The sequence below is a fragment of the Neovison vison genome, chromosome 12 (genome assembly GCF_020171115.1).
Source record: "Neovison vison isolate M4711 chromosome 12, ASM_NN_V1, whole genome shotgun sequence".
NCBI lineage: Eukaryota > Metazoa > Chordata > Mammalia > Carnivora > Mustelidae > Neogale > Neogale vison.
The window spans coordinates 34,811,805-34,883,893 of record NC_058102.1 but is presented as its reverse complement, the minus strand read 5'-3'; the positions used below and the strand labels follow the sequence as shown (position 1 = coordinate 34,883,893).

At 33.5% G+C, this 72,089-nt stretch overlaps 1 protein-coding gene, 1 non-coding gene and 1 pseudogene across 2 annotated transcripts; 1 reads left to right on the top strand and 2 right to left on the bottom strand.

Moving 5' to 3' along the window:
• Nucleotides 1–27,776: 27,776 nt before the first annotated feature.
• On the bottom strand, nucleotides 27,777–28,768 carry LOC122891774 (annotated as a pseudogene).
• A 19,503-nt stretch (nucleotides 28,769–48,271) lies between these two features.
• Nucleotides 48,272–48,641, bottom strand: LOC122891730 (60S ribosomal protein L30-like). The gene has a single exon (XM_044227622.1). It carries the CDS (start codon nucleotides 48,639–48,641, stop codon nucleotides 48,294–48,296), a length of 348 nt encoding a protein of 115 aa, XP_044083557.1. The 3' UTR covers nucleotides 48,272–48,293.
• Nucleotides 48,642–70,329: 21,688 nt separating this feature from the next.
• Nucleotides 70,330–70,436, top strand: LOC122892772. The gene has a single exon (XR_006381461.1). It is a non-coding gene; the product is annotated as a U6 spliceosomal RNA (small nuclear RNA).
• The last annotated feature ends 1,653 nt before the right edge of the window (nucleotides 70,437–72,089 follow it).

The window sequence follows — 72,089 nt, the reverse complement described above, 5'->3', positions numbered from 1 at the left end:
GTGGTGGGTATTATAGAGGGCACAGCTTGCATGGAGCACTGGGTGTGGTGAAAAAATAATGAATATTGTTTTTCTGAAAATAAATAAATTGGAAAAAAAAATAAATAAAAGAGAATGAAGATAAGAAGTCATTGACAGACATCCTATAAAGTAGAAAAGCAAGAAAATATTGAATTATTTTTAGCAATAATTATTCTAAGTAGAGCATTTATAGCTATATATATTCTATAGCTAGAGAGGTAAAAATATGATGACGGGCTTTCCAAAATTCTTCTCATTCTGGTTGACTGTCTTGGAACCAATTAGCAACAAGGAGAGTCAAGATTGAGTTCTGAATTCTTGATGACTTTGGCATAGACGCAAGCATGGTCTTACATACTAATGAATAAAGCAGGTAAAGTACTGGCTATAAATCCAGTGAAATCTGGATTCAACTAGGGAATATTTTCTAGCTCTGACACTCCTCAAGTCATTTTCCTGTTTCTTAATACACTCTCATAAATAAAGATAATATTTAAAGGTATATATGTTATATAATATCTATTTGAAGTATATATGTTAAAATAATTAGATTAATTCTGTGTTGCCTTCGATCACTGTTTCTCAGCCTTGGAACAATTGATAAGTTGAGTCAGGAAATTATTTTTTATGGGGTCATGTTGTTTATTGTAAGATGTTCATCAGCATCACCAGGCCCTACACACTACATACCAGTAGCACTCATTATCCTCAGTTATGTCAACCAAAAATATCTCCAGATATTGCCAAAGGCCCCTGAGCAGCAAAATTGCAGTAAAGATCTGAGTTCAATGCCTGGGAAGTGCAAGAGACAGGTATCACATAAAAAGATTGGAAATGTTATTTTTCAGAAACATGCAGTGTTATATAGAATGATAAGATCACAGCTGAAAGCTGTTTTAAGTTTATTCCATAAAATTTCTAATTTGATTAAAAAAAAATTCACCTGTACCTAGAACCCATGGATGTTATTTATCTAATTCCTCTTTCTACCCTTGGCAGATAGGCTAGTTTTTTCCTACTTTTTATTTTTTTTTTTTTTTGAAAATCTAGAACTAAAAATTTAAGAAAGAGCCAACAATTTGAACAGCTAAGTAATGGAAGTGTTTGACTAATGTAGACTTGGATAGGAAACATTCAGAGTCTGAATGGACACCTCAGTGGAAGGTTAGATGGAACGCATTCCCATCTTAAATAAAATGACCAACAATCCCTAACAACTAAAATTTTGTACATCTAATAAAAGTGATTTTATTGCTTACATATGCAATTGTGAAATTGCCAAGCTGTTGCCCACCAGCCACTTAGTACAAAGATATTGAGTCCCTTTGCTGACTTCAGCCAGGCTGGATGGCACCTTTCACTTGATGGGCAGCTTGCCACGACTCACTCAGCACTTCTATAAGTTCAATAAATAGAACCAAGTGAAAATTGGTAAGAAAGAAAGTGTGCGTATGGTCTCCAGATGCAATTTTGCTACCATAGAACCACTAACATAGTCCAGGCTCAGCCAATTTAACCTGGAAGACACCCAGACAATATGGAATCATAGACTCTGTTAACAGGTAGAATCAGCCCAGAGTCTCTGAGTCCATACCACACACAGAACGTTTCTATTCAACAGAAATCATTGATTTTACTATTGTGTTCTTAGAGGTTTTAAGATCACATGAGTACTAGTTTTCTTGCCAATATTATTTTCAGCAAGTTCTATGATCCACAGTTAAACAATGGTAAATTTAGCAAGTAGCTGCCATAAAGCCTGTCAAAATCTAATTCATCAGCTGTCTCATGTGTCACTCATCCAGTCAAATGTTCACTTATTGGACTTCAGATTTTGCCTTCCTCTTTGGTGTATAAATTTTCTTGTAAGTAATCTGACAGCCTCACAATTATATTATATGAAATATAGATATAAACATATAAATAGAGTTACATAAGCACAGATTTAAGTATCTATATATACTTATATATAGATGATAGATAATAGATTGATTTAGAAAAAATGATAAGGAAGTGTTTTGGAAAATTTTTAAAAAATTGATGGTTTTGTTTTATTCTGTTTTAAATGAGAGCTACTCAGCAATAAAAGATGTCATGAAAATTAATGAACTACCCGCTAAGAAATACTCAAACAGGATGAATTGCTCCAAGATGTGATAAAAGGGACGGTTTAGAAAAAATGGACTCTGAAGTTTCCCTCAATGGAAAACAACTAATGAAAAACAACCAAATAGCTAGGGTTGCTTTGGCAAATACACACAAACTATTGGTGCTTATTATCTTTGGCCCAGGTGATTAAGACAGGAATTTTTCTAAATATATGACTATATGGCAGCAAAAAAGTATAACTTTTTATTTTTTGAATTCTCCTGTAATGTAAATAAATAGGATAGCATACAAATCACAGGCATTGCCATATCTGATTTTGCAATACCAGAATGTATTAATTATTCCTTTGGTTAACCTTTGGAAATTTATTTATGTTTTTTTTCCATCAAACTACCTTCTAAACAGCCTTATGTCTTCTAATTACAGGGACTTTACATAAGTCCTTCTGTAAAGAATTCTTCTTTTCCTTCAGTTTTCCACATTGAAAAAAGACCAAAAAGAAGAAAGAATTTGTTTGACTAATAGACATTTTCATGAGTAGTGCACTCTGTTTCAATAAAACCATGTGCACACACTATAAACTGGATTAATGAAAGGAAACCCCTTTTTAAAATAAGAACAAGGGAAGCTTTCAAACAGCTTAACTCATAGGAAAAACTGAAAGCCCTTTTCTCTGTTTTATGGACTGTGGTCACTTGCTGAAAATTTATTCCCAGATATGAAAGTTACCGGGTATAAGAGGCATCAGGTGCATGCATGGTGCTAAATAAATAAATTATCTTTATAGGTAGGCAGTTCAAAATGCCTGTGGTGACTGTGGATGTTGCATCTTCTTAAATGAGCATCACATCATTTTCTTAGTAAGATAGGGGACTCACCACCTGAGTATACTTAATAGAGTAACATAAAGCCACCTACTACTAGTTAATCCACATGAAAACTCTGTGGGATGGTTAAATATTTCCGGAGTTGTCATGGAGAAGCTGAGAAGCAGACAGAAAATCAATGCCAGAGTAAAAATTGCACTTTTTAATGTTTTGTATTCCTGAATGTGTTCAGAACACTCCTCTGATTTTTCTAACACAATTATTTGTATTAACAAAGGTTTTGTTTAACTGTGGATCATAGAACTTGCTGAAAATTATATTGGCAAGAAAACTAGTACTCATGGGATCGTAATTAATTAATATGCACCAGTCATATTGCATGCATATCTCATGTATTTTTCCTAAGAATACTGAACAATAAAGTTTATTATCCATATTTTAAATAAGACAAGTTATCACAAGCTAGTGCAGAGCTGGATTCCAAATTCAGCTTCCTTAAACTACAAATTTCAGGTTCTTTTCAAAATACTAGATATATTTCATTGTGTATTAGAAAAATATAATTTTGTTTCTGCAGATTACATAAAATATATCAATAGGATTAAAGTTTGATAATTTTTAAAACCACAGTACCTTGTGCATATTGGAATATATAGTTTATCTATCCCTCTGTGTATAGAATTATATCATTTTTTTTAATCATAGAAATAGGGATTGGAAATATGAGGACTGAAGACTTTGTCATTAGTGCTATTTCTGTCCTTAACTAAAGATACACATGTATACATACATAAAATCTTTATATAATTATAATCATACAGTTTTAACAGCTTTGCAGCTCATAAAGTTCTTCAAAATGTATTTTGGTAAATAACAACAATAAGAAAATATGTAAAATGACTTTTTGAAAAATATAAAACAATAATTGATAAAGTCAATAAGAATAAAATCAACCATGGGGTCTGGCATAATTATTAATTTTCCAAATAACTTTTCTCTCTATACAGAATTTTAGTGTTCATAAATCTTTAAAGTTTATGATTTTATGTGAGAAACTAAACGTTGTTCAAGGGTAAAAAACAAAACAAAACAAAACAAGCTTACTGGCAGAAAGAAAGTACCATGACTGAACTGGATTTCAGATAAAAAATAATTTGCTAGTTTCTAAGAGAAGAAATCAAGGACAAAAAAAAAAGTCGCAAAGATTTTTCCCTTATCAGTGAAAAGATGAATTATTGTTTTCTAGGAGAATGTAAAAAGTTACTGCCCCTTTTAAAAACCAAGAACATTTGGGAAAACACAGTTTCACTCTATAACATTTTGTTATATTAGAGGACTTTCTATAACTCATCCTCATCTAACCCTGTAATTTCAGTTGCAAAGTACCACTTTACCCTGGTAACTGCTATTCAAAAATGAATTTTACATAGAGATGTTGTTACCGTTAAGGATAACTTTAATTTTTAAAAATTGTTTTAGGACTTTTCACCAGCCAAATCTTGCAGTATCTCACTCTTTTCCATTTTTCCACTTTTTTTTTTTGTTTGTTCAGGGAAGTTGAGACTGCAAGTCAGAAAGGTTAGCATAGTATTTGTGTATTGCAACATTCTCTGAAACTAGAGGCCATTCCTAATGAATTTTCAGGCACATCCTGGCCCTACCCCTGGACTCAACATGGATGTGATCAAATACACTGGTGCTGGCAGCTGTGGCAACATCATAGCAGGTGTGCTCAATTATTAAAACCTATGGCCCACTTCCAGATCAACCTGCACTTGGTAAAGTGTGAATGATCATCTCCCAAGTTCAGTCAGTAGACATAAGAAGGAACAGACTTTTCAAGCATGAGCAAAGTAGTGAAGAAAGTAAAATAATCATATGTATCATTTCCTACTGTTAATCTATTCCTAACTTATGGTAAGCATTCCATACTTAAACAAATGAAAATCAAGCAAATGGAACTCATAAACACATGAATGCAGAACTACTTTATGACCTAGATATTGGAATTAGCTGATTATGACCTGGAAGAAAAGATGGAAACAATGAATGAGCAGGAGAGTATCTTCAAAGAAATGAAGACCATAAAAAATAATTATATTAGGGCAGTGAAACTACTTTGCATGACATAATGATGGATGTACGGCATGCATTTGCCCAAACTTATAAAATGTATAGCACCAGCAGTGAGCCCTAAGATTGGGTTATTTTTTGAAATCTATTTTGTCAATCTCTCTTTTTTGAGTGATATTTACATCAGATGTCAGATTTTAAGGTTAAGACATAATGTTATTTTTCTAATTTGGCAGATAAAAAATTATATTCAAAGAAATTCATTAACTTCCCCAAAATAATTCAGACAAAATCAAAATTAGAATACAATCAATAACTTTTGACTTTACTCCAAGTAAAATAATTTCTAGTTTCTTCTTCAGAGCTTGCATATTATGTTTAACACTAATATGAATAAAATCAATATAAAGTTAATTAATCCTAAGGATTTTACAAAAATATGCAGTTATACAACAACTTACACACTATTGTATAAGTACAGTTGTTCAAAAGATGAGAAAAACTTTTGAGTCATTGTCAATAGATAAAAATTAATGCTTTTGTGTAATTCTAGGCATTACTTCTATATTTGTCTTACAGAAGTTGACATATTGAGTCCCAGTGCTTTCTAAGAGTCACTTAACTTAGTATTTCCGGAAACTTCTATTTGTAGGATATAGGTTATTCTTTTACATCTTCAAGAAGTATGTCATTGCAATTTTAATACCCTTTTCAAGAATATACTTTTATCATATTTTAATTGACTTTTTAATTCTATGGAAATTGTAATAAGACTGAAAACTAATTATATTTTAACTTGAGCATTCAGAGTTTACTTCCACAAGGTGACAGGAGGTATCAGATACATAATAGCAGTAACTCTAGTCACACAACCATAAGAAAGCATAGCTCAGACAAAAATAACATTTATCAAATTTTGTGCAGTAAACATAAAACAAAGTATATAAAATAATTCTACCAGAAATGCACATATAATAACAGATGATAAACCACAATGTGTTTATGTTAGAGATAAAACATTTTGAAATGGGCCTACATTAATTCCCTTATTAATTTTCTGAGTTAAAACCAGCTTAATAAAATTAATATAAGATGTATAGAACTTCTGAGTTAAATGTGGTCTTTATTGGAAAAAAAAACTTCCCTTTTTCCTTGAATATAGCTCAATTTAGAAAATGACTCCTAACATTAAATTTTGAAAGTTAGATAAGCTTTATGAATTTTATTTAACTACATAAACTCACTTGATACAAACATTTTAACTGGTTTGAACATTTAAATAAAAAAAGAAATACTTACTTCTGGGGCACCTGGGTGGCTCAGTGGGTTAACCCTCTGTCTTTGGCTCAGGTCATGATCTCAGGGTCCTGGGATCAAGCCCTGCATTGGGCTCTCTGCTCAGCAGGGAGCCTGCTTCCTCCTCTCTATCTCTGCCTGCCTCTGACTACTTATGATCTCTCTCTGTCAAATAAATAAATAAAATCTTCAAAAAACATACTTACTTCTGTAAAAAATAAACAATTTTCCTCAGAATGCATAAGAAGAATGAATAATTATACATCTGTAGCTAGACCATACATCTCCTGTTTAGAAAGGATATACAGTATTTTTAAAAGTAAATAGAATAAGCATCTATGAGTTATACTTTGACATCAGAATCATTAACATTTGGGACCTTTTTTCTTAAAATACATGAAATATTTTGTTAACAAATGGCTTTATGGATTAGAGAAAGGAAACTGAATAATATAGTTGTTAAAAAAGTACAGTTTCTGAAATCAGACTACCCAAGTTAATATAACCACTCTTCTATGTCTTTGACTTTGGGTTACTTAAATTTTTCTCTTTATTTATCTATGATATCTATTTAAATGATATAATAATTTCTATATTTTTATTAATTATACTTCTATATTCCAAAATTACAGTCCAATAATTTCTAAAATACCTCACAAGGCTATGGGAGTATTTCATGAAAGAATACACATATTTACATAGCATGCTCCACACAGGTTGTAAACTATATAGTTAGCTGCTGTGGCCATTGTTAAAGCAATTTCAAATGTCTGTCCCTGCATATTGCCAAAATACTGCCTAGGTTATTGCTTTCCATGTTGATGATTCAGAAATTCACATTATGTTACATTGGGTGTGTGTGTATATGTATGTGCACACTCTTTAAAATAAGACTTCAAAGGTTTGGGCAATCTTTGAGATCTTATTGAAACCAGAGCATATGAAACATTGAGGGGGCCTGATGACCCAAAATACCATTTTTTTTTTTTTCACATATCAACCCACCCTTTGGTGAATTTTAAAGGTTTGAGTGCAGCCAGGCAGTTCTAAATGCACCAAGAGTTTGTCAGTATTCTTGCTTTTAGGTTTTTGGATTATGGCCAAGCTATAAAAATAGTTTAGTCATGAGTGAAGTGATGGAGTCACTCATGGGAAATAGCCCTGTTATCCTCCTTTCTTAAAATAAGAGGTTGCAAAATCAGTCAAATAATTCAGAGGGGAAAATCTTGGCTCCCTCTTCATTAAAAGAAAAAGAAAAAATCATAAGAAAGGTAGTCTGACTTCAGGGATGTTAGCCATTTGTATTTGCAGTTAGATATAAATTGTGGAACTTCTGATATCCTAGTACTTAGGTATTTTAAGGTGAGTCAAGAACCATTAAAAACATCAGAGCAAAAAAATTAACAAAAATAAATCTTTGTTAAATTCTGCTTTTGGAATCTTGTCAATGAATACACTATTGTATTCACTGTGTTTCTCTTTGAGTTTGATCCATTCATTAAGAAAATAATCATTTTTGGAAAACCAAAAAAATATACTCTGAGTTATAAAGAACAAAATGGTGGTTACCAGAGGGGTAGTAGGTGGGGGTGGGGGGTGGATGAAATAGATGAAGGGGATTAAGAGTACACTTAAATCATGATGAGCACTGAGTAACGTATAGAGCTGTTGAATCACTATATTGTACACCTGAAACTAATTTAACACTTTACGTTAACTATACTGGATTTAAAATTAAGTAAATGAATAAATAAAAACAAGGCAGCTCCTAAAACACACACACACACAGACACACACACACTTATCTTTTTTGTATCTCTGTGTGATTTTTCCATCTGATAAGGAATGTTTTTTAAGTAGAATATTTTAATATGATTTAAAATATTTGTCAACATAGCTGCTTTTACAACTATGGTTAAGTACATTGAAGTATATTTATATGGGAATTATTTTATTTTAAGTAGGTGACTGCAGTGCCCTATCTCTAAAAACCAACAGAATCTGAAGCTATATTTTTAAACTAACAGTTAAAAGCATCATTGAAAGTGGTCTACATGTCAATTCTCATGTCAAGATCACCATAGAGAAGATTTAATTATGTATTGTGAGTCAGTGTCACTTCAACCTAGATATTGATATCACAGCCTTTAATTAAGTTGGCCCTTATACTTCTGTGTCATAATATCTTTGGAGTAAGAAATTACTGATGTACTATGCTTGTCTATACCAATTGATAAGATAATCTGTTATTCTAATAATTAGGCATATGCATATTTTTACATAAATCATATGGTAATAAAAAGACAAAACATGTATTTGTTCCCCCCAAAAAAGATAAAACATATAGATACATGCAGGAAAAATTCCCTAAAAGTCAGTTAAAAATGGCATTCATAGGTTAGTTATTATATATCAATTTTCTTCGTTGTGCTTAACAAAAAGTATTATAAATATTTTATTTAAATAGATTTAAGCATTTGTTTTCCAAATAAAGTTACCATTTTCTTATTATTCAGTAGTCAGCAAATGCTATTACATCTTGTATTGTAAGATTATAATAATAATTATATAATAAGATTGTATTCTTACCTCTTGAATGGCAAATCTCCAAGAAGCTACTGACAACTCCCATAGGTGTATTTTGATGCCCTGACTTTTTTTTTCCCCTGCCTTAAATTTCAAGAGGGTGTTATGGATGTTTGCTTTATAATACCTGAGGGAGTTCTTCACAGCTCTGTTTGCCTGCCTTCCATTAAAATGTTTAAAGAATTTTGTTCTGTAAAAGTATTCTCTTTTATCAGGACCTAAGTAGCTTTCTCTTTACACAAACTGTAGTTGCTCAAAAAAGCTGATGGAATTGAAATGAAAAGGCTTATCAAAATGCAATCTGGAAGTCTGGAAAACAATTAGCAAAACAAGATAATTATCAAATTTAATTTCATCCCTTTGTATGAGTCAACTAATTGAATGTTTGTGAATAATCCCCATAGAATATTGACGGTAAACCACACTATTAATTGTACAGTGCCTATCAAGAAAGAATAAAAGCCAATGAGTCTCCAAATAATCACCCGATTAAACTGATAGCTGTCATATAATTATGGATTATAACAACAACAATTTCAAAAGAATTTGTTTAAATATCTTTTGTCCCATTGGACTGAAAATAATATTTTAACAAAACTTAAGAAATAAATTACATTGTATCAAAATAGGGCTAATAACTATTTTAGGTCTATATATTATATTATTTTAGAGCTTGAGAGTGGTTTCAAGTTATATGCCAAAGGACAGACAGGTCAAAGGTGTTAAGATAATTGTAACAACAACGACAACAATAAGAGGGACTAATATTTTATCAAAGGACTATGATATGTCATAGACATGGCTTTTTTCTTAATTAAGTTTTTAGGCAAAGATTAAGTCACTAAAAAAAAGAATTACTCATCCATTTCTTTTCTCTTTCCCCCTCTTCTTCTTTGCTTACTATCTCTGTCTTATTCTGTAATTGTGCCTGTGTTTATATAAAGTTTAGGTCTTAAACTACAATGTGTCCTGGGTTGACACACCATTATCTGTTAGGTTTTCTACAAAGTGCTGGATGAACAATTTACTCTTCAATTGATTATGTTGACATTTTATTCATTTGCCAAACATAAATCCTATATATGAATATAAGGATTAAAGAAATAAATTAATATTTAACAATAAAACAGTGTTTCAGTTTATTTCTCACCTAGTATGAAGATAATAAGTTGATATATATTTCAATTATTTCAAACCCATATTTTTTTCAACCTGTTTCTTTTTTTCATTATTTTATTTATTTATTTGAGAGAGAGAGAGAGAATGCAAGCAGATGGAAGGGGAGGGATAAAGAATCTCAAGCAGACTCCACACTGAGAACAGAGCCCAGTGTGGGGCTCTCTCATGACCCTGAGATCATGACCTGAGTCAAAATCATAAGTTGGATGCTTAACTCACTGAGCCACCAGGTGTCCCTCAACCTGTTTCAAACTGTTCTCCAAAGTGGTTTTTTATTTTAAAGTTTTTTTTTCCTTCTTTTTGTTTCAAGTAGGATGTATTTCCAAGCAAAATCCCAATGATCACTAAGAATCTATCTAGTAAAAATAATCATATTTCTACCTGATTTCTTGATTTTTTGCATTAAGGACCACAACACAAAGACAAAATGAAAAAAAAAGAAATATGTTTGATTCAGTAATATAAATATGTCCTATTTTCCAATAATTATAATTCCCTCTGTAGTCTGTCTTTAAATATATATATATATTTATTTATGTTTTTATGTATTTTGTATTATGTATTATGTATTTATATATATTTATATTTTATATATATATAATTATATATATATATATATATATATATATATATATGTCATTTTCTCCTTAAAAAGTAGGATATGGAGGGAAAGGCAGGAGAGATAGGAGTGACAGCTAAGATTGGGAATTACCTTATTTCAAGAGAATGTTCATTAAAGAGAAGCTAGTGAGTAGTAAGTATTATATCTTCCTACATACTATTAGTTATCTAATGTTTTAGAACCAATACCAACATTATAGTCTTCTTTTTTGGTTATTTTTCAAATAAATTTGTACTAAACATGATATTATTTCGCATACTTTATTGTGCATTGGTGCATTTTTATGCTAAATAACATATTATATATTAAAATTCCTTGTCACATTTGCCTTGGAAGTAAATTCAGTGAATGCAGAACTTTTGAAAAGCTTGATTGAAACTTTTAATGAAATTCTCTGGTTTTGGCATTGTCAAAAGTAACATATGGGTAAACACTTTAGGCTATATCTATTGAAGTTCCTGAGAAACAACATTTTGGATAAAAGTAGTTTTAGAATATGTTAAAAAAAAACTATTATTTCTTATGAATAAGATATTTGAATTCTCTTTCTGAGATCACTGTGCTGTAGAGTCCTAGAAAAAGCTAAAAAGTGAGATTCTTAAACAGAATTTTCAGAAAGATCCTTCTAGACGAAATTTGGTAGTAACAGAGAGATGACTAAGTGGGTAACTAGGATGACTCCAGTGAAATTACTTGTCAGTGAGATTATACCAGAACAATTACTATAGTTACACTTTTGTGTTTCTTTTTCAATAACCCCACCAATCCTTTTCTGAAGTATAGTGGCAGTTAAATTTTACAGCAGTTTATCATAGTATCTCCTAAACCACATCCTGAGGACATTTATTGCAATTGACATTCAAAAGGTCCAACAGAGAAGTTCCAAGGGACCCTTCTGTAGCCAAAACCATCTCAGTGTCCCCAAGTACTAGGGGTTTGTTTTAAATGCCAACAAAATTGTCAAGTCTAATGCAACACAGTAACTAGTCAAATATATTCAGCAACTTTGCCAATAGACTCAAACTTGCAGCAAATAAATAAGTGAATTTTCATGTAAGATAAAAATAAAAAAATTAGCATTAGATATATAAAGTCAGAATTTTATAGTCTGTGTAAACATTTGTCAGACTCAAAATCTATATTTATACCTTTATACATCAAAGTTATATCATTTAACTGTAGTTATTTATCTTTACATACAATAACACTTCTTTTTTTTTTATTATGTTATGTGACTAACATACATCATTAGTTTTCGATGCAGTATTGCAAGATTCATTGTGTGTAACACCCAGTGCTCCATGCAATACATGTCCTCCTTAATACCCACCACCAGGGTCATCCATCCCCCATTCCCCTCCCCTCTAAAACCCTCAGTTTGTTTCTCAGAGTCCACAGTGTCTCATGGTTTGTATCCTCCCCTTCCTATTTCCCCCCTTCACTTTTCCCTTCCTTCTCCTAATGTCAATTCCTATCTCAGTGCTTAAACTGGAAATTCTTATCTTGCCTATTAAAATTCCTTCAAATGCTCTACTACAATGTAACTGCCTTTCTTCTCACTGAATTTTAGTTTTAATCAAACTGAACAAAATCCCCCACATATGTCTTTCATAATCCTTATTTAATGTTTTGGGTTTATATAATCCCTTTCCCCCAGAATATTAATCCTCCTTAAATCCATCTTTTCCAGGATAGAAATCTCAACTCAAATTTCTCTGCTGCCATGAAATTTTTCCTTTAGCCAGAATTAATCTGGTCTTCTCAATTCCCATACTACTTTGGAGCACTATCTGTATCCTGTCATACATTATTATGTATCCTTTCTTACTGTACTGGATATGTCTGCTCTTATTTTCAGTTTGTATATTCTCTAAGAACAGAGAAAATGTGCTTTGTGTATATATTTACATGTCCTTCACCTAGCATAGTCTTTCAACATATTATATATGTGCTGCCTAAAGGAATTGGTATTTGGGTCACTGTCAAAATGAGGTATCTATAAAAACAGAGCTTAAATTAGAAAGCCCCAGTAAGATTTACATTTTCCAAAGAGATGTCACTGACTTTTAGTGAAGAAATGTGTTTAAGTTTTCACAAAATGTCATTGATAATTCTAAAATACCAATGTATGAATGTATGAGACAACTTCCTATTTAAAAAATACTTAACACCAAAAAAAAAAAAACAAATAATTTGATTTTAAAATGTCAGAATGGCTAGAAAAAAAAAAAAAACAACAACAACACACAAGAAATAAGTGTTTGCAAGGATGAGGAGAAAAAAGAACCCTTGTACACTGTCAGTAGAAATGTAAATTGATGCAGTCACTGTGGAAAACAGTATGGAAGTTCCTCAAAAACTTAAAAATAGAAATACCACATGGTCCGTTAATTCCATTACTAGGCATTTACCCAAAGAAAATGAAAAAAACTAATTCAAAAAGGTATTTGCACCCCTATTTATAGCAGCATTATTTATAATAGGTTAGATAATGAAAGCAAGCCGAGTGTCTATCAACAGATTAATGGATAAAGAACAGGTGTATGTGTATAATATATACACGCACATACAATGGACATAATAATATTATCCATAAAAAAGAATGAGATGTTGCCACTTGCGGCAATATGGGTGGACCTAGAGGGTCTGATGTTAAGTGAAATTAAGTCTTCCAGAAAGACAAATACTAGATGATTTCACTTATATTTAGAATCAAAATGTATATTATATTTAGAATCAAAATGTATATTATATTTAGAATCAAAAAACAAAGCCAACAAACAAGCAAAAAATCAGGACTTTTAAATACAGAGAACAACTGGTTGTTTCCAGAGAAGAGGTGGTGGAGGGTGTTGTTGGGTGAAATAGATTAAAGGGGAGTAAGAGGTATAAACTTCCATTTATAAAATAAATAAAAGTCAAGATGAAGAGTATAGCATAAATGAATATAGTCAATAATATTGTAATAACGTTTGCTTGAAAAAATACCTGAGTGTGGTTTAGATCACTGTTCTTAGGATGTTTTGTTTTGTTTTAAGATTTTATTTATTGATCTCACAGAGATCACAAGTAGGCAGAGAAGCAGGCAGAGAGAGAGGGGGGGAAGCAGGTTCCCTGCCCAGCAGAGAGCCCAATACGAGGCTCGATCCTAAGACCCTGGGATCAGGACCTGAGCCGAAGGCAGAGGCTTTAACCCATTGAGCCACCCAGGCAACCCATGTTTTTGGTGTGTTTTATGTAAAACTATTCAAATCTTAAACAATCAACCCTATACTTCCACTCATTATAACGTCACTTTCCTCTCTAGATATCATGATGTTCGGAAGGTCTTTTAGAGTAGAAAACTTATGTACATTTGAATTGTCATGAGTCAAATCTCTAATAGGTTGTATTTCTTAACCACCTGACAAGATACATATGAGAAATTAATATAATTTTTTCTCTGATTTATATGCATTTGATGTATAATGAGGTTTAAAAAACACATGGTATTTCTTTCATGAATACTACAGTGTAATGAACATTTGAGGAGAAAACTTAGATAGATGATAGATAGGTAGATATAGATAGATAGATAGATAGATAGATAGATAGGCAGATATAGGAGAAAAGGAGCCTGTCAGGATGAGTGCTAGATGTGTTGTCAATGATAAACTTTCACAGCTTTTTACACAGTCTCCTGCCCTAATTACATTCACTATCTCAGTTATCTTAATGTTTTCTCATGAAGGGTGAGAGAACAACACAAACATCTTTCTGACCATCTGCTTTATAGTTACGTGTTATGGACTCCATGTTTATGCTCCCCCCATTCTTATGCTGAAATCCTAACCCCTAAGGTGATGGTGTAAGTGGGACCTTTAGTAACTGATGAGGTCATGAGGGTAGAGTTCTCATGAATGGCAGTAGTGCTCTTATAGAAGAAACCCCAGAGTTCTCTTGTTCTTCTAACATGTGAGGACACAGCAAGAAGATAGCTGTCTATGAGCCAGGAAGTAGCCTCTCACCAGACAATGAATCTCTGTCACACTGATCTTAGACTTTCCAGCCTTTAGAACCATGAGAAATACACTTCTGTTGTTTATAAGCCACCCAACTTATGGTATTCCAGCAGCTCAGAGAGCCTAAAACAATTAAGTGTATGTAAGAAGCATAAATGTGACACCATGCTGTTCATTATGATACAAGAATCGTTTATTTCTATTACCCTTATCAAGGTTTTATTTATTTATTTATTTATTTGTCAGAGAAAGAGCACAAGCAGGCAGAGTGAGCAGAGAGAGAAGCAGGCTCCCCACTGAACAAGAAGCCCAATGCAGGACCAGATCCCAGGACTCTGAGTCAAAGGCAGTGGCTTAACCAACTCAGCCACCCAGGCCTCCTGACACTTTCTTATTGTTCTAGTAGCCGTTGCTTCTCTGCATAACAGAGTCAAATAGTAATTTATCACTAAAATGAAAATGTATTATTTTTTGATGTTCTTATTGAACTCTACAACAGTCTACACATTATCTTGATAAATTAATCAAGAGCTTCAGTAAGTCACTGGGAAAACTAGAAAGTGTATTCACACATATGAGCAGGAGATCATCAATTTTACTTAATATGTTAGATAAAATTTATATAAAATGATACCCATTGAAGATAAGTTTATTTTTATGTCACACTTCACTAGCTTGTTTTCATTTTAAAAGGTGTTATTCTTTTCTTTTATTAGTAATCATTAAGCTTCCTAGTCTCCAGGCAATAAGAAATTTTTCTCTGTTATGTATTGAACCTTGCTGTCAAGTAATGATAAAAGACCACCTTGAAAAAGAAAAAGAAATACCAAATGCAGATCAAAAGTGAGGATGAGCACAGGAGAAAGATAGTGCTTTAAGGACATCATAATTTACTAATTTAGACCTAGAAGTCAATAAAAGCTTAATGTCCTGGAAAAAGTATTCAAACCTGTGTTTTATAGAGCCATGGTATGCTATTTTTCAGAAGTGACAAAATAGCACAACACTAGTTCTTTTGTAAGAAAAAATAAGTGATCAGAGGAAAAGGTAGGAGAAGAAAAAAAAAGAGAAATAAAATAGAGTTAAACTTACTTTTAATAGGAATTTATTATAGGGGTCCTAGCATGGCCCTGTCAGTTACGCAACTGCCTTTGGTTCAGGTCATGAGCCCAGGGTCCTGGGATCAAGCCCCATCTTCTCCTTCTCCCTCTGCCTGCTGCTCCCTGTACTTGTGCTCTCTCTCTGTCAAATAAATAAATAAAATCTTAAAAAAAATAAAAAGAATTTATTGTAATTGTTCTATGCCAAATGCTGTGCTGATTGCTTAAAATAATTAAATTAAAAAGATATGTTAAAATCTGAATTCTTAAGAAATTCAAAGAGGAAATTGATAGTAATAATTTTTATATTAATAATGAAGATAAGGCATTTTATGCAGTAGGTACTAGAGCCAAAGATTATAGAAATGCTTTCAAATAGAGTACCAAAATGAACGTGATTTATTATTTCCATTTACACTTAAATATAGCACCACATTTACAAGGACAATGCTTGGGTTTAAGGTAATCATAAATAACTAGAATAAACATAGAAATAAATATAAGTTTAATGGCCTTGAGAGAGTCTTCTCACTTGTTAGTATAAAGCCATAGTTCTGTTTTTGAAAAGGTGAGAAAGTGACACAGTATTACTTTTCAATAATTAAAAAAAATCTAGATTTTCGTAATTAGGAAAACTTGAAATTCTTGGGATGTTCATATTGTACTTTTGGGGTGTGTCTGTATGTATTGTACATACTCATATGACAGAAAATATGGATTAGAAAGTAGACTGAGAAATGATCTCTTATCTTTTGGTTTTATAGTATCTCTTGACTGTATTTTTATAAAAAAATGTAGGAAGTAAACTTTTAGAATCACATCATTTTCATGTATATTTTACTCAAGCATGTTCAGAACATGAACAAGATACAAGGCTTTTAACAGTAAAGTACCATGAATCAATCATCTCCCTTTTATATACCTAATCGCTTTTTTACCCCAAATATTATATTAACAAGAGTCATATTATTTCATTTCATCTGTGATTGTTTAGAACATTTTAGCTTCCATAAAATCAGTATTTACATCCCTTAATTTTACAGATGACAAAATTCAATCCAAGAGGCATAAAGTAATTTTATTGGTAGGTAATGGTAGAGTTAGAATTAGTATCTGACACCAGTATCTCCTCTTGTCATTGTACAGCTGGATTTTAGGAAGTTATAAAAAGAATGGAAATTTCTCAATAGGGGATGACAGAGAAAAAGATGACATATGAATGAAAACATGAAGGTCTCACTATTTTCTGCCATCAGCTCTGAAGACCCTGTGCAGCTCCAGAAAGGCAAACATCTCAGAGTTATAGTTTTTAGAATATTTCCTAGTAAATTTATGCATGCAAATCTCAGTCTTAGAGTCTACTTTCTGGAGAAATCGACCTGTGACCAAGCTGAACATTAGAAGTATTTCTTGTTATCATTATAAGCCTGTATTATGTCAAAGGCTATGAATTTGTCCTAAAAACAACTTGCATGGTACTATGACTTTTCCCCATCAATGGCCAGCAGCACAAATATAAGATAAGAAAGAAAAAATACTGAGTTAAGCCAAAAATGTGCTATAAACTTGATTACAGCATATGAAGTAAGCAGCACAAATGTTTTACAGATTTGATAGGAAATATGTGTCTTTTGCAAATATCTTTATTATTGTCATAACAAGGACTTTATCATTATAACACTGGCTCAGCAAAATCCATTTGTAGGTTAGTAGGCTACCATCTCTGATGAGTTCTTGAAAGTGGTGATACTTGCCAGGATATTACACAAACACTGACAAAAGGAAGACATGAAAATAAAATTTAAAAAAACCTAAACCTTTTTTTTAAAAAAATAATACAGTGGGGACAAAAGTCAGAAGGCAGTAGTCTGTAGTTATCTATAATTGCACTCATGAAACAGCTGTAAACACTTAGCCATTTCCTACTTTGTTGAATTATCAACCATTGTTAAAACTGGATAATAAATTTCAGTTAGGAGGTCTATTCATGCTTTACAGGGCCATCCTGTTTCTCTCACTAATCCAGAGATTGCATAATTCAAGATACCATGAAGTAGCTAGAAGAGATACAATATTTAAAGAGAACTATTGGGAGCCAGGGAATAGTACCTAAAACATTTTGTTGGTTATCAGAATATGTATTACTATATGCAGTCCTTCTCCCCTTGGTTGTTTGTATTTATTTGCCTGCACGTGAGGTGTTTCTTGTTTCAGTGTCTTTAAACTTTGTTCTGAAATATAAAAATAAATCACCTAATCACCTGTAACTCATAAGAAATTATAGTAAAGTTGCAAAATACAAGGTTAATATATAAAAGTCAACCACTTTCCTATATTACCAGTAATGGTCAATTGGAATTTGAAATTCAAAGCATAATATTTTACATTAGTACACACAATGTCAAATACTTAGGTATAAATCTAACAAAATGTACATAAGATCTATGTGAGGAAAATGATAAAATCCTGAGGGGGGAAAAAAACAAGGAAACAAAGAAATGAAAAATTCCATGTTCATGGTTAAGATTCAGCATTGTCAAGATGTCAGTTATTTGGAAATTGATCTATATAGACTTAATGCATTTCAAATCAAAATTCTGGCGAGTAATCTGGATATTGAAAAATTGATTCTAAATCTTACATCTTGTGTTCAAAGATGTAGAATAGCCAATACAATATTGAAGGAGAACCAAGTTAAAAGATTGACGTTACTTGACTTTAAGGCATGCTATAAAGATATAGGAATCAAAGCAGTGTGGTATTGATGAAAGAATAGACAAATAGACCAATCGAACAGAAATAGAGCCCTGAAACAGTCAACCAATCTTTGACAAAGGATCAAAGAAAATCTTTTCAACAAATGATGCTGGAACAACTTGACATCCAAATGTAAAAGAATAAAAAATAACCTAGACGTAGACTTTACACCCTTCACAAGCATTGTTAGAATGTTTCATAAATCTAAATGTAAAATGCAAGACTATAAGACTTCCAGAAAACAGGAAAAAGCTAGATGGTCTTAGGTTTGGAATTGACTATTCAGATACAACACTGAAGGCGTGATCCATAAAAGAAAGAATTGAAAGGTTGGACTTCATCAAAATTAGAAACTTCTGCTCTGTGAAAGATACTGTTAAGAGAATGAGAAGACTAGCCACAGATTAAAAGAAATTATTTACAAAAACATATTTGATAAAGTACTGTATTCCAAAATATACAAAGAGCACTTAAAACTCAACAGTAATAAAACAATTTGATTTAAAAATAAAGAAATTATGCTAATGAAAAATAAGCAGATGAAAAGATGTTACACATAGTATGTCATTAGGGAATTACAAATTAAAATGATGAGATACCATACACCTATTAAAATAGCTGATTTTTTTTTTTTTAGATTTTATTTATTCACTTGAGAGAGAGTGAGAGAGTACAGAGGAAGAAAGAGAAGCAGACTCCCTGCTGAGCAGGAAGCCTGATATGGGGCTGGATCCCAGCACCCCAAGATCATGACCTGAGATGAAGACAATGGCTTAACCAAATGAGCCACCAGATGCCCCTTGAATAACTGAAATCTTAAATATTAATATCAAATATTGGTGAGGATGTACAACAGTAGGAACTCTCATTCATTCTTAAGTGGTGTACCACTTTGGAAAACATGTGACAGATTCCTTAATTTTTTCTTTTAAAAGAGAGAGAGAGAGAGTTGGAGGGAGGGGCAAAGGAAGAGGGAGAGAGAGAATCTTAAGCAGATTCCATTTCCATGGCAGAACCTGACCTGAGCTCAATCTCTTGACCTCAGATCATGACCTGAGCTGAAATCAAGAGTCAAATGCTTAACCAACTGAGACACCCAGGCAATCTGCAATGTTATGGTTTCCTAAGCTAAACATACTCTTATGACATGATCCAACAGTTGTGCTTCCAAGTGATTAGAAAAGTAATATCCACCTAAAAGTCTGCACATGAACGTTCATTGCAGCTTTATTTATAATTACAAAAATTTGGAAGCAACCATGATGTCCTTCAGTAGGTGGATATCTGGATAAACTGTGGCATATACAGACAGTGGAATATTATTAATTGCTAAAAAGAAATGAGTTATGAAGTCATAAAAAAAATTAGGGAAGAACCTTAAATTCATACTAAGTGAAAGAAGCTAGTAAAAAGTCTCCATGCTGTGTAATTTCAACTACATGACATTTTGGAAAAGGCAAAATGATGGAAAGAACTTAAAAATCAGTGGATTCCAGGGGGCAGGAGGAAAGAAATATGAAACAACAGAACACAGAGGATTTTTAGGACAATGAGATTTTTCTTTATGGCACTATACTGGTGGATACATGCCACGATACATTTGTCAGAAACCATTGAATATACACCAAGAGAGAACCCTGTATAAACTATGGACTTTGAGTAATAATGATGTGTCACTGTAGGTTTATTGATTTTAATAAAGGTATCTCTCTGTGACAGGAGGTTGACAGTGGGGAGGATATGTATATGTGGGGCAGATGGCCTATGGGAACTATCTTTCTGCACAATTTTATGTGTACTTGAAACTGCTCAAATACTAAATTCTATTAAAAACATAAAAATTGGGAATTAAAATTAATTACTTAAATATCATTTATTCTTGCATAGTTCCTTCTCTATGCTCAGAACTAAATAGCAACAATATAATGGACAACAATTTAAGAAGTCAAAACACCAATTAACCTTCAACTGCAAACATCTGAATCATACTCAACACTATTAAGCAAAAAATGTCAGTGGGTTAAAATTATTTAAGAACAAAGTGGTAGACGTGGTTACAAGTCAAGAGAAATATCTAGTTCTACAAATGGTGGGAGTCAGTCTGCTTTGTGACTGGCACATTTGTGAAGAGGCAACATGGTGTGACAGATTAGCAGGTATGGTGTACAGTTTCAAATAGTGTTTGATTACCTGATTTGCTGCTGCTTGCCTAAGGGACAGTTTACTTCCCTGTACAGTGAAGACAAATTTTTTTAAATTAATATACATTGTAAAATGTTTTGAATTTGCCTTGAACATAGATGATACAGAATGAATGTAAGTAATTTTTATTAGGATTATGGAAACGGTGGTGGAACTGCAGGCAGACTATGAAAAATAAGGTACAGAATGTAATGTGTTTCCTAACCCCCAACTTGGAAACAAGCAACTCACAGGTTCCATGCTATTTGACTTCTCACAGGTAGTGTTGATTTAGCTTGAAAAACTGGGAGATTTGGCAACACTAGCTGTGAAGTCTCTCATAGTCACAATTAACCAGAACCTGGTGGCAACTATTCCCTTTAAATAAGCTGTGACTTTCCTGTCTACTTCAGTCTTCATGCAGTCTTTTTCACTCTTGTCTATCACCTGCCTAGTCTTTGCAGCATTTCTTTTTGAAACCCCAATCTAGAACAAACTAAACTGAATAGAATTAATCTACTTTTAAGTAACAAACTGTATTTTTATAGTATTATTTAATGATAGTCTATTTAACATCTTTATTTACAATGTAGTAACCTCATAATTCAACATGAAGTATGTCACTAAAACTTGGTATCAATTAAATACGGAATTAAATTTTAGTTTGGAGGGTTTGTCTCATCCTTTGAGATTAAAGTAAATAACATGGATAGCCTTTTTGGAAAATTTCTTACTTGTCTAACCAGCTAATAAAATGCACATGAACAGGGGCGCCTGGGTGGCTCAGTGGGTTAGGCCACTGCCTTCGGCTCAGGTCATGGTCTCAGGGTCCTGGGATAGAGTCCCGCATCGGGCTCTCTGCTCAGCGGGGAGCCTGCTTCCTCCTCTCTCTCTCTGCCTGCCTCTCTGCCTACTTGTGATCTCTCTCTGTCAAATAAATAGATTAAAAAAATCTTAAAAAAAAATGCACATGAACAAAGAGAAAGCAAATTGAATGGTTTCTAGTTAAAGTCTTTGAGTATTATTTTAGACATTTATAGTATTAGTATATTCAGTTATACCCTGGATCCTTTCCTACCATGTTTTTCGCTGAACCTTGTCCTGGAGATCAACAGTAGCGGTTTATGTAAACCTATCATCATACCACAACTGTATGAATCCATATGAGTATATCAGGCTAATTTTCTCTTAAAGAAATTTTGTAGTCAATGAAATTGATAAACTTACCCTCTAGGATTTATGTATTGAACTTAACTGAAATTGAATTGAAACCAGAAAAATTACATTTTTGATAAGTATATTTGTGAAAATTTAGCTTTTCTAACCCCAATCCCCCAAAGAAAACTTGTTTCATAGGTGTGTGTGTGTGTGTGTGTCTGTGTGTCTGTATTTATATCTATATCTATATCATCTATCTATAGAGATATATATATCCTTTCCTAAGAGAAACACTACTTATATAGAATGGTAAAGTATTACCTATATAAAGTTTCAAACAAATGCAAATTTCTTATAAAACCCAAAAAATCTACATGGATCAGAAAGACAAAGAATCCTATTTGTATTGAGGTCCAAGGAAACTGCTAATTTGGAGACTAATTTTGCAAAACTGCTTTCTGGATATGAATGTGAATCACAGTGAAATTTAAGTCACATGTACAATAATCTCTTTATTTTGTCCAGAAATATATCGAACACATTCTTTTTTGCATTTTATTACCAAGTCTATTGCTTCTGCATTTTATTCAATGAGAAAAAAATACTGAGACATTGTTCAAGAATAAATTCTATTACAATTTCAATAACTTCAGCATGCCTCTAACACACTTTTATTTGAATAATATTAATTCTGTAGAATAATATTAATTCTGTAGTATAAAGGGGAAAAAAAGGACAAAAATTGATATTAATTCGAAATAAAAAGGGTTGGATGAAATGGATAAATGTATCCCACTTAGGGATAAATAATCTCAGAGGAAAGTGACCAAAGTTAATCTTACCAAGGGGAAAAAAAACCCTCAATTCAAGTTCAATGTAATGCAACACTTTGACATAATGTACTAAAATTTTGCAACACAATCAATTTCATAAATACAATTTAAGAGTCGAAATATCAAAGAGGCTAGACTTAGCCTATCCTGCCTTGGGTATCATTTATGATTTGTTTAGCTGCCACATTTTAACAAAAATTTGGTATGTAATTGTAGTTAAGAGCCTGACCTTTCACCAGAAAAACTCCCAAACTTCCCTTTCCCCCAGTTTCCTCATTTATATGGGGATTTCAAAAGAACATAACATACTGGGATATTGAGATAATTAAATAATGCAGTAAAATTAAAGTGCTTAGAACTGTATGTGTACATATGAGTTAGTTAAAAAAAAAACCATACATAATATACCAAGTATCTATAAACATTGGAGACTGACCAGATAGCTGACATGTTAAGACAACCATCTTTCAGTGGAACACACATATACACCTCTCATTCTTAGAATGGTAGATTATGTCAAAAAAATGTCCTTTTATTCAGCTGAGTGACTAGATGAGTGTTTAATATGCCATATGGTTCAAGATCTGGCCCCAGAAGTGGGAACTAGAGCAATGCATGAAAAAAAGAGAAGAGCAATGGAGAAAAAGAAAATAGACAGAAGTGAAAAGAATGAGAAACAATGAGATGGCCAAGGCTCAAGGCTCACAGTTAATATGTTGAGTGTTACCAACAGTGAGACATCCCTTCTGGGGCTGAGAACAAAGATACTTCCTACACAATGTCTCTTCAGGAGTAGGACTCTTAGTAGAGGCTCAAAAATCTTCAGACATATTTCATATGCAGATACCATAAATTTATGTTTGAAGTTGAAAAATTTTGGAGATCTGTGTCATAAGTTTGAATGGATGTAAGGTCAGTGTTAAAGAAAGTACTGTAAGGCATGGCATAAAGATTAAAATTGTATCTGAGATGGTGCCTGGGAAATCAAGGAAATCTGCAGCTTTATGACATGTGCTTTCCTCAGCCAGTAGCTTGAATTAGTCTTAGGAAAGAATGCAAGGATGTTTAACTTACAGAAAAGACAATTTAGAAAAGACAAGAGAGGATGTGTCTTCAGTGTTTGAAAGCGTGCCCTGGGATAGAGGGATTTGATTTATGTAGCTGGACAGTACAGAACCCAGACAATTTGGAAAAAGTTTGTGATGCATGTTTTTAGTCAGTGAGGTAGAATTTTATAAATACAATATATCTACCTCTAAATATGCTACCTGCTTCATGAAGAAATGCATCCCTTATCCTACACATGCCTGAAAGAAGAATAAACTGACAACGTCTCATAGTTACCAGGAAAAAATGATGCTAGAGTTGGTAGAAATTTAGGCTTACGAGGTCTCCAAGGACCATCCTTTCAACACTGATAAAATTGTGACAGGTTAAATATTTTAATTATATTTTTGGTACACACACACACACACACACACATACATTATATAATGACATTCAAATTTTGACTTTCTTTTTTTGTTGTTCTTTTTCTCTGGAGACATAATTCTATGGATGAAACAATAATCCGATAGTTTAGAAACATAATACAGTAAGAAACAGATGGCTTGAATGTATTATGTAGTTAAGGAGATGTTTCACTGTAGTTTTTTGACACAGTATAAAGTCACACTAGTTCCACCTAGCTAAAGCAGATCTTTAGTTGGAAAACAAACCTCTAAAACAGGTTGAGGAAGGTTCTATTTTAACACCAGCACAAGCAGATGAATTTATGACTAATTGTATCACAAATACCAAGGGAAGGAAAAACTTTAAGACTCTGCAACTCCAAAAATATTTTCAGATTCTACCTGTAGTTTTACAATGATTGTAGTGGTCTTTTTGCTTGATAACATAGAGTGTGATATGTCAGAATTGTCAGGAAATTTTAATGCGAGAGAAGGATACTTTTTTCATGCATAAGATATGGTGAAGTGAAAAAAAAAGATATGGTGAAGTGATGATTTAATTATACACAAGGCAAATAAAAACAAAGCAAATAATACCAGTTTGTAGGTAAATGTTTCTATTAGATTGGGAACTATAATCATAACCAAGATAATTATTATTTTATTTTTTTTTTATTTTTTTTTTTTATTTTTTTTTTTTTTAAAGATTTTATTTTTATTTATTTGAGAGAGAGAGACAGTGAGAGAGAGAATGAGCGAGGAGAAGGTCAGAGAGTGAAGCAGACTCCCCATGGAGCTGGGAGCCTGATGTGGGACTCGATCCCGGGACTCCAGGATCACGCCCTGAGCCGGAGGCAGTCGTTCAACCAACTGCGCCACCCAGGCGTCCCCAAGATAATTATTATTAATGCTAGTGTAATGAAGTCCAGTCTGGAACATTTTAGAAAGTGCTATGAAATATTTTTATCTTGTACTTGGTAGAAAACCGAACTGAAATTCAACATAAAAATAAATATGGAGTGGCGCCTGGTTGGGTCCGTGGGTTGAGCCTCTGCGGCTCAGGCTGTGATCTCAGGGTCCTGGGATCCAGGCCCACATCGGGCTCTCTGCTCAGCAGGGAACCTGCTTCCCCCTCTCTCTCTCTGTCTTCCTCTCTGCCTACTTGTGATCTCTCTGTCAAATAAATAAATAAAATCTTTAAAAATTATTGGAAATATACCCTGTATTATTTCTTCCATTGTCCTTGATTTCACTGGGAAATAATCCTCCTCCCAAGGAACAAATGTATTTGTAGTTAGGAGATAGGAAAATAACAACAACAAAAAAAGTAACTGATGTAAATAGTGAGAAAAACAATCTGAAATCTCACAAATGTTGGCAGAGATTCCTACAAGCACAAGCATGCACATGTATGCTAACACACATATGTGCACACCCACAAGCATACACACACTCAGATACACACACGCAGTCTTACTCCCCTTAAGAAATAGCTTCCCTTCTCTTACTGATCCCTCACTCAGTTTTAGAAAGACACTCTGGCCACCTAGTTGTTCCTTTACCACCTAGGCACTTAACCAGCCCTTACTGCCTTTATCTGGCATAATTCTATTCATGCCCTCAGCTTTAATGTTCTCAAGGGTCACTATCTTACTTCAGTCAAATATTTCCCCAAATCTCACCTTTATTTAAAAACTTACATTTTACGGAGAACCTGGGTGGCTCAGTTGGTTAAGGTCTGCCTTCAACTCAGGTGGTGATCTCAGGGTGTGGGATTGAGCCCCAGGGCAGACTCCATGCTCAGTGGGCAGTCTGCTTCTCCCACTCCCTGTGTCCCTCGCCCCACTTGCATGTGGGCACACACATGCCCTCTCTCTCTCAAATAAATAAATAAAATCTTTTTTAAAAATTAAAATTAAAATTAAAATTAACATTTTAGGGGCGCCTGGATGGCTCAGTGGGTTAAGCCTCAGCCTTCGGCTTAGATCATGGTCTCAGGATCCTGGGATGGAGCCCCGCATCGGGCTCTCTGCTCAGTGGGAAACCTGCCTGCCTCTCTGCCTACTTGTGATTTCTCTCTCTGTGTGTCAAATAAATAAATAAAATCTGTAAAAAAATAATTACATTCTATTTTGGGATAATTTTAGTTTTACAGAAAACTTCCAAAGATAATGTATAGGGTTCTTGTGTATTCCTCCATTAATTTCAGTTTTCCCTGATATTATCATTTTATAGTACCCTGTAGTATATTTGTCAAAACTGAAAACCCATATTGACAGATTATCAACTAAATGCCACATGTTTTGGATTTCCACTAAAGTCTTTCATTTTTTTAATTTGGAAGATCCTATTCATTGTATCATGATGCATGTAGTTGTGTCCCCTTCCTTTCTTCTTGTATGGTAGTTCCTCACTCTGTCTTTATTTTTCATGATTTTCACAATTTGGGAGAGTACTAGTCAGATAATTCACAGAATTATCTGACTTTAAGTTAGAATTCTTAAAATCTAACTTTAAGTTAGAGTTCTTTTTTCTCATGATTGGACTGTGACTAAGGGTTTTTGGAAAGACTATCACAGTGGTGACATGCTCTTTTCATCACATTATATTAGGAGATAAATGATATCAGCATGACATAACTGAAGATGCTATCCTTGATCGCTTGGTTAGGGTAGTGTTTGGCAGGTTTCTCTATTGTATAGTTATAATTTTTCCCTTTCTGTATTCTATTACTTGGACACAAATCACTAAATTGAGCCCACCCTCAAGAGAGAGTGGGATTAAGCTTCATCTACAGGAGGGTGGGTGTATATTCTAATATACATCAGAATTCTGTAAAGAAGATTTTTTCATTCTTCTGTATTTATATAATCATCCATTTATATCAATGGATATTTATATATATACCATCCATTTATATCATATGACCTTATGAATATTTGTTTTATATATTTGGGTTATGATTCAGTACTATGCTACTTATTTTATTGCTCAAATTGTTCCAGCTTAGGCCATTGAGAGTCCTTTAATGTTGGCTCCTGTACCCTTTGACTAGCCCTAGCTTTTGGTTTTTTCTGCACCTAAGTTCCTGTCCTACAAGATGCTGCAGGATTACCTTGCACTTTCACTATCCCAGTCCTAAAATCAGCCATTTACTTAAGGATCCTTGGTTCCTTTTGTAGGAGAATGGTATATAGGAGCTGAGATCTTGACACCAGGTGTGTTTTTTCCTACTGGGGTAAATCTCATCATTTCATTTTACTTATTTACTTTCTATCTTAAAACTACGTGTGGATTAGGCTCTCTTTTTGCTCGTTATCTCATCTTTTTAATGAGACTACCCTGACTACCCATTTCATGGTGAAATCTTCCTCTCCCCCAACCTCCATTACAAGTTCCCATTATCTTTTTTTTTTTTAAATAAATGTCTATTTTAATGTTTTTCACAATAGAATAAATGCTTCTCTTGATGACTGAAGATATTATAAGGCTGTTTGGCAGTATTCACCACAGTAATGGTCATCTTCCTGATTGTTGTGTAGTCTTCAGTAATTATAAGGAATTACTTGTCTGAAACTGCTGTCAAACCAGCAGGACTGCATTTAAGCATCCATCATTTTCAGGACTGTTGGTAACCTGGGCATATTTTCCCCCAAATAACTTTACCTCCTTGTATCACAAGGCCCAACTAGCTCACAATCACCTCAATTACAGTTCCTTTGGTAATAACACCCAAAGTTGTATATATTAGGGGTGAAGGATTTTTTTTTTTTTTTTAACACCGAGTATTGGCAGGCAAAAGGTGGCTTTCAATTCAGGATATGTTACATGGGCCTTTTTGAAACATAAGTCCATTGGCCTAATGAATCTTTCTTATTTAGGTGGTTTTCGAGTAAAGCCATCTCCAACAAAGCAGACTTTAGTGACCATTTTCTTCCATGCTTTCTTCTTTCTCTTTCCTGTTCTTAATACTTCTGTTTCTCCCTGGGCGCGAACTTTGAGTAAAGGAACTTCCCAGTTTTCCCGCTTTCTCTTTTCCTTTTTGTTTAATCATATTGGAAAGTACTTTAGCTTGAGACTGTCCCTCCCTGTCCAGTAGGTACACAGGTACTGCTCCTTGTGGAGTCTTTCCATCATTCTTTTGTTTGGTGTTTCTCTTTTCATGCATTTTTTTTTAAAGATTTTATTTATTTATTTGACAGACAGAGATCACAGGTAGACAGAGAGGCAAGCAGAGAGAGAGGAGGAAGCAGGCTCCCTGCTGAGCAGAGAGCCCGATGCGGGGCTCGATCCCAGGACCCTGGGATCATGACCTGAGCTGAAGGCAGAGGCTTTAACCCACTGAGCCACCCAGGCGCCCCTCTTTTCATGCATCTTGATAGTCTTTTTCCTTTGTATTTTCTCAGCATGGTGCTGTTAATGGTAGAGCTTAGCTTTCAGACCAATCATCTTTTTTGCCTTCTTTGAATGTTCATTAACCTCTCGACCTTCTTTCTTTTCTTTTTTTCTCATGGTAATCCAAAGGATAGCCATAGCGCTTCCAGTTGTAACTCAATATATTCATTTTGTGGCATGGTGAGGGCTGCAGAGCCGATGGTGCAGCTGTTGGCGAGCAAAGAAGCTCTCAATTTTCGGATCTCCCAGACCCACGAGCTAACTCCATGCAAGCCGTGACAGGAAAAAGATTCCCATTATCTTTTTACAGTGTTTCCTCTTTCATAGCACATTCAAAAATGTTATAGAATTGGGGTACCTGGGTGGCACAGTTAAGTGCTGACTCTAGGTTTCAGCTCAGGTCCTGATATCAGGGTCATGAGAGCAAGACTCTAGTCAGGTTCTATGCTCAGTGATGTTTCTGCTTAAGACTCTTTCTCTGCATTTGCCCCTCCCCTTTCTCTAAAATAAATAATTATTTTAGAAAGTTATAGATTTTACTTATATTTTTCTGAGTAGCTCTCCCCCCACCAAAGATTTTGTTTATCAAAGAGAGAAAAAGAGAGAGCACACAAGCAGGGAGAGAGGTAGGCAGAGGGAGAAGCAGGTTCCCCACTGAGCAAGGAGCCCAGTGAAAAACTTGATCCCAGGACCCTGGGATCATGACTGGAGCTGAAGGCAGATGCTTAATTAATTGAGCCACCCAGGTATACCCTGAGTAGTTTTAATGTCCGTTTTTTCTGCCCCTAAAATTTAAGTTTTATGAAGGCAGGGATTTTTACTTTGACCATTACTGTATATATAGCATACAGAGCAATATCTAACACAAAGGTGGGAGTCAAAAATATTTGTTAAAAAGTATGGATATTTGCAAGAAAAATCTAAGATCTAAATACATTTTAGCTTTCATCTCATCAAACATTAAATATTTCAAATTATGTTTAAATGTAAAATAGAGCAATTTAGGCAATTTTTTAATAGGATTGGAAAAATACAAGAAAATCAGAAAACTGTACTGTTAAGATTATTTATTAAAGGCCACAAACTTAGTGTATTTTGCATGTTAAAATGTAGATAATTGTACCTAAACGTGTAAATAATTTATCTTTAGTGGAAGTTTATTTTTATCAGATAAGACATATTCATTTAATATCTAATATTACAATCAAAACCTAATTTTCATTCATTAAACTGTCTGTAAATATAAGGTCATCAAATACTGTCAACTAATTTTACCATCTTACTGTTCTGTAATTAAATAATGAGTTGAATAAAACATTTGGTATATGCTCATTTCATGGTTGTATAAAAGTCATAGTTTTAACCTTTGAAACTACACTTCAACCAACTTGCTCATTAAGTGAGCATTAACAAAATAGTAATAGTTAAGGGCTTAACTGGTCTTGATTCAGTTAGAACAAAAAGAGACAAGAAATAAAATTTAAGTGAAAACTTTATACTCTTGAAAAAAATCGTTTACAATAGAAGTCATTATGAAAATTTACGCATCAATTTGATAGTGCATGGAATCTAAATGTGCTTTAAATATGAGTTTATGCAAAATGATGCGATTGTAGTCTAAAATTTGAATAGGAATCTATATCAATGTTCAAACAGTTTAGGAACTAAACTGTATTTGAAACAGTAGTACTAAACTGTATTTGAAACAGTAGTTTCAAATACAGTTTGAAACTACTGTTTCAAATACCTGAAAGCAGACTTTGATGATTCAAACCCTATTATAAATACCAAACACAAAAAGGAAGAAAAATTAATACTATTTTGGAATCATAACTTTAGAGTAAAAAAAAAAAAAAAAGTTAAATAAAAAACAAAACAGACACTATAAATTTAACTGGAAAAAAAAAACCACCTTGATCATTTCAATATATTGATATATTCACGAGATACCTTGTCATAAATAATTTCCTAGCCATGCAGTAAAATTATACAGTATTTTCTTGACAATTAAGTTTACTGATAATATCTTAACAGTATTTAAGAAAGATAATTCTTTCTCTCTACTGTTTTTTTCTTTCCTTCTCACAGGAAGATTCACATTCATCTTCATAGTCATCCACAAACACATCCACACTCACAAAAACATACACTCATGAATTGCACTTTTAGGCATTAGGAAGGATGCCAGATGAAATGCAAGATTGGTTTTCAGTCTAACCATGTCAATCTAAATATTTATAAGAAATAATCATTTATATACAAAGTAGGTTTTTATAAATGATAATTTTTGTCTTTTAAAATACATGCTAATAACAATATTTCAGTAGTATATAAAATTTTGAGAAAAAAATCAGTAAGATCAATTAAGCTTCAGGAATATTAGCACGTTTTGCCCAAAGAGCTACATATAATGCAAAACAAGCTGTATTCTTAAGGAATGTAATTTTATCAGTTGATTGGTTAAAAAAAAATCATATTTATTAAAAAATTGTTCAGAGATATAACCGGCACTGTGCTGGAGTCAGCTTTTACCAGCTTATGAGAGCTGAATGTTCCTGTTACTTCCCATCTATGTGTTCCATCTTTCCTGACATGTTGGTAGTTAGAAATCAACCATGGTTGCAGTATTTACACAATGAAGATTAGAAAGCACTATACATTAAAAGCTTGTTTATGTGTGTGTGTTTTGGGGTTTATTTTTTATTAAAGATTTTATTTATTTATTTGATAGACAGAGGTCACAAGTAGGCAGAGAGAATGGCAGAGAGGGGGAAGCAGGTTCCCCACTGAGCAGAGAGCCCAACACAGGGCCCAATCCCAAGACCCTGAGATGATGACCTGAGTTGAAGGCAGAGGCTTAACCCACTGAACCACCCAGGCGCCCCTATGTGTGTGTGTTTGAATAACTGATTACTAAAAATTAGCCAGCAAATCCCTGAATATCATCTAACCCTTGCACACATTTAGCAACACAGTCATCTGGTTTTCTGTTTTGAAATTACACATTTCTTTCTTTCTTTAAATATATTATTTTTCTCTTATAACTATAGGAGTCATTGATTAAAAAGTGTGATTATTAGTAAAGAATTACTTTTGTGTGATTTTCATAGCATGATAGAAATAATGAAGAAGAGCTTCAAATTATATTTTACTGTTCGAATATTCAAGTTTGAATTAATATTTTTAGGAGTCATGGTTTTCATTAACTGAAAATGCTCTTTAGAAATTTTCTAGTCACTCTTTTTTTTTAAGGTTTTATTTATTTATTGACAGAGGGAGAGAGATCTCAAGTAGGCAGAGAGGCAGGCAGAGAGAGGGGGAAGCAGGCTCCCCACTGAGCAGAGAGCTCAATGAGGGGCTCCATCCCAGGACCCTGAGATCATGACCTAAGCCAAAGGCAGAGGCTTTAACCCACTGAGCCACCCAGGCGCCCCTCAGGTCACTCTTTTTCATCTTTCAGTGAATTTAGAAAATGTCAAAATTGATCTGCTTGATCAATTTCCCCATTTAGATAACTTTTAAAAGACCAAAACCAAAACAAAACAAGCAGATGAAACTCTTGGGTAGATTAGATTATGATTGAGATGCCCATCTTAAACCTTGTGAAAAAAAGTTGAGATAATAAATAAACAAAAAGGTGTTTAGCAAGTCAATATTTTCTCTCTGGGGACATACTTCTTTATCAACTAGTCAGAGAACCTTCTGTCTTTATGTTAGTTTTGAGTTCGGCAACATCTGTGCTGTTTTTCTTCCATGACCTAAGGAGCTACAAAATGTGGTCTCACGTATACCATTGTTCCCTGGAGTAAAGCTGGAGACTACATAATGAGGCCGGTAAAGCCACAAGAATATATTTAATTTTATTTACTTCAAGGATGTATGTAGACTTTTAGAGTAGTAATTTGCATCCCTAAATCAAGAAAATTTTAAAAAGAAAAGCTGCTTTTTTGGTACTATTGTTGTTATCATTGTTGCTCAGAAATGTAGGGTATTGTGTTACAAGGAAAATCTTTTTTATGGTAATTTTTTTAAATTAGATCTTAAAGTGGATCAATAGATCTGTATTCATTATTACACAAATTTTCCCCAACTCTCACAGGGAAGACAAAAAGGAGATAATATTTTAGGGAGGGAGTTGGTTGATTCACATTCTTTCTAGGAAGTGAAGGTTATGATTAATATATGACAACTTGAAAAATAGAATGCGGTTCCACTAGACTAATCCATTGAAGACAGAATTTCACCATAAATACAGTCAGTCAACCCTCTGTATTCATGGATTCTGTTTTTTCAAATTTTCCTACTCAGTAAAATGTATTTGTAATCTCCAAATGAAAACTCGTGACATTTTGATAGTCATTTATAGACATAAGTAAAGAAGCAAAAAATTTGAGTTACCTAACTCACATGTTCGCAGCTAAGGTTTTTCTCTTCTTCTCTCATTTATTTTTTTTTCGAAATCTATCAGTTTCCTGTTATATTGTAAATTAGTGTTCTTTCTGTGGTCTATTTCATGCTATACTTTTAAACTTTTGTGCTTTCTGTTGGTGGTTTTGCTTTTTAAAATGACACCCATGCACAGCGTTGTAGTGGGTTTCTTGTTCCTAAGTACAAGGAGGCTGTGATGTGCCTTTGGGAAAAAATGCATATGTTAGATAAGCTTCCGTTAGGTAGGAGTTACAGTGCAGTTGACTTCTACTGAGTTCATTGAGTTCAATATTAACGAATCAATGATGTGTTAAGTAAATGCATAAAACAAGTCATCTAATGATCAATTTCTGAAAATGTGACCAGAGACTCACAGGAACTTAACCCTGTATTTTTCCTAGGAGAAATGATTCAGTACTAATTAACTGAGCATTTTTAGCCACGTTACAGAACATAACTATGATAAATTATAAGAATTGACTGTATCTTGAAGTAATTAATGTAGTGGGATAGAATGTCACACCTAAAAGCAATTTTGTGGAGAACTGTTAATTTTCACTAAAGCTTTTATATCAGTAGGTGATACTCTTAATTTGAACAAAAGAGATATTTATAATCACAATTTTAAAAGTAACAATAATGATATAAATAGAAAAGCCGCCTTAAAATTGTCAGTTTGATAACTATCTGTTGGCCAAAGCATCCTAGAAGTTCGGCTCCTTTTGGGAGCAACTGTTTTTGATAATCAATCATAGTTTTGTATACTCTAGTTGATAAAGACATTCAGTTATTAAGATTACTCAACTCAGTTAAAAACTATAATACATAGAAAAATGAGGAACGGTGCCTGGGTGGTTCAGTGGGTTAAGCCTCTGCCTTTGGCTCAGGTCATGATCTCAGGGTCCTGGGATTGAGCCCCACATCGGGCTCTCTGCCCAATGGGGAGCCTGCTTCCCTCTCTCTCTCTGCCTGCCTCTCTGCCTACTTGTGATCTCTCTCTCTCTCTCTGTCAAATAAATAAATAAAATATTATAAAAACAAAAGAAAAATGAGGAAAATGGCTAATAGGATCTAAATATTCAGGTCATCTGTATTTGAAATATAAACTTCTACAATTTATATATATCAAAAAAGTTATTGTCTTTATAATATTAAACTATATAATTTATTAAGGAGGAGAAAAATAGCTACCATATATTGATTACTTGTTATGAAGGAGATGCTTTTTCTTGCTCTTTATATATATATATTATTCCATTTTGCCCAGTAGTCACTGTATTAAGTAAATTATATTAGTATCCCAATTATACATTTAAGACTGCTAACAAGTCCAATGTCACTCAACTGCTAAGGAAGAGACTCAAATTTATAAGTTGGGAGTCATAACTCCACAGCTAGGAAATAAAGACATAACACAGATAACACCTTTTATCTGATGAGATTTTATCAGTATGTGAAAATCCCATTTTCAAATCTGTTCTCCATCTATGACACCTAATATATACATATATATATATGGTTTTATGATGTTCATTCTCAATAAACAATCCCTATTTCATCCCAACAAAGAAAAGCAAACAAAATAATTATTTCCTGTCCATTCTCACCAATTGATCCTCCTTTAGGATATTTGTAATTTGAAATGTTTCAGTACACCAACATTCAATACTGTTAATTAAGAAAGAGAGTGGTCATGAATATAATTACATGTTACCTGGACTGAAAGTACAAGATATTTCAAAATAAAATTTGTCATACACTTTTTAAGGAAAATAGTTCTTTAGGTTATTGGAATGGCTATTTAATAAACAATCTAAAGAAACATAATAGTAACAACTCCAGAAAAGAACTCCTCATGAATTTGGTACACATACAGGCACCTTTATATTAAGCAAAACTGATGACAAAAACAAACTTTTTTGGAACATAAACACCAAAACTACAGCATCCAGATGTTGTACTCTATTCTTGATGAAATTCTGAGATAAATTTGGTTATGTTTTTCTGTTTGTTTAATATGCTCTATACATTTTAATAAAGTTATCATTATTCTTGTTTTTTCTTGTTGCAAGGAAGTGTGAGATTTCTCCCTCATTTTATTTGAGGCAGGATTTCCACATAACCTTAACCCCACTGGGGATCTTTCCAATTTTTTCAAAGAAATAGGTTTTTGACACTCTCTTTTATCAATTCAGTGAGACCTTTAGTTCAGATATTACTGCAGTTCTTTTAGTTCAGTTCAAATCATTCGGAGAAGACTAAGCCAGATGATCAAATGCAATTCTTCCTAAGGGCATCACAGTACAACAAATGTATTTGTTTTGGGATTTGTGACTAGTAGCAGACTCTGTTTATAAATACAGATTATGCCACAGGTATTAGTGACACTCTGTCACACCATATCACACAGTTGCCACTGAATAATTTTAAGGTGTCTGATTCTCATTCTTTCTGTGACTGTTTTATAAGCTGAAGATGATCATCTTTGCTACACTGAAATAGAATTCACAGCAAACATGAATTCTATCCACCCCTTGGTCATGTCCGTCTCTGTTTAGTCATGGGCATCGAAAATGACATCAAGGGTAGAAATTTCTTTTCACCTTCGGAGAAAACACATTTCATCTCGTTTCATCTGTTCCCTTCCTTTTCTTTTTTTTTTTTTTCTTTTGTTCCCTATAGTAGAAGAATCTGTCTTAAAACACTAACCAATTTATTACCATCTGTAAAGTTTTGTGGTGAACTAGGCAGAGCTGAAATCAATGGAAAGTCTTTCCTGCAAGGCTCTTTAGGGTTTGATTCTCCTCCCATGGAATTTTCCAGGAAATCTCAATTATAGTTTGAGCTTTGCTGGAGGGTGTGACTCCCTGTGGGGAGCCTCTCTTACAGCAGGGATGAAGACCCTCCCTGCTGGACTGGTTCTGGAGTAACTCAGAGGATAAAGAGACAACATGGTCCTAGGAGCCTCTGTCCAGATATACGGAAGAGGGATTTAGCAGCCACTGCCAGGTCTTAATTAGAAACAGGTGTGCTGAATCCTTCACCAACAGTTCAATTCCTGTCCTTCTTTACGTTCTAGTGGTGTGTTCATGTTTGACAATTCGACCAAAAAATGCAGATATCTGACTATAATAGAAGGGAGTATGAAGTCAGGGAAAAAGATGATTCTAGGAAATAAATTCTAGGATTCAAAACCACATATAATGGAGTTGCTTTTTGAGTTCATATAAGACATTAATTTGTAAGACAAAAATAAATTACCCATAATTGTACTAAATAGGCAGACTTCCTAGACAATGAACACGTTCAAGTCTGAAGTAGTCATTAGCAAAACTCAGGGAAAGAAGATACTGATGTGTGTCGTCGTTCTCAGACACTGAGGAAGACATGGTTATGTAAAAGATGCTTAAGCATGTGAACTCAGGAGGCAGGTGGCCTGAGTGCAAATCCTGATCCCTCTCCTTGCTACCTGTATGATCTTGGACGTGGCACTTCACCATTGGGGTCTCAGAGTTGTCATCTGCAAACTTGGAAATATGCTAACACTTGTCCCATGGAATTGTTGTGAGGATTAAGTGAGTTTTCACAGACCTGAAGTGCTCAGGACACTCCCTGGCATAAGGTAAGTGTGATGTTGTTGTTACTACCTTTATCTTGGATATTAACGTATCAGCCATCGTGGCCTTGTTGAACACTTCCTTTTAGAAACATTTACTTTCTGGGCACCTGGCTGGCTCAGTGGGTTGAGCATCTGCCTTCCACTCAGGTCATTCTCTCAGCATCTTGAGATCGGCCCGCGCCCCGTGTCAGGCTCCTTGCTCAGCAGGAGGCCTGCTTGTCCCTCTCCCTCTGCCCTTTCCCCTTCCTTGTGCTATCTCTTGGACAAATAAATAAAATCTTTTAAAAAAGAAAGAAAGAAACATTTATTTTCACTTGATGTCCAAACCACCACATTTCTTTATTTTCCTAATACACTGTTCTTTTTCTGTATCCTTTGTTGGCCTTTTTTCATCCAGTTGCAGTGTCTCTAACATTGGATTCTTCAGGGCCTCTACATTTTTAGAGTGCCTGAGGGATCATTCTTTGGACCTCTTTTCTATCTGTACTTACTCCCTTGGTAATCCATTCTGATTCATAACTTTAAATTCCCTCTGTATGCTTACAATTCCCATGTATATATATCACCAGCCCATACTTATTTCTTAAACTCCAGGCGATCGCTATTTCAGTATTAGTGGAATCTGCACAAAGCAGGAGCAAAAACAGATTTTGTGGCACCTTAAACATGTAATTGTGGAGAAATTTATAGGAATATAATATTATATAATAAAACAACATTATAAATAATATAGTATTACAAATACAAAACTAGGCATAACAGTGATTTTTCCTCTACATGTGCTGTAGAGATTCACACCACTTTTTCCTGAGATATCTTTTGGCATTTCACCATGAATGCTCATTCTTTAATGCTGCCTGTAGGCAACTTGATTTTTCCTCCTCACTTGGAACATTCTGCATCCCACAAACCAGTATTCATTGAAATCTATACAAGAGAGGTGTTAGAGCTTATCTCTCCCTCACTAAATAATTTAGTAATCTGCTTTAGTAGAGGGATATTTGGATATTTAGTAGAGGGATATTTGGATATTTAGTAGAGGGATATTTAGTAGAGGGATATTTTAATATATTCCTCCCTCCCCATGTCTAGAGAATTGGAAAGCTAAAACATGCATTATGGAGATTCCCTTGAAGCCAGGGTTCTGGGTGTTTTTCTTTTTCTTCTTCTTTCCCCCTACCCCCCCCCCAGACAATTAGATGTCTTTGTGTCAGTTTTGGTAGAGAACAGTGGCATGGAGATCATTTTCCTGGAAGCCTTGGCTGTTGTGTCTGGCAATGTAGGGCCAGATAATACAAGACTCTCATATAGTACTTTCCAATGTCCACTTCCCAGTTTTGTGGATGAGAAGAATCTATTGTCATGGCAGGGACTTTTGACCTTTTAATCACTGGATCACAGATTAATGTACCTGTTATTTGGCTTCTTTGTGAGGATAGGAAGTCAGTGCAGCACTGAGAGAAGAGCTATTGTAGATATCTTATTTCTGGGTCCAGAAAATTATCTGGAAAAGGACCCAGTGTAGTGGAACAATAGAAGGGCTTCAGACACATTTGTTGAGTGTGCATCTAGAGGGTTTGCCTTTGATTTTTTGATTCCTAGGTAGAATCAGTGGAGAATGCAAGATATCAGTGGAGCATAGAAGGAAAGGGGCTAGTGAGCCAAGTAAAGTTCTTATGTCTCAACATTCTAAAGGAGGAACAGGAATATTCCATCTGCCTGAGTGTGACATGAACTGATCTGAGGAAACCCAATGTCTTTCCCGCAGCTTAGCCTGGAAGAGCTATGACAAAAATTACTCCCACTCTTAAGAGAAACCCAGAAGTAGTTGAAAGAGAGTGCCAAATGCAAAGGAGTCATGAGGTTGACAATAAGACAATTTTGTAGTAAACTGTAGACCTAAACTGCAGACCACATAAGAATGAGGAGCACTCAGAGAAACCAGTGTGGAAAGATGGTGTCCCAGACAAAATAGCTCCCTGTAATTTTGCTAGGTATACCAAGGAGAAATAAAAACCTTTATCCGTAGGAAGATTTGTAAACGACATCTCAAAAAGCATTACTCATAATTGCCAAACATTGGGAAAAAAACTTAAAATACCCGAAAATAATAGATAAACGATGTGTAGGTTCCAAATATAGATTAAAAAGTCAGCTGGAGCAATGTTGTCTCCCTGGGAAGTATCATTAAAATGCAGAGGTTTTTTTTTTTTTTTTTTTAAAGATTTTATTTATTTATTTGACAGAGAGAGATCACAAGTAGGCAGAGAGGCAGGCAGAGAGAGAGGAAGGGAAGCAGGGTCCCTGCTGAGCAGAGAGCCCGCCGATGCAGGACTCGATCCCAGGACCCTGAGATCATGACCTGAGCCGAAGGCAGTGGCTTAACCCACTGAGCCACCCAGGCGCCCCCTTTTTTTTTTTTTTTTTAACTGTCAAAATTCAGGTAGATATTGGACGAGTGAGTAGAGGCCAGATAGAGGTCTTGTTAAACATTCTAAAATGCACAGGATACCTTCTATATAACAAAATATTACTCAAACAAAATATTACTCAGCAAAATATCATAGTGCCACTGCTAAGAAACCTTGCATATGAAGTACAGGAATATGAATATCAGAAACTAGCAATGACTTTCTCAGAAATACATATATCTAATGTATCTTTTCTTAAAGTGTCCCAGTTTTATTAAGGAAGTGATCCAGCTTTTTCTATTGGCTTTGATCTCTAAAGTTGGTTTCTGCTTTCTTGGAAATGAAAAATTCACCAAATTGTCTATTAGGAAAATAGATTTTCTTCCTAAGTGGAAAAATAAATCTTTTCCAATTACCAAACACTTTGCTAGTCTTCTCACTATGTAACTAGTACTATTGCGCATAACTGAAATCCCAAGCAGTCACTTTTTGTGCTATTTTAAACGAGTGAGTATTTCTGAATAATTAGGTATACTATACCAAATAAAGAAAAATCAATATGTCATTTTTGTTTGGCAGCTTAGACTTTAATTACATCATTTTCCTATTTATGTTTGCCTTTTCAAGTCTAAATAACGTCCATTAGCTTTTTTTCTTCTATATTAAAGTATTAGTCTTCTCATATTGAGATTTTTAAATATATCTTACATTTATGTCATCAATATCTAAAGTACTGGAATATAGAGACTAGTTGGAATTACTGTAATGTCAGCAATAGCCTGTATCTATTGCTTTGCAGAAAAATAAAGAGCTTACATTATAAAGATATATACCCACCAAAATGTTTGAAATAGAAAGTTAATGGACCAAATATCTGTTTAAGAGTATAGAAAAATACATAATGATATTCAAACAAAACCATAGTTGATAGTACTTCATAAAAATTAGTTAATAAGATAATTCATTTTGTCATAAACTGGTGAGTTTGTGATCTCTGGATCTTTTTTTCTTACTTATATTGAATGTCATTATTTTGGTCTTATACCTATCAAATATAAAAACACATCTGTGGATGAAAGATGAAGAATATGTCAAGATCTTTAAATGCAAAACATTGAAAAGGTAATTAAAGCATCTGAAAAATGAAATCTATAATATATGTTAATTAAATACATATTTAATGTGTAGTCAATAAATATATGCCCATTAATTAAAATATTTAGTGACAATAAATAGTTTAATTTTAAGAAGTTAAAAAAGAAAAATTTTAATAAACCGGCCTTGATTGAGAGGAGTGTTATATTGGCTTCTCCTGTGTTATGTAATTTGATTTTTCCAAGTAAATTTGGCAGGAACTTAGAAATTTTTACTGTCTGACTTTTTTCTTTTTATTCTATCAGGATGTAGATCTGATGGATCAGGATGGAATGACATCTTTAATGTGGGCAGCTTATAGAACACATAGTTATGTGAGGCGAACATGATAACCACTACACTACGGAAACTAGAACACATAGTTATGTAATCATTATAAAATATTTATTCAGATCATTTCCAACATATTAAAATGTAAAATAAATGATGAGAAAAAACAGTTGATGTTCTATTTGTTAATATTTAAAATTCTTATTATGAATATATACTGTATAATAAATTACCTTACAAAGATGAATTTAATATAAGTTTAAATAGTCAAAGAACTCCTGTTCTATTTAATGAGATAGATGTCTCAGGCATATAGGATAATTAGTCCAAACTGGAGTTAAGAGAGAGAATTTTAGGGAGTAAAACTGATAAAATCCGTGATGCATCAGAATGTCTTAAAAGGAGATCAGTATAACTAGGGAAGAGTTTTGATTGAATAGATGTTAGTTTTAATTGTAATTTGTTAAAAAATAATTTGATAAGCACTGGATGATGATGTATGGAATTGTTAATGACTATATATAAAAGATGCAGATTTTTGCAAATACTGATGTCATTTTTAGCACCTTCATTGTGATTATAAACATGTTATTTAAAAAGAACACTCCTGGGACACCTAGGTGGCTCAGTTGGTTAAGCATCTGCCTTTGCTCAGGTCATGATCCCAGCATCCTGGGATCAAGTCCCACATCCGTCTCCTTGCTTGGCAGGGAGCCTGCTTCTCCCTCTGCCTCTGCCTGCCACTCTGTCTGCCTGTTCTCGCTCTTGCGCCTCTCTCTCTCTGACAAATAAATAAATAAAAATATTTTATAAATAAATAAATAAATAAAAAGAACACTCCTCCAGGCACCTGGGTGGGTCTGTCTTCCCTCTGGGCATGATCCTGGGGTCCTGGGATCAGCCCCTCATTGGGCTCCCTACTCAGCAAAGCCACTTCTCCCTCTCCCACTTCTTTTGCTTGTGCTCCCTCTCTCACTGTGTCTCTCTCTACCAAATAAATAAATAAATAATCTTAAAAAAAGAGAGCACTTTTCAAATAAGTTATTTTTAGTAAGTTATTTTTAATTGTTAAAGGGTCACAATAACTAATTTAGCTTAGTATTATGGTATTAAAAATTACTATAATTCTTGATGAAGACATCTTTAATCCCATGGAAAAGGACTGCACTTTTTAGTTAACAACTAACTTCTTTTTAGGGCTTTATTTTGGAAAAAAAAAAGAAAAGCTATATCAATTGCAACTCTACATGAAGATCAATCCTTTGCAATTTAACATAATGAGAGATTCCTATCTCATAGATTGATAACACATTTTCTTAAGAGAAAATATGAACAAATACTGCAATAAAATACGTTAAACATAAATATTCTATGCTTTCAAATTTTCCTGGTTCAGCTATTGAAACATTTTTAGGTATAGAAACATTGAAATCATTTCACAACACTGACAAAATTTTTAGTGTTTCCTTCTTTTGTTTCTCCTAATATTCTAAATATCTGGAACATCAGCAATTCCTATTTTTCCTCACTAAATGGTAAGCATAAATTATGGAATGTGTTGATTATTATACAAATTTGGAACAAAATCAGACTCCAAAAATTGAATTACATTAGGGAAAATTGGGAGAGGAAACAGGGACTAATATTTACCCAAAGCCTGATGTGTGCCAGGCTTTGCAAGACTTATTAATATGCATAAAAAGTGACAACTTTGTAGCTGCATCATTATTCCTGTATTTAGAACTGAGAAGTCTGGGATTCTGAGGGATTATGTTCTTTCCCTGATCCTCACAGTTGGTAAAAGCCTATTAAGATTTTATCTAAGTTTGACTCTAAAATTTGACAACTTTTGTTTTTGTCATTTTTTTTTTAAATGGAAGTTTTCATTTATTTACTTTTGTTAAAATTTACTGTAAGAGTTGCTTAATAGTGGGGCGCCTGGGTGGCTCAGTGGGTTAAAGCCTCTGCCTTTGGCTTGGGTCATAATCTCAGGGTCCTGGGATCGAGCCCCACCTCAGGCCCTTTGCTCCCCCGGGAACCTGCTTCCTCCTCTCTCTCTGCCTGCCTCTCTGCCTACTTGTGATCTCTCTGTCAAATAAATAAAATATTTTTAAAAATAAAAAGTTAAAAAAAAAGAGTTGCTTAATAGTGACATGGAAAAAGTTGTATATTCTTAATGTGTACAACTTGATGAATTTGGAGATAAGTATACATCTGTGAAATATCATCACCATAATCAGTGCCTTAAACCTATCCATTACTTCCAAAAGTTTATTTCCTGTCCTCTTTATCATTATTTTTTTTTAAAGATTTTTATTTATTTATTTGAGAGAGAGAGACAGTGAGAGAGAGCATGAGCGAGGAGAAGGTCAGAGAGCGAAGCAGACTCCCCGTGGAGCTGGGAGCCTGATGTGGGACTCGATCCCGGGACTCCAGGATCACGCCCTGAGCCGAAGACAGTCGTCCAACCAACTGAGCCACCCAGGCGTCCCCTCTTTATCATTATTATTTCTGTCATTATTATCACTATTAATTTATGATAAGAACACAACATAATATCTGTACTCTTAACAATCTTGTACATATACAGTACATTATTGTAACTAGGCACTGTGCTATAGCAGCTCTTTAGAACTTATTCATTTTGGGGCACCTGTGTGGCTCAGTGGGTTAAGCCTCTCCCTTCAGCTCAGGTCATGACCCCAGGGTCCTGGGATTGAGCCCTGCATCAGGCTTCCCGCTCATCAGGGAGCCTTGCTTCCTCCTCTATCTCTGTGATCTCTGTCTGTCAAATAAATGCATTTTAAAAAGCCTTTAAAAAAAAAAGAACTTATTCATCTTGCATAACTAAAATTTTGTGCCCTTTGACTAATAATACATCTCTCTCTACCCCTAGATTCTGGCAACTGCCATTCTCCTCTCTATTTCTATGAGTTGACTATTTCATACTTCTTATATAATTGGTATCATATAGTCCAAAATGTGTAGGGAACTTAAGTCCCCCAAGTAATGTGATTTTTAAAAGGCAAAATACTTGAATAGACATTTCTATAAAGACATACAAATGACATAGGTAAATGGAAAGGACCCACTAAACATCACTAATCATCAGGGAAATACAAATCCCGTGATAACCTATCACTTTACACCAAATAGGTTAGTTGTCCTCAAGTACTTTTTTTTAAATTAAAAAAAGAAAACAATTATTGATGAGGATGTGGAGAAAAAGGGAGCTTCGTACACTGTTGACTGGAACGTATATTCTTAGCCAGTACGGAAAACAGTATGTAGATTCCTTAGGAAATAAAAAAAATAAAACTACTATATGATTCAGCAATCCCATCTCTGGGTACATACCCAAAGGAATGAAATCAAGATATCAGAGATAGCTGTACCCCCATGTTCATTGCAACAATATTCATAACAGCCAAGACACAGAAGCCTCATAAATGTCGATCAATAGATAAATGGATAAAGAAAATTTGGTATGTGTACACAATAAAATGTTATTCAGTCTTAAAAAGACAGAAAGAAATTCTGCCATGTGCAGCAACATAGATGAAACTGTAGGCTATTATACTGAGAAAAATCTGACTTTCTGCTCATTAGAATATAGTATTAAGTTTAGTGTTAAAAGCTGGCATTGGTATTGGTCCTCGTAATAGCAGTTCACCTGAGAATAGCTGTAGTAGTAGCAATAGTAGTAATTGACAAAGGAGAAAGAGAAAAAAAGCTAGAACTATTATATATTTGCTATATGCTAAGGACTTTGATTGGATTACTTACTTTAATCCTCAGAACACCAACAGGCAGTGGACAGTGCTACTTTTCACATTTTAATAGGTGAGAAACCTGAAGCAGAGTTAGATTAGTTGTCCAGGTAACACACTAATAAATTACATAGTTCAGATTCTAATTGCAAGAATCTAATTTCACAATCTCTGTTACCACCTGACTGATAACTTATTATGGTTCATAATATTACAACTAAAAAATGTATTAGATGTAACACAGTAATTCTTCTCTGATCTACAATGAGAGAAAACATGAAATGGATAGGAAGGATCTTCAATGAACAAAAACAGAATGAAAATAACACATGCAGTATAATCAATTATATTCAAAATTTTGCAAAGTGTATAGAAGTTACTGATTATTTTCCCTGTGTTGTGGAATCATCGTCATCATCATCATCATTTGATTTTGCTTTTTGTATTTTCCAAAGTTTCATAAGTTATAATGTACAACTTTAACATTTTCATTAGATAATGAACAACATCTGTATGAGCTTTTACAGATAAGGAAACTGATGGGGAAAATATTTAATGATTACACCATATCAATCTTCGATTTAAATGAAGAATAAAATCCAATAATATTATGAAAGGATTATTACTTCTATGCTTAGAGCAGGTACACACAAAATATAGGTGGGAAACCCTTTGTCAAGCTTTAAGGAGTAACTTTAATAACTGAATAGATTATTTTGTTGCTTTTCTTTGGGCAACAGCAAAACCATTATAAATTTCATCTTTAACTTTCAAGCTGTTACAATTGGGAGGATTCTGTGATTTGTCCTGCTGTGTGTAAAAACTGGTTTTCCTACTGAAATTTACCATTAGCATATTATCATGTGAAGAAATAGCTAAAGAGAAGTGACTATAGTATCTTTTGAACTACCAGATCAAATTCTATATAATGAGGGTGTTCATCTGCTTGGAATAATTTGAATAAAACATGTATTAGAGGATTGTTAATGAACAAGAAGAATATGAGGTTTTATTCCATTTATATTTTAGTTTCAGTTCATGACCACGTAACAGTAAATGAAATATGGCAATAGAGAAATGAAGGGCTCTATTTTTAAGATGCAAAACTGAAAGATAACATGACAATTTGAGAGACAAGGCTTGAGGAGAAGCAGTTTAATCTTAACGTCAATTACACATTAATTTTTGTTTAGAACATAATCTTTCCAGGGTTTAGAAACATTCCCACATGGACTGTTTTTATGACAGTACATCTTCAACAATGGAGTTAAAATAGTAAATCAGAATTTTAAAATAGAATTATTTATAATTATTAAAGAAAAATAGATATCTTAAAGATGAAAATCTAAAAAAAAACTTTTTTAGTTATCTAATTTATGAAATAACTTATTTTTGGTAATTTTAGAATGTTGAGACCTGGATTATTCAGGAAAGCAATATAAAAACTAGGATAGAAACAGCATGTTAAGAAAATATGGCATACCAAATACATCATCATCCTATCCTCTCTCCATACACATCATTTCATTTTACTTTCAATTATTAATTACATTAGGAATTTTTTTCTAGTCTACGGCCATACCACCCTGAACGCACCCGATCTCGTCTGATCTCGGAAGCTAAGCAGGGTCGGGCCTGGTTAGTACTTGGATGGGAGGAATTTTTTTCTATATCAAAGTATGATTTATCTTAATGCTTTTATAATAAAATAATTTATCCACAGTAGCCATGTAAATAGCAGCTAGTTGGGTTGGATTGCCAAATTATAAAAAAAGGAAAACATCATTAACTATTAGAGAACCTATTATATGTGTATCATATGTTATTTAACCTAAAAGTATACATAAACTCATTAGGAAATATAAAAAAGTTACAGTGCAATAAAATCATTATTTTGTATTGTAAAACATTATCCCTTTTTATATTATTTCCTAGTAAATTATATAATTTGGAGTTTTATGCAAGTTTATTTAATATTTTAATCTCAGTTTTATAACCTTGATCAAATCCTCTATACCATATTCCTAAAATAAAGTTTTAACTTAATCTAGAAACATTCTAAATTGATTACTTAGACTCTTATAAATAATAGATCATTGAGGAAAAGGAAAACAATTTTGAAGGAGAAAAAAGAGAAAGGTAAACCATGAAAAATAGTTGTAAAATTTGCCTTATACTAGGATAACAACTGCCCTGATTTTTCTGCTGAAGATTAAAGTTATGAAATACAAAACTCAAAGAACATCCTTTGCACACTAATCACTTGTAAACTTCATCTCCATTATGTTCACCATTCTCTTTTCCTTAGAAGTTTTTAACTTGGAAAATCTAGATTTCACTACTTATTATCACAGTCATACAGCAGTGTTTACAACAGTAATGACAACAATGTACAACTAGCATATTATAATAATATCGCTATTGTGTATTGTGTTTCTCTTGATGCAAAAGGTTTTTTGTGGGTTTGTTTTGTTTTGTTTTGTTTTTTGAGTAATAGTAATCAGCAACTTGAGATGAGGAACCCTGTTTAAACATTTCTATGAAAAAAATTCCAAACAGTAATTTCCTGATGATGATGGAAAGCAAAAAATTTGCAAAATGGCAGCAATGACTTTTCTAATCTATTTGACAGAACAACAGTAACAGTATAGCATTTAAAAATAATAAAGGATATTAGGAGGAAACATTGTCTCAATAATTTTAAAGTCTTTGCTTTCTGGAAAGTAATCTACCTTTCTTTCTCTTCTTTAGGATCAGTATTTTAGGTTCTTTTCCAGCTTGTCTGCCTCACTTTTTTCTATGCCAAATTTCTAATTGTACGGGTCAGTACTCTGTCAATCTCTCTTATTTTAAAAAACATTATGAAATTTTAACTCTTGACCTCCTTAATGGGAGTATTGTCAGTTCAAATTGTGGGTCCTTTGGCACTCAACAGTTTCCATCAGATACCGAGTTTAAAACTACTCTGCCACATTTCAAAACGTAAGTGCCAAAGAAAATACTGAACGAATCCAGTGAAGGATGTGGAGTTTAGATCAATTCTTTACTACAAGAACAAAAGCCTACGTCTCTATTGCTGTATAGTGATGAGTTTTGCTCTTGGAAAAACCCAAAGTTTAGATAGTTATAACTATTATATATTGCCTTTTTATTGATGCATTTTTTTTAGATTGATAATCATCATCAAATTAGGATGAGGAATCCTGCTTGAACTCCTCTATGAAAAAAATTCTGGGAAATTATTTCCTAAGATGAAAGAAGGAAAACAAAAATATTTGCACGGTCTGATTTGCATTATGCCCTCGGTTAGTAAGATTGACTTTTTCTAGTATGTTTATTATAATAATAGGAAAAAATACAGCATTAGAAAATAATTTTAGGAGGGAAAGCTCACTAATTTTTGCCACTATTTTATTCATCTTATCTCATACATATTTGAGTCACACTTTCTGTTTTTATTAATCATTTCTTTGTGCTTAATATGATTTTTAAAAAGTTGAAATAAATGTAATTATAAAGGAATTTAATGCAGATTTTGTATTGGATTAAATAAGGGGGCTCCCTCCCCTTTTTTTTTCTTTTAGTGGTAGCACTTTTAGACAGGAGAAAAGTCCTTCAGAGAAAAATAATTTAAAAATTCAGAGAAAAATAAATCTAGCAAGTAGTATTTTCTGATATGTAATACTCTTCCTTAGAGGGTCTCTAAAAAAAATTACCGTGAGCTATTTTTATCCACTTGGTAGGCAGGTCTATTAGCTCCATTTATAGATAAATAAAAAGAGATTAAACAAAAAAAATTAAGTTACTTGTCTGAGGTCACGTATCTGGTAAACGATGGCACAGTTTCCTCAGCTGCCTGACTCTGGTGACAATGCTTTTATCCACTACATCTGTGTTATTTCTTTGTAGAGTTGCCAGATCCAAGCATTTTATCAACTCTGAAGAGTTGTTCAAAGCTTTCTGTCAAGAATGATCATATAGACAAATCATGTGTGTGTGTATGTTTAAAACAAGTTGTGGCCAGTTTTATTAAAGAAAAATTCTGCGTGATTTACTTTTCACCAGTCTGTTCTGACATGCTTCTTCTGATATCAGAATCACCTGGATCAATGATAGCCAGTGTGCACACTCTGTAGTATTTCCCACAGGCTGTACCTAATTCAATATTATTGCCACTGTAGTGATGGACACCAGTTTTGGCCAACATGGTGTAGTATTCTATTTCAGATTTCCTCAAGGCTGAGCAGTTGTCAGAGGGGATGACTAGCTTCGCTTTGCCATGTCTGATCAGTTTCAGAATCTGCTTGTACCCCAGCACACACTTTACACTTTTCATAGCGAGCTGGAGCCTAGAGTTGATCGACTCCAGCGAATTTCTCGTCTTCTTTGCGGCCATCATCTTCCTGCCTTAGGTACAGGACAGCCCCAACCAAGAGCCGCCACCAAAATGGACGGGAGAGAGAATGGAAAGAGCTTATAGACAAATTTTTTAAAACATGTATGCATGTATTTTTTCGATAACATCCAAATACTTCAATATAATATCAGAATATTACTGTCCTTTAGACAAGGGTAAATAATGATCCAATTACAGAAAATATAAATAAAGGAAAACAGAATAAAGAAGGAATGCTTTATATAGATAAATATTCTAGAATTAGAGAACAGGGTATGATGGTATACACAGTAACAAAAGAAGAAACCAGAGTGAGAAGAAAATTCTCCTTAATATCTCACTGTCTAAATAACAAGTGTACAAAATTTGACTTCTCTCAAGATATATCCTGATATTTTAAATGTACTTTGAAGAAAAAGTAAAGTGACTAAAACATATAAGAAGAAAAAAAAAAAAAAAAGGTTTTCATAGTGGAGTAGGGTGCGAACTTAACATTAGTTCCAAACAATAAAAAGTATTATTGAGTAAATAGAATTTAAAGGAATAAATACTTTAAGTATTTTAACCAAATATACTATTATCCCTGTTTAAAATCAAAAACAAGAAAATATCAGATAAATAAAGATGGAGAAAATAAAACACCCATAAAATCTCCTGGAAAACTATTCAAAATTTGATCTACTCAGAATTTTTCTAAACCCATTAAAAAATGAAAAAAAAAAAAAAAGCAAGAGAAAGAACATATCAATAAAGCTATGAAAACTTTATTTAATGATAAGTAATCGTTACTACCATCATGATAATGAAAGCACATGTAAGAATCATCAGTCATAAAAAGGAAATGAAAATAAGCTGCAATTAGTAATGACATGTATCTTAATTATATATTATAGTCACAACTATTGAATGAATGATGGGGTAGAAAAAGGAATGAAATGCATCATCTTATTGCTTTGATATTATTAACATGAAAAGTTTACACATATGTGTATGTGCCTGTGTTTAAGTGAAAATAGTATATGTATGTTAAATACATTCAGAAAAAAGTGCAAATTTTGAAATATAGAAAAAGCCAACAGGGGAAAAAAGATAAAACAAATTTGGCATGAAAACATGAAAAATACCCAAAGGGTGAGAGAAATAAGGTCCAACCTATAATTTATCAAAATTAATATCAATGAGTTAAACCAACACACTAAAACAAAGATTTGGGGATTACATTAAAACTCGAATTCAAATATGTGTCATTAACAGTCAAGTAAATAAAAAAATACCTAAAACTTCAGAGTGGCAATACTAATAAAAGGCAGGAATTATAGGAGAATTAAAGAAGATAGAATTACCTCAAGGTAAAATAAAATAAATTTATTATAAAGGCAAAAGAATCATGACTAATTGTTAAATAAGGTAGCATTATCCTTATCAAAATAATCTGAGATTTACAAAGAAAAACAAAACATGACAGTATCTCTGTTCATTGTTTAATGCATTTAATAAAAACTCTTAGTTCTAATAGAATTGAGTGAAGTTTTAAAGTTTTCATCTAAATATAGACATTTAATTAATATGAATAGTACAGCATGTAATATGGTATAAAAATAGTGTTAGAATATAGCTCTAATTATTAACATTACAGATCCCCAACAGTTTCCCCTAAGAATGATGATACAGTCTTCCAAGACGAATGTTTTTTAGTTTTATTGCTAAATCAAACATTAGATTTATAATTATTTTATGCAGTTGTCCCGGGTTTGATCTCAAAGTTTAAAAGTAGATGAGTATTTTCAATTTCCTTATTATTTATAGTCCTCAGTGAAATCCAGTTTTGAACATCAGAAAAGTTAAATGAAAAACAAATCAGCTAATTGGCATAGGAATCTCTTTTTCAATTTCAGTGATATGAGAATGCTTTATAGTCTCCCTAGAACGGTGAAAAATGATGTGTTCATGCTATGATTAATACATGTAAAAGACCTCAACCTGCCTCACAAGAAGAAAATATATAAATAGCTTTCCTCTGCAAGATATTTTAGGCACTATTTTTATGTTAAAACTAATTGAAAGAATAATATATTAAATATATAAAATATGCAAATTAAACATCTTTTTTTAGATTAAGATAAATTTATCCTCAACATCTGCCTAACACATTTATTCAGCTGGTTTTTATTCAGAAGTGGTATTTTTTTTAAGGATTTTATTTATTTGACAGAGAGGGACAAAGTGAGAGAGAGAACACAAGCAGAGGGAATGGGAGCCCGATGCAGAGCTTGATCCCAGAACTCCAAGATCATGACCTAGCCGAAGGGAGATGCTTAACGAGCACCCATGCGCCCCCAGAAGTTGCATTTCCTTATGATGATCAATTTTATATAGGAAGCCACTCTCAAAAAACAATTTATTATGTCACTATTCGTATCTTCCTGACTGCATCTCCTAAAACGTACATAATTCAGAAAAGACACCATCTTGGCTTTTCCAGTGATTACTGTTATTATATTTTTCCCCTTTTTTTTTTTTTTTTGTTTAAGGAGACTATTCCTATACCCTCTTCAACTGCAGCCCTTTATGTAAGAAATATGTAGGGTTTTTTTGGTTTTGTTTTTCTGTTTTTAGGATAACATAATATATTCAGCTATTCCAATTAGCACATCTTCCTCCACCCCCACTGTGATTTGTTATCTGTGGTCTTTGAATTTTACAGTCAGTTACAACAGAATGTCTACAAAGATTTTCTATAAGGTCATGAAGTGTCCAGACATCAAACAATATAAATTTCACTCAGAGTGACTATATCTAATGAAAGTGAAATTTATTATCGTTTAACTTCATTTTGCTATATAGTTACTAGAAAAAAATTCCCTTACACATGAACTTGCTTTAACAGTTGATAAAAAGAAAAATCAAGTCCCCTAAGATACTATAGCTTCAAATCATACTGTTTTATTGCTATTAATCTGTTACTGTTTTATACTGTTTTTATACTGTTTTATACTGTTTTAATGCTATTATTGCTAATAAATCTGTTTTTAACAAAATAGTGTAGGAAATTTAATAAAAAATCCCATTTTCAGGTACATAAAAAAGATGCAAAAGAATGAGTAATAGTTCAGGACTTGGATAAATAAATATGTATATAATTATAAATTTATACCAACAATTATAAGCATCGAATCGCATCTCATCAATTAAACTACATATATTTTCTAATAAAAATGTTTTCTTTTGTGGATAGGTAACACATAAACTTAGTTGTTAATACATGAAGTACTTTTTCATTACTTATGCAGAAAAAAAGCAAAATTTATCAGTCAATAGTCATATGTTCATGCACACATATTTTCATGATGTTCACATATCATGTAACCTTTGTGGCAAGAAAGTTAAGTATCATATTATACTAAGAGCTTCAGTTGAGGACTCATAACTCACATTGCAGTCCATTAGTCTCAGATAAAGCTTACAATAGCAGACATGATTACTTAAACAGTTCAGGAATATATGATGAAGGCATTATTCAGTCATCTACTATAAGTAATCATAAAAGATATGTCACAATTTATTACAGTTAGATCAGCCAATGGGTCTTGAAGCACCAGCAAAATTATTTCCCTTTATTGTATATCCAACTCATTTTATAAGTAGATTCTCATGAAGACAACAGTCACTGAGATTAAAACAGACCAAGGGAAAAAAATAATATGTATCTGCTGCTTTTCATGTACACTATAATTTAAGGTCAGCAAAAACCAGAGTTTGACTTTCTCTTTTCCCCTATGAAGAAGTAAGATGCCAAAACATCTTAGAACTTGGCTTTGATTCACCTGCAGGTGCGAAGAGTTGAATATGAGTAGTCATGGTGATTGAATAAATAAAAAAGTAATGTGAAAAAAAGTATACCTTTGAGATTTGAAATTTTACCTCAGCCAAAATGTACTGTAATATTTTAAAGACAGATTTTTTTGAAAAATCAGAATTAAGGATACAAAATCTTATATGTGAATTTATTTGATTTTACAAAGTAATAGTTTATATTTTTTGGTAAATAGTCATGCAAAACCTTTTATTTCTTAAAGCCATGAGCTTTTTTATGTGCTTTAAAATTGCATTTTCTGGAAAGCACTAAAATCCATGAGCTACATTCATTTTCTAAGTAATGACTAAGAAATGATATATACTCAAATATTTTCTCCAGAATGAGATTACAGACAGTGATTAAAAATGAAATGACTGATTTCATAAGAAATTATTTTTACCACCATTTAATCAAGTCAGGTTTATAGGAATCTCTGTTTATTACCAAATATAAACACATCTAAACTTAAACCATTCTTTGAGTGCTGTTTCAAGTATAGTCATCCTTTGATTGCTAGAAAATACAGTATCTAGAATACAGATTTTCCTAAACAGTTTACGTTAAAATGTGGCTTTTCTTTGCTATCTAACTTGCTTCTAACTTCTCACTATCACCAGGAAATGTCTCATTAGATGCTAACTTATTTTATTATTGTTTACAATTCGTGATTTAAACCACAAATTTGTGACTCATAAACAGTTAAGAGAATCCTATCTTAAACTGAACAATGTTTTCTTTTTTTAAATTTTATTTATTTTTTTAAAGATTTTATTTATTTATTTGACAGAGAGAGATCACAAGTAGGCAGAGAGGCAGGTAGAGAGAGAAGGAGGAGGAAGCAGGCTCCCCGCTGAGCAGAGAGCCCGATGCGGGACTCGATCCCAGGACCCTGAGATCATGACCTGAGCCGAAGGCAGCGGCTTAACCCACTGAGCCACCCAGGCGCCCTGAACAATGCTTTCAAACACAAAAAAGAGTTGTATGTAAGCGTAACTTTGTCATAGAGGTGACATTAGCTTTATAGTTACCCTTTCTATTCAAAAACAGTAAAAAAAAAAAAAAAAAAACTTTATATAGAAGATATTATAGACAAATAATGATAGTGTCACATAATTATTATTCTTAATTCTTTTGATGTTTTTACCTAAGCTCAAGTCCTTAATGCTGATGTCTAGCATCCTTCCTCTTGATAAATCTTCTGTAGGAAGGCTTTTGATTGCTAGGTTCATCATGCTGAAACCTGACTTGTCATTTTTTTTTTAAGATTTTATTTATTTATTTGACAGAGAGAGATCACAGGTAGGCAGAGAGGCAGGCAGAGAGAGAGAGAGGAGGAAGCAGGCTCCCTGCTGAGCAGAGAGCCCAATGCGGGACTCCATTCCAGGACCCTGAGATCATGACCTGAGCCAAAGGCAGAAGCTTAACCCACTGAGCCACCCAGGATCCCCGACTTGTCAGCATGTTTGCCCTAGTCTGTGGAGTAAAAACCTACAAGATCTAGTAGGCATTCCAAAACCAGATATTTATCTGAAATAAAATGTAAACCTGCTCTCTATTTCTCAATATATTATTATTATTATTATTATTAATTATTGCATGTATTTTGTTTCCCAAGTTCTACCCTTTACCTCCCCTTCAAAGCCTTGACTCAGTCCCCAAAATACTGACACTTTGGAGGGGTCCACTCCTTTTTCACTGACCAAGTTTTAAACCAAGTGAGAATGACACTAACAACATTGTGCAGGAGGTTTTTTTTTTTTTTTTTCAGTATTTCCAGATCTTGGCGAGGTCCTCAAAGTTCATTTTTGCTTTCGTTTCATTTGCCTTTGGAGACATGTCTTGAAAGAAGTTGCTGTGGCTGATGTTGAAGAGATTACTGCCTATGTTCTCCTCTAGGATTTTGATAGATTCCTGCTTCATGTTGAGGTCTTTTATCCATTTAGAGCTTAACTTTGTTTATGGTCGAAGAGAATGGTTGAGTTTCATTCTTCTATACATAGCTGTCCAATTTTCCCAGCATCGTTTATTGAAGAGACTGTCTTTTTTCCACTGGATATTTTTTCCTGCTTTGTCGATTATTATTTGACCATAGAGTTGAGGGTCCATATCTGAGCTCTCTACTCTGTTCCACTGGTCTGTGTGTGTGTGTGTTTGTGTCAATATCATGCTGTCTTGGTGATCACAGCTTTGTAGGAAAGCTTGAAATCAGACAACATGATGCCCTCAGTTTTGTTTTTCTTTTTCAACATTTCCTTGGCAATTTGAGGTCTTTTCTGGTCCCATATAAATTTTAGGATTGCTTGTTCCAGCACTTTGAAAAATATCAGTGGAATTTTGATCAGGGATGTCATTGAAAGTATATATTGTTCTAGGCAGTATAGATATTTTAACAATGTTTATTCCTCTGATCCATAAGAATGGAATGCTTTTCCATCTTTTTGTGTCTTCTTCAATTTCTTTCATGAGCATTCTATAGTTCCTTGAGTACAGAGCTTTTATGTCTTTGGTTAGGTTCATTCCCAGATATTTATGGTTATTGGTGCTATAGTAATAGCTTCTGCACAGCAAAAGAAACAGTCAGCAAAACAGAGTCCACCATGGAATGGGAGAAGATATTAGCAAATGACACTACAGACAAAGGGCTGATATCCAAGATCTATAAAGAACTCTCAAACTCAACACACACAAAACAGATAATCATGTCAAAAAACGGGCAGAAGACTTGAACAGACACTTCTCCAAAGAAAACATACAAATGGCTAGCAGACATACGAAAAAAATATTCATCATCATTAGCCATCAGGGAGATTCAAATCAAAACCACATTGAGTTACCACCTTACATGAGTTAGAATGGCTAAAATCAACAAGATAGTAAACAACAAGTGTTGAAGAAGATGTGGAGAAAGGGGAACCCCCTTACACTATTGGTGGGAATGCAGGTTGGTGCAGCCACTTTGGAAAGCAGTGTGGAGATTCCTTAAGAAATTATAAATAGAGCTGCCCTATGACCCTGCAATTGCACTACTGGATATTTACCCCAAAGATACAGATGTAGTGAAAGAAGGGTCATATGTGCCCCAATGTTCACAGCAGCAATGGCCACAGTCACCAAAATGTGGAAAGAACCAAGATGCCCTTCAAAAGACAAATGGATAAAGAAGATATGGCCCATATATACAAAGGAGTACTATGCCTCCCTCAGAAAGGATAAAACCCAACTTTTGTATCAACATGGATGGGACTGGGAGAGATTATGCTGAGTGAAATAAGTCAAGCAGAGAGAGTCAATTATCATATTGTCACACTTACTTGTGGAGCATAAGGAATAACATGGAGGGCTTTGGGAGATGGAAAGGAGAAGTGAGTTGAGGGAAATCAGAGAATGAGATGAACCATGAGAGACTGTGGACTCTAAGAAACAGAGTATTTGGGGCGGGAGTTGGGTGAGCCTGGTGGTGCATAATATGGAGGGCATGTATTGCATCGAGCACTGGGTGTGGTGCATAAACAATGAATCTTGGAACATTGAAAAAAAAATAAAGTAAAATTACAAAAAATTAAAAATAAATTTTTAAAAAAGTATGTCCTATACATTTTAAAACAGTGTTTCTTTTTAGTAATATAAATACTACATGACATGGCATGCAGTGTAATAAAATGGGAATGGAATGAATATTGATGCTAAGAGAATATACCAACAAGAGGAGAAATAGAATATAGGACCTCATGTTTAACAGAGGTGAAGAGAAATAAGAGTTCATTCTAATTTTCAGTAGGATATGTGCTCGGTTCGGCAACACATATACTAATTTTCAGTAGGATAGATATGGTCAATTCAGTTGAAAACACATTATTTTGAGAGCTTTCTCTATCTTGGTCACTGATTCATGCACTATGTTTATCAAGTGTTTATCCATGATCTACTGTCAAAGTACTGCAACAGATACATTGTAGAAAAATTAAAAGACACATTTTTTGTCTTGAAGTTTCTTTTAGTCTACTAAAAAAAAGAGAGAATTAAGGGATTATTGCAATACAGTAAGTACTGCTATATTAGAAAGTGACTATGGAAACATTCAATGATCCTTTGTGTAGATTAAAGAATGAAAAGCCATTTGGGATGAGATTTTGCCAAAGATTAGTCTTTTTTTTTTCCCCCCAGAGTTACAAAATTTATCTTTTATGCACTACCCCCAGTGCTCCATGCAATACGTGCCCTCCATAATACCCACCACCAGGCTCACCCAACTCCCCATATCCCTCAGTTTGTTTCTCAGAGTCCACAGTCTCTCATGGTTTGTCTCGCCTTCCAATTTCCCTGAACTCACTCCTCTCCATCTCCCAATGTCCTCCGTGTTATTCCTTATTCTCTACAAGTAAGTGAAACCGTGTAATTGACTCTCTCTACTTGAATTATTTCACTCAGCATAATCTCTTCCAGTCCCTTCCATGTTGATACAGTCTTAAAGAGAGAGTTCCCCCATGTCAAAGAAAAAGAGCTGATTCCTTTTTGTTACTTATTTTCCATATAGTCTACAATAAGAGCTTATTCTGTCAATTTGCTTCCTCATTCCCCCCAGCACCATGTTCTTTTGTTATGAACACATTGAAAGTTTGTTTTTGTGTTGTTACCTTTGTTTACTTGTATATTTTGTTGCTAAGAGTTACTTAAATGTCAGGGCTGGTAAATGGAACCATTTTTTACTGGTTGGAAAGTATTAATAGTCTCTTCAACATGAGAGAAATCATTTGTTTAAAAAAATAAATTAAAAACACTTTTCCACTCCATATAGCTTCCAGAATACCTTCATTCAATACAGACTGGGGCTTGTTCACTTTAAATCCTCCTCTTAATCCACACTATTTCTTTCAGGTGGTTGTAGGCAGAAAACCTGGAGGACAGCTCCAGTTAATGTCCAGTATAGTTGGGGGGGTGGAGTGAAACTTCATGTAAGCCACAGAATTCTAGACTATTGGTATACATTTAGTGTCGTAATTTTAACTATTTTTAAAATATATCCACTTAATTAATTTTTCATATTCATTATAGATTATGTCAAATATTTATATTTTTATTCCTTTATATTTGTGTATATAATTCACGCTTTTTAATATGATTATTGCTATTATTTTTCTTATGCTCTTTTTATTAGCTAAACTTTATATTTAAAATAGCATTTATAGTTTATGAAACTATAAATTATGAGTATCTAATTTTAGTATATCTATACTTCCTAGTTTTTCTAATTGGTATAAATAATTTTTACCCCATTGCATTCTTATTATATTTTTCCCACAGTTTACCAGTCTATCTATTTTAAAAGACATTGAAAAAAATGTAAGTTTTAGCAAACTGTCATGGAAATATTTATGCTTTAATTAAGGAAGGGTTTTTATATCCCTAAATGGTTGTTCATGAATTAGCCTTTTCATGCTGTGTAACATCCACCCTTAAAAGTAGAGGACCACAAACTCAAAGATCCCTATCTTGCTGAATTCAATTAGAAATCAATTATTTCAGGCACCGGGTGGCTCAGTTGGTTAAGTGACTGCCTTCGGCTTAGGTCATGATCCTGGAGTTCCAGGATCTAGTGCCCTGCTCAACAGGGAGTCTGCTTCTCCCTCCTCTCTCCCCTCTCATGCTCTCTCATTCTCTCTTTCTTATGTAAATAAAATCTTAAAAAAAAAAAAGAAATCAATTATTTCACAGGCAAAAATGTTTCTCTGTATATCAAATATACTTCAGCAACACTCAGATAAATAGCCAGGATGTTACCTCCTAGAAACTCAAACTCATATACCCCTATATGAGGAGACCAATGGGCATGAGTCAAGGAGCAGAGAGGGACAAGCAGACTCTATGCTGAGTGTGAGGCCCCACATAGGGCTCATCCCAGGACTGTGAAATCACAACCTGAGCTGAAACCAAGAGTCAGACGCTCAACTAACTAAGCCACCCAGGTGCCCCAGATGTTCAACCTTAATTTAAAGCAAAACTGCTAGCAATAAAAACCAAAGACTCCTAAAATGTCTATAAAAACACTGTGGAAGTTACAGCAAAGTATCTGTTACCAAACTCAGAATTCTTGTCATACCCTGAATTCAGTCTGTTTTCATTGTAGTTGTCATTTCTTCACAATTATCAAGAGAATGTTTTTCATCTTTTGTTCTTGATGTAAGAGCTTAAAGGAAGCGCTTAAATCAACATTTATTCTCATGTCATTTTTACATTTTTATTTGCAAGTGGTGTATAAAATACTTTATTTCTAAACAAGAAGCTAGGGGTGCCTGGGTGGCTCTGTCAGTGAAGTGTTAAGCATCTGCCTTCCAGAGTCCTGAGATCAAGCCCCATGTTGGACTCCTTCTTCAGAAGGGATCCTGCTTCTCCCTATCTCTCTGCTGCTCCTCCTGCTTGTGCTCTCTTTGTCAATTAAATTTAAAAAAAAATCTTAAAAAAAACCCAAGAAGCTACTATCACATTTAATGCACAAACAGGACTATCATTAATAAGCCCAACCAAATTAAAGAATTAAGATTCTCTTAAAAAAAAAAGGAAACCTAGCTTTGCGCAGTCGTAGTATGGTAGCCAATGAGGTTTATCCGAGACGAGATTATTGCTAAAAAAGGAAACCTATGCCATTTCTCAGCTATACATGTCTGTTAAAAGGAAAACATTTCCTTTTGACAACGAATTTGAATAGATATTAAAAGCTTAGAGGGAAATCATTGCAAAGATTCCCTGACTTAACAGAGGAGTAAGATGTTGTAGGATTCAGAAGTAATAACCAAGACTCAATTTATTATGGTAAAAAGACTTACTTGTTGAGGTTTTTTTTTTTTTTTTTCTTTCTAGCAAACTAGTAGAAGCACATAACCAGGATTTATACTTCTACACAGTTGTTTTTGATCCAGGATTATGTAAGAAAAAAGAGAGTGGGATATGGTACTTAACCAAAAGAGAACAAACAGTCGATGGGGTCTGGACATTAAGAAAGTAAGTTTTGACAGAAAACAGTACTGATTAGGGAGAAAATAAAAGTTGATAGAGCAAATGGTTGGAGGAATACAGAAAGTAGTAAAAAACAGTGGAATAAGCTTTGAATCAGCGTTTTATTAATGGAAAAGCCATTTTTCTGGAAGCAGCCTCAGGGTTAGGAGTGAGATAATAGGTAAGCTGTAGGAAATGGATATTCTCAAAGGAAAATATATTGGCAGCGAAGGACAGGAGGTAGAGAATATATCAATCATAAAATGACTAGAGTTTCAAAGGACACAATGGGAAAATTTGAAAGAAGAAGGTGTCAATTTAAGTCACTAGAGAGGAAGCTTATAGCATTCTGTGTCTGTAGATGATCAATCAAGGTATAGATAATGTTATCAGTTTAGGCATGGAATAAGAAGAATGGAATAACTCTCATGGCAGACATCATTGACTGATGAGTGGCTATATATTAAATCACATTGGTCCCCAGTGTCACACTGAAAGCTCAAAACGAATTAAATGCCTTCTCAATTGGTCTAAAGGCTATGGTGCGGTCAGGATAAGTTATCACACCAGGTGGCTGAGAGCAAATAATATGTTCATTTGGCACTTGTTCCTTTCCCATAAAGCCCTGATGCACAGCGATGGGCAGAGAAGCCTGGGCTGGTACGGCAAGATTTGCAACTTCTGTCAAATCATATCATCTCTTGCATGCGGCTTCTCTGCTTTGCACTGCTTGAGGGCATGTTCCTTGAAATGAAATTTCGAGGGACAAAATGTCTCCTTCCAAATGTATTAGGATGGTGATACATATTTGAAGTAGTTCTGCCAGCTATATTCGGAATTTTCAAGAAACTTGGACTTGGAAAAGGTAAAACCTTATTTCTGTGGTTCTTGTCATATTATAAGGAGGGAAAAAAGGAAAGAAGTGAGCAGGGACAAAGTTGACCACGTTTATTTGGTGAAGCAACCAAATTCATGTAATAAAAATTTCTTATTTCTTTCATTTAATTTAATGTTCAATGATACAAATATATTATGTCCTGGTGTTTATATCTTTGTACAGGATGTATGTGGGTTGTTTATATATCTGAACTAAATTTGACATCATTATGACTTCTGCCTCTTGTAGGTGCCCAATGATTGAAAAAAGTATTTCTGAAAATTTAAACAGCAGAACTAGAGACAACATTATAAAATCTCTTGAGATTAAGTGGGCAGAGATTATTTCATCATTTGTCAGTATCTTATGGATAGTTAGATAAGGATAAATTCTAGAGAATTTCTTTTGTAACTATAACCTGGAATTAATGTTTCCAAGACATGGTTCTAGGAAAATGTATTAATAGGCACAATGTTTTGATTATGGAATTAACACCTTCTCATTGACTGTTACCAATCTTAAAGTGATTCCTTCAGATTATCTGGGAATTGATTTTTTAAATCCCATGTTTACCACAACTATTTCCTAAATGTGTTTTGAAGTGATAAGATCCAGAAGTTAAAAAGGCTAACCTAAATGTATATAGTTCTTATTCTTCCAGTAATATTTAGCTGTGTATATAACTTCAAGTGATTATCCTTTTTCCACTGGGCTATATTATTAATAGACTCAGCTGGATTTATAACTCCTCTGGCTAAAGTCAGACTAAAGTGAGGCTAAAGTGAGACTCACAGAATTTACTAATTTAAAGAATCTGTCAAGAAGACATAAAGAATGGAGAGATAAGGGAGAAAACACACACGAAAACATACAAACACACACCATACCTCCTTTTCTGGCTATATTTTTCCCTTCATTTCACCTTTCCAATGAAACATAAAATCTGCTTTCTTATTCCTGCAATTCCAATACTTAGAATCTCTCTGCTACTACAGGTTATCAATATGATTACTTCTAGGGCACTGTTTTTGATACTAAGATAGTGGATCATGATCCATTAGTGGGGTTGTAGAATTAATTTAGGGTTTAAAATTAAGTAGTACAGAATTGAAAATTTAAGTGTATCAAATGCAGTAAGAATAGGATTATTTCATGAGCCTTTAGTTTCAGTAATTATTGTGAATGTGTGTTCATGTGTACATATGCGTGTGTCCCTGCACGTAGCCTGCTTTGCAATGTCTGCTGTACTTATAACTCAGGTTCATGTTCAAAAACATTTGAAAATAATGTCTTAGAAAGCAGATATTCATCCTTAAATATTTGATTTTTACAAACCCATGACTATGAAACTTTGCGTGCTACCACTTTGGGTAGCTACCACTTACCTCTATAGGAAAAAACCCATTATACTATTTTACATCCTATAATGTCATGTTGCCTCTATTTATATGCCTGCATTTCTTTGATGAGGTATATTACTTTGATAGAACATATTGATTTGTTAATTCATCTTCATAACTAACAATTTTAACTGACTTGCATATAATAGACACTTATGCATGTCTTTTGAATAATTGTATAAACTGGTGTATAATTAATTAAAACATGTTTTATTTGAATGAATTAGTACTTATTTAAGGAGATGCAATTTATAGCTTAAAGTCAAATATTTTATAGTTATAATCTAAGTTTTATTTACCATTGGACATAGAAAGTACATTTGTTGGTGCTACCTTACCAAATAACATTCTTAAAATGAATAGATGTTATTACTCAATTAAAAAAATAGGTGGAACGATATTAATTATAATCATCTGGAAACTTTCAGCTCCAATTAATCTACACAATGAAGAATGGGCTCATTTGAAATGTAGATGTAAAGTATCTGTGCCACAGTGTCTACAAACAAAATTTAACTACTCTGAAGAAAGCTTTATAATATCATTGCTAATATTTGCTCATGTCAGGGATCTGCTGTGTTTTCTCTAGAGGTCAGATGCTAATACTAGCAGAGCTGGTTGCCTAGGTACCACCACACTCATCCAGCCTTCTTAAGCTAAGCAGCAATTAGTTCCGTGAACAGAGAAATAATGGCTTTCTTCTGACATTCCTAAAACAACTTTTATTTGAGCTGCTTCATGGGTGTTTTCTTTACTTTTATACCACTAAATGATAATTAACATTTTCATTAAGTGGCAGATGACATGAACAGACACTTCTACAAAGAAGACATACAAATGGTTAACAAATACATGAAAAAATTTCATCATCATTAGCAGTCAGGGAGATTCAAATCAAAACCACATTGAGATACCACCTTACACCAGTTAGAATGGCCAAAATTAACAAGACAGTAAACAACATGTGTTGAAGAGGATGTGGAGAAAGGAGAACTCTCTTACACTGTTGGTGGGACTGCAGGTTGGTGCAGCCACTTTGGAAAACAGTGAGGAGATCCCTTAAGAAATTAAAAATAGAGCTTCATTAAATAAGTATTAAAAATAGCAGATGAAGTTATCTAGAAAATTCTTGCAATGGACTAGATTGATATACTAGTATTATTGTGATCATCTTTTTCTAACATGTCCCAATCCACAGAATGAAATTACTCTCTAATAATTACTCATGGCATTATTATATGTTATATATGAAAATATTATATGAGATCTACATATTTATAATAGAACATATAGCACCAAAATAATACAATTATTTTTATTGTGAAAAAGTGTGCATGTATGTGTATTTATATATAATATATATACATATATAAATATACACAAATCAAGGAATAATTTTCCCTCTTTAGTATACTATTCATATGGAAGACTGTTTTTCAAAGAAAAACAAGAGGGAGGGACACTTGGGTGGCTCACGCCTTGTGTCCAGCTGTTGACTTCCCTGAGGTCATGAGCTCCTGGTCTGGGATTCAAGCCCCCAGGCAGGCTCTGTGCTCAGCAGGGAGTCTCCTTGAGATTCTCTCTCCTCTCCCTCTCTCTCTCTCTCTCTCCTCCTTCCCTCATTCAAACTACAGACATGTGCACTCTATTTCACTCTCTCTCAAATGATGGATGAATATTTTAAAAAAATAATAGTAAGAGGGAAAGTGTCCACTGTTTTGTAATTTCTTATATATAATTTATAGCTTATAATTAAAAGAAGAAATGGGGAAGAGTCAATGATTTTTTAAAAAAATAATTGACTAAATTTTATAGAAAAAAATGATACCAAATTCATTATTTTATTGCCTATAAAACTCACAAACCTTTGTATATTTACATATATTATTCATAATGTAATATTGTTGTTCATTTTTTAATCACTAACATTTTATTAACAGTGAAAAATGAACCCCCCTCTTCCCGGCAACTAAAGCAATTCCATAGGCTCTGCCTCTGCATAACAAAGAAGCCTGTAATGGGGGGAGGGAACTAATTTGATGTAATTTGGTTAGAAAACATATCGACACGGTTGAGATTTAGAGTCAATATTTGCCCAAATAATTGAAAATAATCCTTTAGAAAGATAAGATAGTATTTTGATGTGAAGATGAATTATTCTTTTCAGAGCCACTTTGTTCCTTTTGTCTCTTTGTAAAGCTAAACCACAATTTTAATTGCTTTTATCTCTAGCAATATAAAATTAAATTTATTTTTGAACATTAAGAACTAATTAAAATTGGACAAAGTGATACCCATCTTTTACCTTTAGCTTTCAGCATGTATAGAAAACATCAAACTGAACATGTATATGAAAAATCGCTAATCATTGGAAGTTAATGAATAAATACTACGTTAGTAATTTTTAAAATTTTTATTTGGTAACTAATATTATGTTTATGCAAATATCTTATGGTTTTTATTAATTTTAAAATACTCTGGTAAGCTGTTGTGTTATTTTCACTAAATTCAGTGGGAATTTAGCTCATCTGAACTCAAATAATGTCAGTAGCGAAGTCAAACCAGATTACTTTGAAATTTCAAATATGACTCAGCAAATTTTTCAGTCTTTCTCTTTTGTCATATCTGTGGCAAATGGTTAATCCTAAAGATCAGTTCTGTCATGTCTGGCCAATTCAACAGATGATAAATGAAATCATAAGAAGTAGTTCAATAAGCATAACCCAGCTTTATTTCTGATTAGAAAGTAATTATGTATAAAGGGAGAAATCTCAATTTCTTACTGACAGTTTTAGTAATAGAAATTTAGTTGCACTGCATATAATTTGTGATTTTCTAATCTTTCCTCCTTGCCAAGGAAGAAACTAACCAAATTAGGGAATTTTTTATTCTTGATAGGTTTGTACAAAGAAATGCAATCACTTCTCAATTCATAAACATTTCTGAATTATCTTTTCTAGAAGATGTCTCCTAAAAATTATGAAATCAAAAAAGATGAAGCATAATTACATAATCTCATAATATGAGGCTAATAATGGGAATATAAATAATTAGATATATTCCTGGCTCTTGGAATATGTGATAAAGCCACAGGGAGTTGATGTATCTCACATATTTAGAAACCCATTCTTGGAGACATTTTCTAATATTTGCAAAAAGTAAAATAAAATCAAATTGCTTTTGCTAGAGTTGCTAGTAAGAGGTAACTAGTGCATGAATATGACAATCATTAGTGCTTTTTGCAAAGTATTTCCGGTATTCACCATTGTAGAAATAGTTAAGATCCATCCCCCAGAACTCTCCTTCTCCTCTGGTGGTGTGAGGTGGCTGCTGCTTCATTATTAGCTTGATTCCCTGAGTTATCCACAGAGCAAAAATCCCTCCCCAAGTTGCAACGAGGGGTAGCATGAACAAGAAGGAAATAACATTTTGTAGGGTTTTTTTTCAATATTATAAATTTGCCTTTCTCAATTGATAGAATGTAAGTAAAACCTGTGAACTTGGACATTTTACTCCATGTCCAAGGCTTTCATTTTCTTCACTATTCATCCTGTCATAGTGTGTTAGTAATCCTTAGTGGGTCATAACACCAACAGAATAGGTTATATTCAGCATCTTCAAATAAAGAAATTAAAATAGCAGAACTAAATGATAAATTCATCAGAATCTATCTTTCTATCTATATATTGAGATGATCAGTTCATTTATATATATATATATATATATATATATATATATACACACACACACAAGGTAGAATGTAGGTCACAGTCTAAAATATGATACAAGAAGGACACCTGGGTGGCTCAGTGGGTTAAAGCCTCTGCCTTCGGCTCTGGTCATGATCCCAGAGTCCTGGGATCAAGCCCCACATTGGGCTCTCTGCTCAGTGGGGAGCCTGCTTCCCCCCTTCTCTCTGCCTGCTTCTCTGCCTGCTTGTGATCTCTGCTTGTCAAATAAATAAACAAAATCTTTTAAAAAATATGATATAAGCAATAAGATATTTGAAAAAGGAAAATAAAAATATAATAATATATCATAATTTATGTGTTATAATCAAAGAAGTGCTCAGAGGGAAATTTATAACACAGAATAGTTGGATTAGGAAATAAGAAGCATCTAATATTGAAACCTAGATAATTGATATGAGGAACATTAATAAAATGTCTTTAGCCATCAAGGAAATACAATTTAAAACCACAGTGATATGATTGCATATCCTCTAGAATAGCTAAATTAAGAACTAAACAAACAAAAAATGTGCCAGTATCAAAGTAATATTACCCAGCTATTTCACATGGGCAAACCCAGATATTTACCCAACAAAAGTTAAAATATGTCTATACAAAACCTTACACGTGAAGTTTTATGCAACACAATTCATAATAGTAAGAAAAAATAAAATAATCAGGTGTCCCTCAATAGAATAGCTGAATGACTCTGGGTATACAGTGGGATACCATTCAGCGATAAAAGAACAAATTAGTGAAACCTGAAACAACTTGGATGATCTCAAAGATTTTATGCTAAAAGGAGTCAGATACAAAAGAGTACATATTGCATGGTAATATTTATGTGGAATTCTAAAAATAAGTGAATTAAGTAAAGAAACCAGATGATTATCTCAGTTGGGGATGGCAATAAGTAGCTGCAAAACCCCATCGGGAAAATTTGGGGGATAGGAGAAATGTTCTTTGAAATGGTAGTTACGTGGGTGTACATATATTTCTCAAAGCTTTCCCTACTATACACTTAAAATTAGTGGATTTTACTGGATACAGTTATAGCTCATCCAGTTTAGGACAGTTTTGATATTCAACAAAATATAGCTCAATTTTCAGAAAATAGTGTTCATGATAAGATGTTATAAAAATAAGAAATACTGATGACAGAAGCTTTTTTTTTTTAAATGTGTTTTGTATTTTTTTCTCCATTACCACACATAGCCAGACTATTTCTTATCAACTTGGGTATGGCTATGGGAGTAAGTTCTGGCTGTGGACTGCGAAAGCAGTGTTGTTTGCCCATTCCAGGCCTGGTTCATGAAAAAGACCTCTGTATGAGGTCCTCTGTCTTCTTTTGCCAACTAGATGAAAATAATCTAGCAACTTCAGAAGATATGTTTTGAAGATGGCATAGTCTTCCTAAGTCTGAGCATCTGAATGGCTATATACATCTTCCCTTAAGGTATCAGTTAATATACACAACTAGAAATATCTTGAGCAGTTCAAATGAATGAACAAAATAAATTTATATTTTTTATAGTCTCTATATCAGTCAACCTAGCTAATAGCATTTGGTATAAAATTCTGCAGAAAAGATTCTGAAATATCTACACATTTAATTGTCTAACAGACTTTGATACCTTGGAATAAAAATTAAACTGCTGACTATTGGCTTACAAACATTTAATGTAACTTGGCCTTAGGTAGTCTCTGAGTTTACTTTCTATCACTAGCTCCCCCTTTGCATATATTTCAACCTCAATGACTTTTTTACCATTATTCAAACATACCAGCATGTTTTGTACCCAGGACTTTGGCACACGCTATTTCGTTTGTCTGGAAACAATATTCCCCCAGGTAATAGCACAGCTCTTAACATGACCTCACCATTTAATCTATTACTAAAGTAAGAACCTACTCCCATTCTATCATTCTCTGCCTTTTGATATGGCTTCACTTTTCTTCAGAAAGTTATTACTACCTTTCACTATATCATACAATACACTTACTGTTAATCTGTTGATTTCTTATATCTACTACTGATTCTTGTCTATTGCCAGAATATAAATTGCATGAGAGTATTAATAACAGCTACAGGAGTACATACTAATTATTCAGTAAGTCTTTGTGGAAGGAATTAATTAATATATGAATATAATTATTGAGAATTTTGATCTTCTTAGAAATCAATGAGCAGAGCAGCCAAGCAAAGAAAACGAATATGTTAACATGAGTAACTCATCCTTTCATTGTAAGGTGCTCACGTTCCAGTTGGTCAAAACAAAATTATTGTGCTTATCTTCTTTGATTTCTGTCTGAAAATCAGGAAGAAACATCTAGACAGCTAACATCAAAGAATTAGCATTTCCATAAATATGAACAACTAATGGATTTATTATTTAAAGGAATTGTTTGTGTTTAGGTAAAGTGTTAGGATGAAAAAATTGCAGATATGTTTTAGGTATTTGAGTATGCTGTTCAATTAAAGCAATAAATTATGTACAAAGAAAGGCACACCTAAAGACAGATATATTGATTTTCTTTAAAAAATTTCTTGTTTACTTTAGTATGCTTTTAAACTCTTTGGTTGCGGGGATGTATTATTTATAACATTAAATAAATATAAAATACTGTATACTACCTGATAAAGTTACAGGTGAAGCTTTAGATACAGGTTAGCTAAAAGTCATAATTATTTATCCAAATATTATTGGATAAAAAATGTATGTTAGTTAAAACATGAGTCCAAAATTAGAAAAATATATCACAGTGGGTTGTTTGTAATGATTTGCATGCCTATATCTTTTATTAGTTTTTGTCTTACCCAAAAGTAAATATCGTATTCTTGCCATCATTATATCAATAGTACTAAATAGCTTCTTATTTTTATTTATTTAAATGCAATTAGCTGACCTGTAGTACATCATTAGTTTTTAATGTAGTGTTCAATGACTTGTTAGTTGCATATAACACCCAGTGCTTGTCACATTACATGCATTCCTTAATACTCATCACTCAGTTACCCCATCCCCCCACCTACCTCCCCTTTCACAACCCTCAGTTTGTTTCCCTGAATCAAGAATCTGTCATAGTTTTTCCCCCTCTCTGATTTCTTCCTGTTCAGTTTTTCCTCCCTTCTGTTCTGATCCTCTGTGCTCCTTATTATGTTCCACAGATGAGTGAAATCATATGGTAATTGTTTTTCTCTGATTGACTTATTTCACTTGGCATAATCCCCTCCAGTTCCAGCCATGTCGATGTAAATGGTAGGCATTCATCCTTTCTGATGGCTGAGTAATATTCCATTGTATATATGAACCACATCTTCTTTGTCCATTCATCTGTTGAAGGACATCTCAGCTCCTTCCGCAGTTTAGCTATTATGGACATTGCTGCTGTGAATATTGGGTTGTAGGTGCTCCTTCTTTTTAATACATCTGTATCTTTGGGATAAATACCTAGTAGTGCAATTGCTGGGTCATAGGGTAGCTTTATTTTTATCGTCTTGAGGAACCTCCATACTGTTTTCCAGAGTGGCTGTACCAGCTTGCATTCCCTCCAGCAGTGTAAAAGTGTTCCCCTTTTTCCACATCCTCACCAATATTTGTCGTTCCCTGTCTTGTTAATTTTAACCAGTCTAACTTGTGTAAGATGGTATTTCATTGTGGTTTTGATTTTTATTTCCCTGATAACAAGTGATGTGGAGCATTTTTTCATGGTCTGTCAGCCATTTATGTGTCTTCTTTGGAGAAGTGATGGTTCATGTCTTTTGCCCATTTATTGACTGGATTATTTGTTTTTTGGAGGTTGAGTTCGAAAATGTTCTTCATAGATCCTGGATACCAGCCCCTTATCTGATATGTATTTGCAAATATCTTCTCCCATTCTATAGATTGCCATTTAGTTTTGTTGGCTGTTTCCTTTGCTGTGTAGAAGATTTTTATCTTGATGAAGTCCCAATAGTTTTGCTTTTCTTTCCCTTGCTTTTAGAGACATGTCTTGCAAGAAGTTGCTGTGGCCGAGGTCAAAAGAGTTACTATCCGTGTTTTTCTCTGGCATTTTGATGGATTCCTGTTTCATATTGAGGTTTTTCACCCATTTTGAGTATATCTTTTTGTATGGTGTAAGAGAATGGCCCAGTTTCATTCTTCTGCTTGTGGCCATCCAATTTTTTCAGCACCATTTATTGAAGAGGCTGTCTTTTTTCCATTGGATATTCTTTCCTACTTTGTCAAAGATTCACTGCTAAATACAGATTCTTAATCAGTAAACAGTAAGTGCTGAAGGGATGTTTGTTTAATGGAAGATAGAATAGTAAGTGAAAGATTGATATGTGAGTTAGGGTTTCTGGTACACTTAGCCTTTTGGGACTGAATTCTAAGTAGGAAAGTGTAGTCAAAAAGTTAAAAACACATGTGTTAAAGTACTGTATTTCTTGGGTGAGTAGTTTCCAATTTTAATGTATATAAGAATAATCTGAGGACCTAAAATATTTTCAGTTTCACCTGACTCAGTAAATCTAGGGTAGGAACCAGAATCTATGTCTTTAAAGACATAAGAGCTACTGATATTCTACATTTTTATGTAGGAGGCCCTAGAAAGAAATTTTGGCAAATTCTCTATTAGGTTTTTTCAAAAACTTCAATTGCTTCTCATATGATACTTAACAATGTAAGTTATCTGGCTTTCTAGCTCAAGGGAAATTAGCTTTATCAATTCACAAAGAATCATAATGCACAGGATTTTTAGGAATCTACTGAGTGCGTTTAGCTCAGAAATGTATTTTCTTCTCCATAATTATGCAATAAGGTGATTTTATCACAACATTTTAAAGAATGAAACAGTGCTCGCTTCGGCAGCACATATACTAAAATTGGAACGATACAGAGAAGATTAGCATGGCCCCTGCGCAAGGATGACACGCAAATTAAAGAATGAAACAGAACTATTAAAGAAAACTACAAGGCCAATTGATGTTGTCCTCACTAATTCCCACTTGTATAATCTTGGTTAGACCTATAGTTCTACTAAATCCTGTCCTTCTGTTCTACCTCTATCATCTTATTTTGACTTAACAATTTTTTCTCACATCTTTTCATTTCTTGGGTGGTTTCATTTCTTGGGTTTTCATTTCTTGAGTGGGTTTGGCAGATCTGGCATCATACCCACATGATTTTACACTCTCTAAACTCTATAGTCCCAGCTGCCAAATTGGAGCAAATGAAAAAGACAGGAATTAATTTGTAAACACAACCCTCCTTTCAGAGAAAAAATATGAAAAAACCATAAAGAAAATAAATGCCATATCCTTGTGATCTCATCTTTGTGACTTTAGAGCAAGTAACCAGCTACGGAGAAAAGGAATGATGCTTACTATATGATTTTTCCTATTATTTTCCTGATAGATAATTTAACATTTAATCTAAGATTCTCCCTCTTTCATAATCCATACTTTAGCAGCATAAAATAAATTATCTTTCAGGACGCCTGGGTGGCTCAGTTGGCTAAGCCGCTGCCTTTGGCTCAGGTCATGATCCCAGGGCCCTGGGATCAAGTCCTGCATTGGGCTCCTTGCTCAGTGGGGAGCCTGCTTCTCTCTCTGCTCTGCCTGCCACTTTGCCTGCTTGTGCTCTCGCTCTCTCTCTGATAAATAAGTAAAATCTTTAAAAAAAAAAAAAAAAGATAGTTTTACATTGATTGGAGTCTGTCACCAGCTATAACCATTATTTTTGATAATCATTTTTAATTAGGCTTCTGAAAATTGCATATTGCATATTGAAAATTGCATATACTCATAAAAAGGTAACATTCTGGCAGCATTTAGTTGTACATTTAAAAATTGTATAACCCTGAGCGAATACATTAAGTCTTTGTAGAATTTAGTTTCCTCCTCTAGAAGAAATAGCAAAAATACCCCTCTTATGTGGCTATTGTGAAGGTTGTATCACATAATGCACAGAAAATATTTATTACTGTCTCTGGAAATCAAAGCTCTTAAAGTCACTTTTGTACTCATACTGTAAAAAAATTGAAACATTTTTGTCAATAAATGACAAAATGTGACCATCAGGAAATGAACAGAAGTCTCAATATCAGGACTGTCTGTGACAATTGAAGATAATGTAAAACCTTACTGGCAAAGGTAAGGAACTGATTTATACATAAATCAGTAAAGGAACTGATTATACATAAATAACAAAAGAGTCAATATTGTGTTAAAAAATAATATATATAACTTAAATAGTTATACCAGAATATCCTTTACATCCAGTTCCCTGAACTTAATTTTAGTGTATATTTAGGCTCATGTTCTTTTCACAAATATATTTCTTTTTTTTTCATACTATAGATTTTCATTTTTAGATATGCATACAATTTGGTGGTAAAATTTGTAGTGAAAAGCTCTAAAATTGAATATATAATATATGTAATACATCTGTGTTCAAATAATTCATTAAATACAATGTTTAATAGTTCTTTCATAATCATATTTATGTAAAATACTAATCAAGATTTATTTCTTGTGTTTAATATATATAAACAAACCATCTTTTGACTTAAGTTAAAATGTTGAATAAGGAAACAGATTTCATATCTCTGTAT

Coding starts and splice junctions, on each gene's coding strand:
- LOC122891730 (XM_044227622.1), bottom strand. CDS start 48,641: ATGATGGCCGCAAAGAAGACGAGAAATTCGCTGGAGTCGATCAACTCT.